This window comes from Salvelinus fontinalis, chromosome 24 (genome assembly GCF_029448725.1).
Source record: "Salvelinus fontinalis isolate EN_2023a chromosome 24, ASM2944872v1, whole genome shotgun sequence".
In the NCBI taxonomy this organism is placed as follows: Eukaryota; Metazoa; Chordata; class Actinopteri; order Salmoniformes; family Salmonidae; genus Salvelinus; species Salvelinus fontinalis.
This window is the reverse complement of record NC_074688.1, coordinates 34,998,923-35,050,922: the sequence shown is the minus strand read 5'-3', so window position 1 is coordinate 35,050,922 and position 52,000 is coordinate 34,998,923. Positions and strand designations below refer to the sequence as shown.

At 43.3% G+C, this 52,000-nt stretch overlaps 3 protein-coding genes and 1 long non-coding RNA gene across 7 annotated transcripts; 3 read left to right on the top strand and 1 right to left on the bottom strand.

Annotated features, from left to right (window-relative positions):
* Positions 1-1,358: 1,358 nt before the first annotated feature.
* On the top strand, positions 1,359-7,670 carry LOC129822359 (uncharacterized). Of its 3 annotated transcripts, none has more exons than XR_008754477.1 (3): positions 1,359-1,462; positions 4,063-4,229; positions 4,402-7,670. It is a non-coding gene; the product is annotated as an uncharacterized LOC129822359 (long non-coding RNA). The 3 variants fall into 3 exon arrangements; XR_008754479.1 differs by having other exon boundaries at positions 1,363-1,462; positions 4,018-4,229; XR_008754478.1 differs by having other exon boundaries at positions 1,359-4,229.
* A 6,724-nt stretch (positions 7,671-14,394) lies between these two features.
* LOC129822358 (lysophosphatidic acid receptor 6-like) lies at positions 14,395-21,917 on the top strand. 2 transcript variants are annotated; one of them, XM_055880578.1, is made up of 4 exons: positions 14,395-14,599; positions 17,541-17,657; positions 17,818-18,058; positions 19,785-21,917. In XM_055880578.1, exon 4 carries the CDS (start codon positions 19,789-19,791, stop codon positions 20,803-20,805), a length of 1,017 nt encoding a protein of 338 aa, XP_055736553.1. In that variant the 5' UTR covers positions 14,395-14,599; positions 17,541-17,657; positions 17,818-18,058; positions 19,785-19,788; the 3' UTR covers positions 20,806-21,917. The 2 variants fall into 2 exon arrangements, with proteins under 2 accessions (XP_055736553.1, XP_055736554.1); XM_055880579.1 differs by lacking the exon at positions 14,395-14,599 and having other exon boundaries at positions 15,125-17,657.
* Positions 21,918-28,076: 6,159 nt separating this feature from the next.
* Positions 28,077-30,124, top strand: lpar5b (lysophosphatidic acid receptor 5b). Its single transcript, XM_055880576.1, has one exon. It carries the CDS (start codon positions 28,229-28,231, stop codon positions 29,102-29,104), a length of 876 nt encoding a protein of 291 aa, XP_055736551.1. The 5' UTR covers positions 28,077-28,228; the 3' UTR covers positions 29,105-30,124.
* A 243-nt stretch (positions 30,125-30,367) lies between these two features.
* Positions 30,368-42,093, bottom strand: LOC129822357 (integral membrane protein 2C-like). The gene is made up of 6 exons (XM_055880577.1): positions 41,679-42,093; positions 39,707-39,853; positions 39,204-39,392; positions 38,982-39,092; positions 33,356-33,503; positions 30,368-31,639 (listed from the first exon to the last, which is right to left on the bottom strand). The coding sequence occupies exons 1-6, from the start codon at positions 41,772-41,774 to the stop codon at positions 31,548-31,550; spliced, it is 783 nt and encodes a 260-aa protein (XP_055736552.1). The 5' UTR covers positions 41,775-42,093; the 3' UTR covers positions 30,368-31,547.
* Positions 42,094-52,000: the final 9,907 nt, after the last annotated feature.

Here is a 52,000-nt window from a genome sequence, read left to right as displayed (position 1 = left end):
TTTTAGAAATTGTATTAAAAATAAAAAACTGAAATATCAAATTTAAGTGTTCAGACCCTTTACTCAGTACTTTGTTGAAGCATCTTTGGCAGCGATTACAGCCTCAAGTCTTCTTGGGTATGACGCTACAAGCTTGGCACACCTGTAAGCTTGGCACACCATTCTTCTCTGCAGATCTTCTCAAGCTCTGTCGGGTTGGATGGGGAGCGTTGCTGCACAACTATTTTCAGGTCTCTCCAGAGATGTTTGATCGGTTTCAAGTCTGAGCTCTGGCTGGACCACTCAAGGACATTCAGAGACTCCTGCATTGTCTTGGCTGTGTGCTTAGGGTCGCTGTTCTGTTGGAAGGTGAACCTTCGCCCCAGTCTGAGGTCCTGAACACTCCGGAGGAGGTTTTCATCAATGATCTCTTTGTTCTTTGGTCCGTTCATCTTTCCTTCGATCCTGGCTAGTCTCCCAGTCCTTGCCACTGAAAAACATCCCCACAGCATGATGCTACCACCACCATGCTTCCCCGTAGGGATGGTGCCCGGTTTCCTCCAGAAGTGACGTTTGGTACCCAGGCCAAAGAATTCAATCTTGTTATCATCAGACCAGAGAATCTTGTTTCTCATGGTCTGAAAGTCATTTACGTACCTTTTGGCAAACTCCAAGTGGGTTGGAAGGTTCTCCCATCTCCACAGAGGAACTCTGAAGCTCTGTCAGAGTGACCATCAGGTTCTTGGTCACCTTCTTGACAAAGGCTCGTCTTCCCCGATTGCTCAGTTTGGCCGGGCGGCCAGCACTAGGAAGAGTCTTGATGGTTCCCAACTTCTTCCATTTAGGAATGATGGAAGCCACTCTGTTCTTGTTGACCTTCAATGCTGCAGACTTTTTTTGGTAACCTTCCCCAGATCTGTGCCTCGACACAATCCTATGGAGGACCAAGACTGCCAAAATTAAAAAAATAAATGAATACATAAATAAAGAATATAATATATATATATCTATATATATATATATCTATATATATATATATAAATATATATGCACGTAAATGTAAAAATAAATGAATGTACACGGAAATCAATCACTAAATAACACAATTGGATATAAATTAGTACTTTTGCATGTACTTATTTTGCCAAAATATGTATTTTTTTCCTAATTATTAATTTCCCTATTTATTTATTTCCCTGTTCATTTATTTTCTTGTCCATTTATTTCTGTTTTGATTTATTTCCCTATTTATTTATTTTTGTCAACTATTATTTCTTCATTTATTTACTTCTGTATTTCTTTGTCTCTATGCAAATGATGAGGCGGGACTTTAACATTCGGGCATAGCATTCAAGCACAGAGTGCGGATAGGCTGTAGATCCTCCCTAGATAGGGGGAAAGAGGCTGACGGTGTGTATGTCTACGACTGTCAGTGTCTGAGCTCTTCGAGAGGCGGCGGATCTGCTTGGAGGAATAGAGTACTGTAAGTATAATGAGACATACTCTGAAAGTATAAATTCGATTTTTGCTGGGCGTCAGTTGAACATTATTTCACGTGTGCGTTTCGCGCACATAGAAACCACATTAATTTAGCAAACAGACTGACCAAAGGAACACATGTTCAGACCGCTAACGTTAACTTAGCAAGCAGACTGACCGAAGGAACACATGTTCAGACCGCTAACGTTAACTTAGCAAGCAGACTGACCAAATGAACACATGTTCACCAAAGGGAAGAGTGCAGACTGGCCAAAGCTAGCTCTAATCATTTGCTTTTCACTCCACTGTTGTAACATAAGTTAGCAAGCAAGCATGGTTAATTGTCTAGCTGTCCACAGAGAAAATATTTGAATATTTCCCTAGGTAGATTGCCAGATATCTCTGAAATGGTGCGGTCAAGTTTAGAGGTAAACATGGGTAACTTAGCAATATACTCCTCTGCAGTTTGAATGAAATTGTATAGCTACATATTTTATTCCGTTGATATGTAGGCCTAATGGTGCATGCTGATAATTTGTATTGTACAATTTCATTGTCAACAGTAAGTTCATCTGGGACCTCATTTGGCACTTCAAGGGGTTGAGTAGGCCTACACCATGTTGATGGTGAGCTAGCTAATATACAAAGAATAATGCATTATAATTAATATTATAATATCATTTATAACCAAGTGTAAAGTAAGAGTGTGCCTCCGATGACTGACATATCACTTTTCTGTTATAGCCTAACTTACTTGTGCATAAGCCTAGTATACTTAAAATATTAGACCACATGACACAAGCTAAGCTGATCTATTGGTTTAGAATGTATTTTTTCTATAGCTGAAGTTCCAAGGCTATTTGGTGCCTATAATAACCAAACCAGGTCAAGGCGTCAACCAAGTATCATCCAAACAAACCCACTTACACCCTCACATTTTGCTGTCTTGGGCGGAAATGCACAACTACTGTCCCAAGCAGGATTGGTAAAGAGCACCTCCAGCGAGTGGGGTTGGGTGAGGGGCGCCTGAACTTTCGAGGTATGCCATCTGACAAAAGAATCGTGGTCACATCACTTGATAGACAAAAGGGAGCCCTTAACCAGACGTTTAAAGTCAATCAACAGAGTGAACCAAATTGTTTTGTGCAATATTTTGACAATTTGATTTATGGTGTGCATAGGCATGCACAAATCTAAGTTTTAGAACATATAACTGTAATGTATAGAGAGTTTCTTGTTGAATTATGAAGAGATTCTTGCATATTTGAATCACATTTGCATAGTGTATAATACTGACCTTAGATCGACACCTGTACCTGTAAATCCTACTCATGTGATTAAAGCTAGTCTGGGCATGTAGTTATCAAGCTTCTCAGAGTATGGGTGCAGATCTAGGGTCAGTTTTTCTATCTAGCAAAGAATAAGGATAGAATATAGACAGGGGAAATTTGATCATAGATCTTCACCATAGTGCAAGAAGTTGGACAGCTGGCCCAAATATCACACCATTTTGAAGGTCCTGTCAGTTAGAGATGTACACTCACCGGCCACTTTATTAGGTACATCTGCGTGTTAACGCAAATAGCCTGCTCCTTCGAACAGCGATTATAATGTGGCTGCCTGCAACTCAATCTATAGAGTAGAGAGCTTTAGTTGTTGTTTGACCAAACAGAACGGGCAAGATGTGTAATCCAAGAAACCTTGACCGTGGTATGATTGTTGGTGCCACACACGGTGGTTCCAGCATCTCAGAAACAGCTGCCCTCCTGGGATTGTTACGCACTACAGTCTCTAGAGTTTACAGAGAATGGTGCGATAAGTGAGTGGCTGTTCTGTGGGCAAAAACGCCTTGTTAATGAGAGAGGTCAGAGGAGAATGTCCATACTCATTTTATTGTTCAGAAATGTGGTGGGTACTTTCTTCGTTCGCTGGACTTTATCCTGCTAACTGTTCCAAATGTCCGAACTGAATTTGGTAAAAGGGCTTTTATGTACTCTGCGCCATCGTCTTGGAACGCCTTACAAAATACTTTTAAACTGGAAGAACTTGTCCCGATTGGTATTTTTTAAATCACTGATGAATGATCTTGAGACTGATTCCCTGACCTGTCAATGTTTTTAATTTGCTGTTTTTGATTTTGTTATACTCTTGTGAATTCAATGGTTTTTACTAGATTACTTGTAGTTTTTCGTGTCTGTCTGTAATTTTTGTAATGACTTGGTGCTGCCTATCTTGGCCAGGACGCTCTTGAAAAAGAGATTTTAAATCTCAATGAGCCCTTCCTGGTTAAATAAAGGTAAAAAAATATATATATTTTTTAAATTAAGCTAACAGAAAGGCCACAAATGCTCAAATAACAGCTGTTTAAAACAGTGGTGTGCGGAAGGGCATCTCTTAATGTACAACACCGTGAATAATTCAGGCTGTTGTGGAGGCAGAAGGGGGTTCTACCCAGTACTAGATAGGTGTACCTAATAAAATGTGTAATAAAAAGTGTATATAATGATAAAAATCAGGTTTGCAAGTTATGTATATATTTTTTTTGTCATTATCTCACAGGTAATCAAGAAAGTTCACAAGTTAATTTTAACTTTGTTTCCAAAGTTGAGAGACAGGTTCGAGCTGTTGAAAATGTCTGGATCTACACAGAGCCATCATCTTATACCTGTCCCATGCCCCAATCAGGGCTACAGTGTGAGATATCTGAAAGACCCTTGTCTCGTGCTACTCTGTACATTCGCCCGCTGTAAAGGAATTTGCGTATGGAGCATGTAAGTCTAATTTCTCAGTTTATGCACTTTTAATGAACTTTAGAGCACTTACTAATCCAAAGTAAATATGTTGAGTGTTAAGCAATATTTACAACAGATGATAACAAAAATCTATAGATAAAGTGTCTTCTCTGTTTTTTGTATTTATTTATGTAATTTTCTCATCAATTAGGAACTAAATGATTGAGTTGTTGCTCAATGTGGACCCCTGACACAATGTGGACCCCTGACACAATGCCTAAACTGTGAAGAACAACTTTACTTTACACAAATAAGAAGGCACAGTGAAGCCTGCTCAAGGTAATGCTCTGAATGGGAAATTAATCATGGTGATGTTGGGAAAATATGATATTCTCCATTTATGGAAGGTGCACTCATTACAAATGATGGTATGGCCATGTTGCACATCAATAACAACTCTTAAGTAGTTTCATAATTTGTTAGTTCAGACGTGGAATAGGCACAATTTAATTGAGCAGTTATGGGTGTTAATTTTTTGGGTCATTGTTGCTGTACATTTCTTTCTGATAAAGATGATAATTACAACACTTCACTATCAGGCTGGGAGCTGTTGTAGAGTGGTGTTATGAAAATATTCTGTTTAGATAACTGTTAGTATCTGATACAACTAACTCCTCGGCTCAACTCGTCAAGTCAATCACAGGTTGAAAGGGCGGGAGAGAATGGAAGGGAGGATGAAGGTGCAGCTATCCCTAGAGCCGGCGGGACAAGTTCCTCCACCGGTCAGCATCCAGTTGTAGATTTGGTAATGGAGGAGTGTCTGGAGACAGGTTCAGATGAGGGTTTATATTCTGAAGGTTTACAGATCACTTTTAAGGGATAAGTTATTTAGCACATCTTAGGGCTAGTTATTAATGTTAATGTACAATTTTCAGGTGTAGTACTTTTTATATGATACATTTAGTTGAATTCAATCGTCTTTACAAACACTTACATTCAATACACTAACACTCACCTCGTGAAGATGGTGTGGACATAATGATGCATACTGATGATTTAATATTTTTAATAACAACAGCTAGTTCATCTGACACTTCAGCAGCAAGTGGTCCAGTATACACCGTTGATGGTAAGTACAATGTTCAAGTGGTCCAGTATACACCGTTGATGGTAAGTACAGTGTTCAAGTGGTCCAGTATACACCGTTGATGGTAAGTACAGTGTTCAAGTGGTCCAGTATACACCGTTGATGGTAAGTACAGTGTTCAAGTGGTCCAGTATACACCGTTGATGGTAAGTACAATGTTCAAGTGGTCCAGTATACACCGTTGATGGTAAGTACAGTGTTCAAGTGGTCCAGTATACACCGTTGATGGTAAGTACAGTGTTCAAGTGGTCCAGTATACACCGTTGATGGTAAGTACAGTGTTCAAGTGGTCCAGTATACACCGTTGATGGTAAGTACAATGTTCAAGTGGTCCAGTATACACCGTTGATGGTAAGTACAATGTTCAAGTGGTCCAGTATACACCGTTGATGGTAAGTACAATGTTCAAGTGGTCCAGTATACACCGTTGATGGTAAGTACAGTGTTCAGAAGAACGTATTATTTAGTATACTGTATCAACTGTCTCTGATGGTTAAAGTTTACACAAACATTTATTTACTTGTCACACCTCATTGGACTGCTAATTCTTGCACGTTTTGGACATTGCAGGTGATTTAGTGAATCATTTAATTTGCAGTATAGACACTGTTTTGGGTATGCGTCTATTACTGCATTTCTCTGAGATAACATTATATTGCTGTTATGCTTGGGTTACAGAACCAGATCCGGTCAAGGCAGCTCAGCTGTTCACATACTGGACACTTCAGTCCAACAAGGACAAAGACCACCTGACCTTGAGGGATTCCTTAGTGGAAAGGAACAGGGCCATAATCCTTTTCTCAACTATGGCATCCAATGGCTAGGTTTGCTGAGCTTGTCTAACTCTACATTGACTGATTTCAAATATGTTTACAAGGTGACTCTGCCATTGGAGAGGGGGTCACCAGGTATGTCCTGTCCACTGTCATGGAAAATCTTCAAAATGGATTCCTACTTGATGAAGAGAAAGGTATTTTTAGTATATTGATTTATAGACTTGTAGATGATGTGAAACCGTTTTTCCCCAGGTCATTCAAAAGGACATCTGTTTATTTATGAAGAACTTGCTCTTTGAGGGTGAGCAGGACCATCTTGTTCCTTCCACATCTCAGGCACTTTTGGAAAGTCTTTTTTTTGTAGTAGTAGTAGCTGGGTGCATGATTGGGCACTTTTAACATTTTATTATTATTTATTTCTTTAAGTGGTGGCCCACACCTTGCAGGACTAAGCCCTACTATCAAACATGTACTGTTTGGCAGAGAACCAGAGACGGCACCGATAACCTTATCTGACTGCGTGGACCATGTCCGGGATGTCATCCAGTTGGTTCGGAGAAACATTTTTATCTTTTGTATATATATTTTTGTAGGTTCATCAGAGGTCCTGAAGAGTGCTTTTTTTCTTCTTCTGAAGCTGTCAAAATACTATGACTTATGAGGATTTTGAAAAAGATCTGATGGCAAGCATCTCCTCATCCTACTCTGGGTTTTGTCTGTTTTGATTCAAAGCCCTGCAGGAAGACACAATGTTCACATCAGCTCAAAAGTTTTATAGAGCTTTTTATTGTTATTTGATATACTTGACACTAGGTATAGAGTTTAGTAAACAGTGATACAGACACTTTGATAAAGTGGCTTACATTTTACATCCTACATTCTAACAGTAATGGTTAACCCCAACAAATTTAAGCTGTACAATTTGAAAGATTAGAGAGAGCTAGGTTAAAGGTAGTGCTCAGTACCTCGTCAATTCTAGATCCTATTGGAGGAGGAACCTGAAGCCGAGGGGCCAGTTCAAAGGCCTACCCTCCATATATACTCCCATTATCCCTATTTAAAAGTCCTGTCTTAAAAGGTTTCCTCAAGGAAGTGCCTAGGCAGTCAAGTAGCAGAAGAGAAATGTGCCTTTTAGAAGCTCAGAGTAGTTGGCTAATCCAAATTGATGGCCACAGAGGAAAATAATTGCTGGTTGTAAATAAAAAAAATTAAAGGAATTTCTAGGAAATGGTGATATTAATGCACTGCCTCATTTCTATACTGGATAAAGGAATTAAGGACATAAGGACAAATATTGAGTTGGTATGTGTTGTGGGTCCCTCTCAAAGAAACCCATGTTAATTGTGACTAACTCCTCTTTATAGATGGCAAACAATTTACTTTTGAAGCCAGGTGGGGTTTTCCAACTGTGGGAAACATACTGTATTAGGGAATATTGTGTGGTATATCAGAATTCCCATGCACTTGTTCTATGCCTGGCTGCACTACAAGGTGAACTGTAAGGCAAGTTACCCTCAAACTGTACAAGAGACTGAATTAAACTGATGCTTCATCTGATGTTTGAATATTTTTGATATCTACAACATATCCACTCGATATAACTGCATTTACCCTGAAATATGTTTTCCACCACGCTGAGGGAGAAGGTGTCTCAACTGGCCAATCAACGTTAGGGGTGCCCTTGACAAACGAGGCCCATCGCTCCTCCAGTTTAACTTGACCTTCACCTGCCTGCGGCTCTGCTGGATCCACTTTGGATCCAGCAGCGCCTGATGTATATTAACCAACATTAGTGTTCATAAGGTCCAGAATCTCACAGGCCTGAAAGACATACCTCCACTTTTTCACCAGATGAGGGGTTTCTTTATTGCCGTGAACTAGGTCTGAGAGGAGCAGGACACCAGAGGCCGCAATGAAGTGAAAAATTGATTCTGAAAGCAGAAATTCGGGGGGGGAAATCTAACATGTGCAGGGGCATCCCAACTGCCTGTGTGCACTCTGGGTCAAATACTGTTTTGAGGAATTAACGCAGAGGGCAGGGGAAATCTGGGTGGCCTAAATGCTAAAAACCAGCCAGAGACTTAAATGTAGCATGCCCATGGGTAAGGGGCCAGATCCAAGCCAAAGCAATGTTCTAAATTCAAACAGGCATCATTCTGCCTTGTTATGTATCACTTCCCTAGAAAAACATTGGAATTTGTAATGTTTCTGCGTAATTACCGAGTTACCTCACAGCCTGTCTGTTGAATTTAACAAGAAGTTTTAGGAAGGACAAGCCCTTCTGAATAAACAACAAATTATGACTCCAGAGCCCTACCAAGGTGACTGGCTTCAGTTGGTCTTGACAGGGTTTGGAGCACCTGATCCTGTTTGAGGCCCCTGCTCACGTTCCATCCCTGTCTCCCCATGCTGTGATGTCCTCGTTCCTTGGCCCAAATTGAAATCACAAGTTGCTCCAGAGGCCGTTGCCTCTGTGTTCTGGGGGTCTGTGGAAAGCTGGCTGTGTTGGCAAGCCTTTCCTCACTGTTGCAGTGTTCGCCCCAGGTTATTACAGCATAGATAGCACTGAGGAATAGAAGGACTACAATGGTCATTACGGTGTGTGATATGGTCATGGTGAGGGTGGTATTTTGAGTTTGCTTGTCTCAGGAGGGGCATGATTGATAGTTAGACGTACATCACTAGTAATAAACATTTTAATGTATTTTTTAAACAGTCATGAAGAAGTCATTCAGTTGAAGTGACACTTTTTGTTCTACTCTAGTTGAACTGCTCAGACGGTCTGTCTGCTCACTAGTGTAAGGACAGCAGCATGTCTTATTATTGACCGTTTCTCGCCGCAGTTTTACTGAGGCAGTCAATGGGGACAGGGCAAACTGTACAAATTCAAATTAAAGAATAGAATTGAGCGGTTATTGAACACCCTTTCTAAAGGCTCCACAAGTAAGAATCAGTAATGTTTGTTTACCATGCTTCCTGATGTACTTTGGGCTTAATCTGATTTTTAAAGGCATACTCAAAATTGGTGATGACAGTTTTCACAGAACAGCACTAAAGTAGAGCACTTCGGCAAATGAATACACCCTAGACAAGTTGTCAGACAATCAATGATTGATTTTTACGTCACATTCGCTCATTCTTTTGGGAGGTAAAATGCTTTGGAACTAAATCAGCCATGTACAGCACATTTTACAGAGGACCACGTGACGCACCGATTAGCTTGTAGTTTCTTATTACAGTGTTTCGCTTGTTGCATGATGAGTTTGAATGAGTGGCACTCATAACGCAACTAATTTTCTGTCAGAAATCACAGCTTGTTTGTATCATAATAGATGGCACTTGTCTTATCAGTCAATTGCATGTTATTTGCAGACAATTGCACCTCGCGTGGGGGACTCCCAGACTCCGACCTGCACTCAGTGTGAATGATTCAGTGAGAACAGCCAAAACAGCTCAAACAGCATTTGCTGTGACATAGAAACTATCAGCACTTGAAATTCTCTTGGAGATAGTTTGACCAATCCAAATACTAAAATCCATTAAATTCTCAGACCCGGGCTTTAAAACATCTCCAATTATATCTGATAATAGGGCAACTGTCTCACTATAGACATTTAAGACGTTGGAAAAAGAACCTTGCGCAACTGGCAATGTGTGCACTTCCATGTCAGTCAATGGCCGTGGAAGCTGAACCTCAGGGACTGTGACTCCATGATAGTGACCATAAGGACCTCCACAGTCAAGGGCATATTCCATGTCAACCTAATGTGAGATCAACAGTAAAATATGAGCATGTCTATTCTATGCAAATAATAAAGGAATGCCATTCACAATAGAACAAGGTCATTTGGCAATAGTGTTTGCTTGCAGTGTAAAAAAAATTACCACATGTAGTTGCAATTTCTCGAATCATGTTAAATAAAATGTGGTAAAATAATGTTTACCAATTGAATTATACACTGCTCAAAAAAATAAAAGGGAACACTTAAACAACACAATGTAACTCCAAGTCAATCACACTTCTGTGAAATCAAACTATCCACTTAGGAAGCAACACTGATTGACAATACATTTCACATGCTGTTGTGCAAATGGAATAGACAAAAGGTGGAAATTATAGGCAATTAGCAAGACACCCCCAATAAAGGAGTGATTCTGCAGGTGGTGACCACAGACCACTTCTCAATTCCTATGCTTCCTGGCTGATGTTTTGGTCACTTTTGAATGCTGGCGGTGCTCTCACTCTAGTGGTAGCATGAGACGGAGTCTACAACCCACACAAGTGGCTCAGGTAGTGCAGCTCATCCAGGATGGCACATCAATGCGAGCTGTGGCAAGAAGGTTTGCTGTGTCTGTCAGCGTAGTGTCCAGAGCATGGAGGCGCTACCAGGAGACAGGCCAGGCCAACATAGATGTGGATCTCTTCATCTAGGTTGAGTAGACCCTCCCTCTCCAGGTTGCAGAAAGAAGTATAGAAGAGGCCCAACACTCCCCCAAAGACATCCATCCACAGCCGCTCTATCCTGGATAAAGAGACAAAGCAGCAAAGCAGAAGAGTGTGAGAGAAAGAGTTGGGGGAGAGAGATATGTTATTATTCCTAAAATCACCACAGTTGTCTACAGTCACAACTCTTTCTATGCAAAAAAAGTTGTAAGAATGTTTACTAATGTAACGGCTTTCTTCCTGGGATGAAGGAGAGGACCAAAATGCAGCGCAGTTAGTGTTCAACATGTTTAATTTAACGAACTGCGAACACTTACAACAATACAAAAACCGTGAAAACCGAGACAGTACTATCTGGTGCAGAACACAAACACGGAGACAGGAAACAACCACCCACAATCCCCAATACAAAACAAGCCACCTATATATGATTCTCAATCAGGGACAACGATTGACAGCTGCCTCTGATTGAGAACCATATTAGGCTGAACACAGAAACAGACAAACTAGACACACAACATAGAATGCCCACCCCAACTCACGCCCTGACCATACTAAACAAATACAAAAACAAGGAAAAACAGGTCAGGAACGTGACAACTAATCAGAGCAATTTAGCATGTGACCTAACACAAACCTAACAGAACCACAATATCAATCTGATAACTCAGTTGCTTCTTAAACATGTTTATCTGCAAATTTAACAAAACATAATTGGCCATTTAAGCTAATAAGGTTGATTTGAAGAAGTATGAAAATATACACAATTATTACATTTACATTTACATTTAAGTCATTTAGCAGACGCTCTTATCCAGAGCGACTTACAAATTGGTGCATTCACCTAATGACATCCAGTGGAACAGCCACTTTACAATAGTGCATCTAAATCTTTTAAGGGGGGGGGGGGGGGCAGAAGGATTGCTTTATCCTATCCTAGGTATTCCTTGAAGAGGTGGGGTTTCAGGTGTCTCCGGAAGGTGGTGATTGACTCCGCTGTCCTGGCGTCGTGAGGGAGTTTGTTCCACCATTGGGGTGCCAGAGCAGCGAACAGTTTTGACTGGGCTGAGCGGGAACTGTACTTCCTCAGTGGTAGGGAGGCGAGCAGGCCAGAGGTGGATGAACGCAGTGCCCTTGTTTGGGTGTAGGGCCTGATCAGAGCCTGAAGGTACTGAGGTGCCGTTCCCCTCACAGCTCCGTAGGCAAGCACCATGGTCTTGTAGCGGATGCGAGCTTCAACTGGAAGCCAGTGGAGAGAGCGGAGGAGCGGGGTGACGTGAGAGAACTTGGGAAGGTTGAACACCAGACGGGCTGCGGCGTTCTGGATGAGTTGTAGGGGTTTGATGGCACAGGCAGGGAGCCCAGCCAACAGCGAGTTGCAGTAATCCAGACGGGAGATGACAAGTGCCTGGATTAGGACCTGCGCCGCTTCCTGTGTGAGGCAGGGTCGTACTCTGCGGATGTTGTAGAGCATGAACCTACAGGAACGGGCCACCGCCTTGATGTTAGTTGAGAACGACAGGGTGTTGTCCAGGATCACGCCAAGGTTCTTAGCGCTCTGGGAGGAGGACACAATGGAGTTGTCAACCGTGATGGCGAGATCATGGAACGGGCAGTCCTTCCCCGGGAGGAAGAGCAGCTCCGTCTTGCCGAGGTTCAGCTTGAGGTGGTGATCCGTCATCCACACTGATATGTCTGCCAGACATGCAGAGATGCGATTCGCCACCTGGTCATCAGAAGGGGGAAAGGAGAAGATTAATTGTGTGTCGTCTGCATAGCAATGATAGGAGAGACCATGTGAGGTTATGACAGAGCCAAGTGACTTGGTGTATAGCGAGAATAGGAGAGGGCCTAGAACAGAGCCCTGGGGGACACCAGTGGTGAGAGCGCGTGGTGAGGAGACAGATTCTCGCCACGCCACCTGGTAGGAGCGACCTGTCAGGTAGGACGCAATCCAAGCGTGGGCCGCGCCGGAGATGCCCAACTCGGAGAGGGTGGAGAGGAGGAGGAGGATCTGATGGTTACAAAATGATTATACCTCTGGTTGTGTGTACTTCTACCAGTGAGATGGGAATTCCCTGTTTAGGCCTCTGGTGGACACCATGAAGTGTGCCACTTGAACATTTCCTCCTCCTCTGTCAGACCTAACGCCTGATGGCACTCCATTGGTGTTGACTGCTTCAAGGAAGCTGTTCATCACTGTTGAGGCCAGGTTGTTGGTGAGGTACACGATTAGATGGCTAAAACCGTCAATACCACCATGAACTACAAATCGCCATCTGTAATAAAGAAATTGCTTGTTTCGTTTACTGGAATATTAAAGGTCCGATCTAACATAGTCAAAATAATCTTCACTCTTCAATCACTGGATGGATGTGTTATTTTTTCTTCGACTGACATTTTACATTGGCTTTACACATTGCACAAGTGCAAAGTCTTCAAGACAGTAAAGCAAATGTACATGAGTGAATTAGTAATAAATATATAACAAATACCTCCTGATCATTGTCCCAGCTTGTTGAATAGGCCTCTGGCATAAACGTTGCTCTGTGACGGTTAGTAGAGCACTTCATTAAGCGCAGGCACCACCCCAGGGGCATGAGTTCAACTGAGAATGGAGGGGAGGGGTGACGTCCCCCAAGATTATGAGAGATTTCTCGTAGAACGAGGACTGGATACGGAGGGGCACACCAGTGACTTTGGAGCAGGTTTTAACAATGGGTTAGAGACCTGTTTGGTTACCAAATTGCTGAACACTACAGGGTCAACCTCTGTGTCAGTAGATGCAGCTAACTGGAACAAATTGTCAGCCAGAGACTCACACGAAAAAGTAAATCATCAGATTCAGCACAAGCATTTTCAGCTAGGTTAGCCAACACTCTCAAATCTCTGGCTATCTCTTGCATTCGTGTAGCCATATTGCATAGTGTCTGTGTCATAGAAACCATGCATGTGAAGTCAATCTTCTTACTCTGATACCAATCAACCAATGGGAGTAAGGTCATTCATTTATTTTTACATTTACCTGCATATATATTTAGGGATTTATTTATGTATTCATTTCTTTTTTGATTTTGTCCATCTTGGTCCTCCATAGACTGAAAGATCACTCATTCAAAGTAGGAAAAGTGGAGACGGAAATGAAATGAGGATGTGGTTGTGGTGGTGATGTAGGCTATGTCGTAAGGACATTGTTCTCTGCACGACAGTATCAGACAGACCTCTCAGGAAAAAGTCTACTTCTACTTCCAGGCAAGAACCATAGTTTCCAGAGTGCTAGATTACATATTTAGTAGTCATATTTCAAACACACACACACACAGACAAACATAAATTATAGTTGGCTCCTGACAGTGTACTCAAGATGTCCCCTGACTGTTCCTGTGGCTCCCTCTAGTGCCTCTTTGTACGAAATAACATTATAACATCATATTTCACTGTTTCAGACTTTTCCAGACAGTCACCCACTCATACTGAATGTGAATGTGTGCATTAGCAATGACAGTTGTTGGAATCATGATATGATAAAAAAAAATAAGATTTACAATTGAAAAACTTTTCGTTAACAGCTTGGTTTCTTCTAGAAAATACTAAAAGAAAAACTCCAACCTGCGTAGGAAACGTATATAATTATATCAATGGGAAACCCCTTCTGTTAACATACACATCTTACAAAGGCAGTGAAAAGTTTCACATCAAAAAACAACAGAGCATGCTAAACCACGTGAGCGTGGCCTAGGCAGAAACTGTTTTCCATGGTATGTGCTCAAACCACACAATACTTGATGACTGTCTTCCTTTAACTATGCAATCTAGTCAACAAAAGCGGCACTAGCCTAGAGCAGTTTGCAGGTGCAGTGCAGTTCTGTTTTACTTTTTTTGGGGGTAGGGGGTGTTCAACGGTTTCACTATCAATCAGAGGAAGTAGTATTGGCATGACAGGCTGTCTATTGTAGGTTAAAGTGTGTCTTACCAAACAAGTATTCAAAGACAAAAGGTTTGGTTCTAGTTGAGACGAGATAATTATCCCAACAAGATTTCGGTGAGTGTTTTTTTCCGTAGCCTACTATAATACTTTTGGACAGGAGTTTTGCTCCCAGTTCGTCACTGCATGCTTTATAGAATTAAAAGCACATCATACATTTATTTACATTCACCGCGGTTTCTGCTATGCTGTTGTGAGATGTCGTATAATCTTAAATCCTCTAGAGACATTTAAATGTCACTATCCCTAAAACAATGGAAATACATTTTAAACACAGGCACTTTCTACAATGGGGAAAAAATCACACTGTTCAGACCTATACAGTAGTGATGGGCATTCCGTCTCTTTTCAGTGAGCCGGCTCGTTCAACTCAGCTCACCAAAGTCAAGTCAAACATATTGTGATAGTTTGACTATGATTGGTGTTAAAACAATTCTAATTAAATTATTAAATGACATCGTACTCTACCTTAACCACAATGTATTTAAAATGCATTGGTTTGTTATGAAAAAGATTGTTATGAAACATATGCATTTAAAGTATAACTTTTTAATGTATATAAACAAAGTGCATATAAATCTAACCATTCAAAACGAATACAATCTGAACAGCATAATAGAATATTTCACCATATCAAAGAAAAAGAAATAACAATTTGCAAAACTGCAGCATCCCACAAATTGAAATAAATGTAACAAAGAAGGATGCTATTAAACATGTGTTGGTGTTAAAACAATTCTAATTAAATTATTAAATGACATCGTACTCTACCTTAACCACAATGTATTTAAAATGCATTGGTTTGTTATGAAAAAGATTGTTATTAAACATATGCATTTAAAGTATAACTTTTCAATGTATATAAACAAAGTGCATATAAATATAACAATTCAAAACGAATACAATCTGAACGACATAATAATAGAATATTGCACCATATCACAGAAAAATAAATAACAATGTGCAAAACTGCAGCATCCCACTTAAAACATTAAACTGGTCCCTCTTTCCTCTCTCTTCTTTATTGCCATGTTATAACCAGCAGCACACAGCAATGCTCACCATATTTTGCTTTTATGAGATTTGCATTCAGAAATGCTAGCTGCCTTACTTTCGAGGGGCTGATGCGGTTTCTTCTCTCAGTAATTATTTGTCCCGTTTTCGAGAAGACCCTCTCAGAGGGAACGGATGTGGCCACTATGCAGAGTCTCCCTGTCATGACTTTAGTAAGCTGTGGGTAGACCGAGGCCTTGTTCTTCCACCAGCTCAGAGGATCTGGAGATCTTTGGAGGTGGGGCTCCTCCAAATAGGATCGGACCTTCATTATGTCATCTGCTGAGGGATTCCTTCGTTCTGCATCCCCAGTTGCTCTCTCGTCAAACAGCATCCAAACAGAAGAGTTTTGTGGCACTCCTGCTGGTGCTTCTGCTCCATCTGATCCCTCTTCTTTCTGTTGCCCTGGTACCTGAGCCAGCTGACTGTTGGGGCTGTCCCTTCCCTGCTGCTGAGGTTATTCTTTGAATAGCCTCATCAATCGCTCTGGCATCACTGAAGGCTAACTTCTTAAACCTGGGGTCAAGTGCAGCGGTTTCACATGGCGTATGGTTACATTTGCTTCTCTCTGGCGGCTGGCTGTGTTTCGCTGCAGACCCTTACACATGAGTATCATTTTTGAGGCTGTCACATAGCTGAAAAGAGAGAACAGTAACTTATTAGTTCAGGTTCATGTTTTGTCTACTGATACTACATTCTCATTTACTGCTCATATACATATATAACACTGGATTAAATAATGATGTAGTAATAACTGCTTACTGTACCTCTCTCCACTGATCTCCACAGTGACCTGCTCAAATGGTTCCAGAACTCTGCACACCTCCTCCACCACCTCCCATTCCTCTTGGGTCAGAGCATCAACAGGTGCATTGACAATAGCCAGGGTAGAGATGATGGCATCCTTTGACTCAAGAAACCGCTTCAACATATAATGTTGAATTCCACCTTGTAGTTCAGTCTTGTTTAGGCCTCAGCTCAGGCATCCCTATCTGGCGTTGTGTAGACTTTAGTTGTTCAGCACTTGCTGTGCTCCTGTGGAAGTATTTCACTTTGTCCACAGTGAGCTTCATCACCTTCAGAGTATTTCTTACAATCAGGTTGATTGTGTGGGCAAGACATGGATGATGGGTCCATCTAAACATTTTCATGGCTTTGGTTATGTTAGCTGCATTGTTGCTAACACAACAGACCACTTTCCATCTACTGCCATTCTCTGGCCACTCTCAACAGTTCCTCTGCCAAGTTCTCTGAGGTGTGTCTGTCGCTGAACTCAAAGCAGTCCAGAAGACAGCTAGACATAGAAAAATCTTCAATGAAGTGTCATGTAACTGACATGTAAGAAGTGGTTACCCTTGATGTCTTGCAGTCAGTAGTAAGGCAAACTGCAGTAGCTTTTTGGACTCTTTCCCGCACTGAAGCCTGTGTGCCTTCGTACAGTTGTGGAATAAGTGATTTTGAAAGGGTTTTCTTGCTTGGAATTGTGTATATTGGATTTAGACTATTGCTATAGTTTTTAAAACCTCTGTCCTCCACGATCGAAAATGGCTGGAAATTGGTGGCAATAATTTTAGCAAATGCAATATCAATTTGGCCTTGTTTTGCTACAGACATAGACTTTGGCATAAACTGGTCAATAGAAGACTGCGTTGCTGTGGGTCGCGGAGTAGGCCTACTTGACTAAGTGGATACATCTCCACGTGTGGAGGTGCTGGCTCCACCACTATCACTAGCAGGCCCGCTAGATTCTCGAAGCTCCGCTACAGCTAGCTTCACAGTTGGGTGCACATTTCACATATGCCGGTGTAAGTTGTGCGTAGAACCGGCTTTGTATGAGATTTTGTTTTGGCAAATTCTACACTGTGCTCTAACATTGTCTACATTATTAAAATGCATCCAAATGCTACTGTGCTTCCGACTCATTTTCCAGCTGTTGTTTTCACAGCTGTGCTTCTTCTCTCTCCTCGGCTGCTAAGTGTGTGACTGTGTGTTGGCTCGGCCCTCCCTCACGCATCTTTGGTTTATTGGTTGACACTGCGTGTTGGATTGACAGGAACAACAGGTGAGGCTGTTAGTCTGAGCAGACAGAACAAATTTGTGTGCGCTTGAGCATTTAGGCCTATATTATTATTTAATTTTTTTCATTCTTTGAATTAGTTAATTCAATTCATTTCAATCTTTTGATTATTCATATCTTTATTTTTTTATTTTTTTATAAATAGATTCGGCTCTTCTGATATGCGAGCCAGCTCCCAACGTTCACCTACAAGAGCCGGTTCTTAGAGCCGATGGCAGGGTTTACAGACAATCATGGACTACAAAGAGAAAACCAGCCACGTCATGGACAACGATGTCTTGCTTCAGGACAAGCTAAACACCTTCTTCGCCCGCTTTGAGGATAACACAGTGCCACCGACACGGCCCGCTACCAAGAACTGTGGACTCTCCTTCTCCATGGCCGAAGTGAGTAAGACATTTAAACGTGTTAACCCTCACAAGGCTGCCAGCCTAGATGGCATCCCTAGCCGCGTTCTCAGATCATGCGCAGACCAGCTGGCTGGAGTGTTTACGGACATATTCAATCTCTCCCTATCCCAATCTGCTGTCCCCACTTGCTTCAAGATGTCCACCATTGTTCCGTACCCAAGAAAGCAAAGGTAACTGAACTAAACGATATAAATGATTATTATTAGTGCTTTGAGAGGCTAGTTAAGGATTATATCACCTCTACCTTACCTGCCACCCTAAACCCACTTCAATTTGCAATTTGCGTCTGTGGACCCCAATAGGTCCACAGACAATGCAATCTCCATCACACTGCACACCGCCCTATCCCATCTGGATAAAATGAATACCTATGTAAGAATGTTGTTCATTGACTATAGCTCAGCATTCAACACCATAATACCCTCCAAGCTCATCATTAAGCTCGGGGCCCTGGGTCTGAACCCCGCCCTGTGCAACTGGGTCCTGAACATCCGAACAGTCCGCCCCCAGGTAGTGAAGGTAGGAAACAACACCTCCACTTCACTGATCTTCAACACTGGGGCCCAACAAGGGAAGCATGCTCAGCCCCGTCCTGTACACACTGTTCACCCATGACTGCGTGGCCACGCACACCTCTAACTCAATCATCAAGTTTGCAGACGACACAACAGTAGTAGGCCTGATTACCAACAATGACGAGACGGCCTACAGGGAGGAGGTGAGGGCTCTGGGAGTGTGGTGCCTGGAAAACAACCTCTCACTCAACGTCAACAAAACAAAGGAGCTGATCGTGGACTTCAGGAAACAGCAGAGGGAGCAAGCCCCTATCCACATAAACTGGACCGCAGTGGAGAAGGTGGAAAGCTTCAAGTTCCTCTGCGTACACATCACTGATGATCTGAAATGGTCCACCCACACAGACAGTGGCTGAAGAAATTTGTCTTGGCCCCTAAAACTTTTACAGATGCACAATTGAGAGCATCCTATCGGGCTGTATCACTCCTGGTACGGCAACTGCACCGCCCACAACTGCAGAGCTCTCAATAGGGCGGTGCAGTCTGCCCAATGCATTACCGGGGGCAAACTACCTGCCCTCCAGGACACCTACAGCACCCAATGTCACAGGAAGGACCACCCGAAACACTGCCTGTTCACCTCGCTATCATCCAGATTGCGAGGTCAGTACAGGTGCATCAAAGCTGAGACCGAGAGACTGAAAAACAGCTTCTATCTCAAGACATCAGACTGTTAAATAGCCATCACTAGCCCACCCGGTTACGTAACCCTGTACCTTAGAGGCTGCTGCCCTATATACATAGACTTGTAATCACTGGCCACTTTAAGAATGGAACACTAGTTACTTTAATAATGTTTAAATAATGTTTACATACTGCTTTACTCATCTCATATGTATATACTGTATTCTATTCTGCTGTATTTTAGTCAATGCCACTCCGACATAGCTCAATCTAATATTTATATATTTCTAAATTCAATTATTTTACTTTTAGATTAGTGTGTATTTTTGCGAACTATTAGATACTACTGCCCTGTTGGAGCTAGGAACACAAGCATTTTGCTATACCTGCAATAACATCTGCTAAATATGTTTATGTGATCAACACAATTTGATTGGATTTGTGTCATAAGTGAAAGTGCAATGACATTTATATGCGTATTCTATTTCCCTCTCTGTTTGCAGTAAAATGCCACTGTGTGAAAGGAACGTGTGCTATATACAATGGATTGTCTACATCCCCACGTTCGTGGTGGGTTTACCCCTCAACCTGGCCACCCTGTGGCTCCTCCTCTTCAGGATCCGTCGATGGACTGAGTCCACAGTATACCTCAGCAGTCTGATCATCAACGACAGCCTTCTCATCTTTTCTCTGCCCTTCAAGATATACGCCTTCGGCCGCACCTGGGGCCTGAGCATGGGCTTCTGCACCTTCCTGGAGAGCCTGGTGTTCGTCAACATCTATGGGAGCATCGTACTGATCGTGTGCATCTCAGGCGACCGATATGTTTCTCTGCGGTTTCCATTCAACGGCAAGCGTCTACGGTCGCCACGGAAGGCTGCCCTGGTATGCCTGGCTGTGTGGGTGACGGTATTTGCTTTCACCACACCCGTCTATGAGCTCCACAACAAAAACACTACTAGCCTGCACAACAACGAAACCAGGTGTTTCGAAGGATTCTCCAGGGAAACCTGGGGGAAGAAATGGATCATTGTTGCCATGGAGACGGTGTTCACAATCAGCACTGTCACTATGTTGTTCTTCTCGGTGCGCGTGATGCAGATCCTGAGAGATATGCGGCGTCGGAACCCGCTGGACAAGAAGGTGAGGGACAACAAGTCTGTGAAGATCGTCCTGAGCAACCTGGTGGCCTTCATGCTGTGCTTCATCCCGTACCACGTGGCCGCAGTCGTCTACTTCCTGGCCAAGAACCGCACAGAGAACCCAGACGTCATCGACCCCCTCAGAGACTTCGTCCACATCAGCACCTGTCTGGGCAGTGTCAACTGTCTGACGGACGGGGTCTGCTACTACTTCATCCTGAAGGAGAACCTGTTGACTGCCAGCCAGGAGAGGAGGAGGATGTCCACTAGAGGGAACTACGTGGCAAAGCCCGGGGAAATCAACCAGCATCCGATGGACAACATCATGGTCAAGGGACCCGGAGAGACAGGATCAGACAACCAGGTCACTGGAGATCGATAGGACTTGCTAGATAGATGTGGTTTATCGGAGTGGAGTGGAGAGCAGGGTGGAGGCGATTTTCCTGTAGATGGATATTTATCACCTCTATCTGGGAAACGGAAACTCAGATCACCACAACAGAGAGGAGACAAGTCTCATGAAAGACTCTCGAAGAATGAATGACTGATGTGAGGTTCTAATTCTCAGAGTATAAAACTCAAAGGACATTTATGAAAGCTTAACAAAGTTTATTCTGCCCAGAGGGTCAATACAGCTGCATTCAGATAAAAACATTTTCACACAAGCACTGATATTTAACTGTTCCTCATAGGCTGAGTCTCCTCCTATCCATCTGTACAAACATCATTCTTTACTGCTAGGCAGGACACTAGTGATACGGACCATAAACTTTTATTTCTCCCTTAAGGTGACCTGACCTGACCTCAACCTCCCTCCATCACTAATCCACAGCTCTCTCCCCTTATCAATGCCTGCCACATGTAATCGCTTCTGATGGGTGTCACCTTGGGGTCATGATAGTGGCTGCACCAAATGATTGATGCATTATAATAATTGATTATGCATATGTTGTATGAATAGAAGGGGAAGGGCTATAAGATCCTCCCCCACTACATTTATACGGTACTGGACCACAGATTAGCAATATATTCATTATAAGGTTTAATACTCTTCCACAGTTATTTTCTAGTCTCTGCCTCTTATAAGAAACGGTCTGAGCAGATATGTGAGCCATTGCAGTGAAAACAGGGTGTCTGTGAGAAAGCGCCTCAAGGCTAAAAGAGATACATAGACACAGACCCCTGCAGGGGAGTAAATAGATAGGAGACAAGTTAAACATACCACTGTAAGCCACACAGGAATGGAAAATTACTGCTGGGCTATTGTTTTCTCCTGCAAGTTTATATAACTGTATATGCATGGGCTTGGTCTCATGAGTAGAAGGTGTTGAAGTAGGCAGTTACATTACTAGGGGTTGACTGCAAGCATATTAAAGCAACTTTGACCTTTTTTATTTTGCAGAACTTACTCTGAAACATGCGTGCTGTGTTTCCGTTGTCAACTTCTGTCTGCAATTGCATTAATAAAGGTTTGATTGATTTACTTAAAGAAGATATTGTCTGATTGCGTGTTTTCACCAATAAGCCAATGATTGACAAGGAACAAGGAACCTTCCCCAACACTTCCCTGCACTCAACACATTCCAAGCTTAGTTGCACACACTATATACCTTCCTCCTATAACCATTAACTTCTGGTGTAAACCCTCTAAGCCTCAGCACTCCATCAGTGACATGAATAAGTATATTTCATATTCTCAGAACCCAACAGTCCCTCCTCTTGAACAATAGCTTCCTACTGTTCAACTTACTTAAACTTGGAAATTACTTATAAATGAACAAACAATGATAACAAAACACGAACAAAAAATAATAAAACATGATTATAAATGAACAAACAATGATAACAAAACATTCACCGTGAGGTTTACAAACTCAGAGACTTATGGCCTCTGATCTATGATCACAACAAACACAATCTTAATTTCCATCTCTCATCACACAACAAAATGACATTCCAGCTGAAGCTGTTGGCTTCCTCCCCTCCAGCTGGAGATGCTTTTAGTTTCTCCACTTTCTCCTTCTTGTTCATAAGAGAGTGATAGCATAAGACTTGGAAAGCAACAAACAGACACACAAAACATAACAGTATTAACAATGTGGTAAGCTATGCATAATTATATATGCATGAAAACCCAAAGTCTTAGACCATGACAATTCCCACTCTCTCTTCACCTGACTCTTTGCCTCCAGGATACTTTTCTGCTGGATTCCACAAAAATGAAAACCCTTAAAAGCCTCCTCATGCTCTTCGCTCAGTCTTCCCCTTTCCGGCCCCAGGTTCCGAGAGGTGTTCCCAAGCCATGTCATTTTCACTTTGTTCCCCATCTCCTCCATTGCCACCTGATAGGCAAGTGCGCATCCATAATCAACGCTACATCCTCTTGAGGTAACTCAGGACTGTATATGCTTTCACATCAATGCCGTCAAAATGTTGTTCAGAGTACAATTACCCCAACATCTATCCTCTTTCATATGATGCATTAACCAATAAAGCAGCTAACCCCAACCCAACTATGATGTTTAAAGTAGCTCCCAGACCCGACCCTTCTGCATGTCTACAGTGGAATCTAGTCTCTATCTCTCTCTCGCTCTGCTTCCTCTGTCATGGTGTCTTCAAGCTCACCCATTATGCATCTGGACCTCACTTCACGTGAGAACTATGCACCCACCGAGGTGAGATGTGACGATCATTAACGCTGCAGGTGCTGTAAGGAGTACTGTATGTGGACCAGACCAACACTGTCCCAACACCCCCGCCTGGTGTATCTTGATATACACTCAATCTCCGGGATTCAGGCCGTGCTCTTGGTTATCTCCAGCTCCTCATGTGCTACTTTCACCTGAGGATATACACACTGCAACACATGGGTCATTTCCTGACAACATAGACTCTCCTCCTATGGTAAGATCACTAATTTGTGACATTTGAATAACAGCCTCCCCTGTACTCCCATCGGTCTCCCAGTTACCAGTGATCCGGATCACAGCCCCAATGTAAGTGTTGCTTTTGTCCCTCTCCTCGCCCCTACCTAGGTTCGAATCAGAGACCCTCTGCACACATCAACAATAGTCTCCCACAAAGCATTTTTACCTATCGAATCCACAAAAGCCGCAGCCCTTGCAAAGCATGGGAAACAACTACTTCAAGGTCTCAGAGCGAGTGACGTCACCGATTGAAACGATATTTGCGCGCACCCCGCTAACTAGCTAGCCATTTCACACCGGTTACACTCACCCTCCTTTGACCTCCTCCGATCTCCTCCTTTTCCACAGCAACCAGTGATCCGGGTCAACAGCATCAATGTAACAGTATAGCTTCCGTCCTTCTCCTCGCCCCTACCTGGGAACGAACCCCTATAAAAGAGCTTGTTCAAACCTTCATACACACCCACACACACTCACACCCTGCGCTCTCATGGCCACTGCGACTGGGCCTTTCACCCTCTCGTTACAGGTTTAGCAGGGAACCAATCGCACCCGTTTCTTATTCCCTAGAACTTAACCTTCACAGGTCCCAGCCTGCTGGAGTTTACCTTCAGGAACTTACCCTATACTTTATAGTACTAGCAGGAACCAACCTACTATATACCACAAAGCTATGACCGGTCGTAACACAATGGGCCTACTGAATAAACTCAGGCTTTCTAGGTCCGTCTCCTATAATTGTTCAGCCTACGATTCTCATCTCCCCAAGATGTCAACATGAGTGGAAACAGGTGTAGGAACTGTGCCTACCTTGTTTGTTGCCAGCTCCTTCTCCACTGGACTCTTTTGTTTTACTACAAACGTGGTGAACCCTGCTTGCAGCGCCAGCTGTTAGGTTCTAATTCTTATGAATACTTAACCAAGTTTATTCTTCCCAGAGGGTCAATACAGCTGCATTCAGACAAAAACATTTTCACACAAGCACTGACATTTAACCGTTCCTCATAGACTGAGTCTCCTCCTACCCATCTGTACAAACATTGTTCTTTACTGCTAGGCAGGACACTAGTGATACGGACCATAAACTTTTATTTCTCCCTTAACTTCTCTAGGGTAGGGGGCAGCATTTTCACATTTGAATGAAAAGCATACCCAAATTCAACTGCCAGTTACTCATCCGCTGGAGATAAGATATGCATATTATTAGTAGATTTGGATATAAAACACTTTGAAGTTTCTAAAACTGTTTGAATCATGTCTGTGAGTATAACAGAACTTATTTAGCAGGCAAAACCCAGAGGACAAACCATTCAGATGTTTTTCTTTTTTGAGGTCACTGTCTTTTCAATGAGGTTTCATTGGGAAACCAGATTTCTAAGCAAATTGCTTGCAGTTCCTACGGCTTCCAAAAGATGTCAACAGTCCTGAAAAATAGGTTAAGGTTATTCCATTGTGTAATGAAGAAATACGGCCATCTTGAAGTCGAGGCACTCCAGGTGTCCTGGACATGCGCGTCAATCAAACAGAAGGCATGCGACATTTCATTTTAATCCTGTATTGAACACATATCATCCCGTTTTCAATTTTATCGATTATTAACGTTAAAAAATACCTAAAGTTGTATTACAAAAGTAGTTTGACATTTTTTGGCAAAGTTTACAGGTAACCTTTGAGATATTTTGTCCTCACGTTTAAGCAAGTTGGAACAAAGCAAGTTTTTCTGGATCAAACGCGCCAAATAAATGGACATTTGGATATATATCGACGGAATTAATCGAACAAAAGGACCATTTGTGATGTTTATGGGACATATTGGAGTGCCAACAACAGAAGCTCGTCAAAGGTAAGGCATGGATTATATTTTTATTTCTGCGTTTTGTGTCTCGGTTGCAGGGTTGAAATGTTTTCTCTCTTTTGTTTACTATGGTGCTATGCTCAGATAATAGCATTGTATGCTTTCGCTGAAAAGCCTATTTGAATTCTGACAAGTTTGATTTTATATTAATTTTCATAGTAATTGATTTTAATTTGGCACTCTGCAATTTCTCAGGCTTTTTGCCAAGTGATACAGTAGCGTCTTGCCTAAACTCAGATTTTTGGATATAAATATGAACTTTACCGAACAAAAAATACATGTATTGTGTAACATGAAGTCCTATGAGTGTCATCTGATGAAGATTATCAAAGGTTAGTGATTAATTTTATCTCTATTTCTGCTTTTTGTTACTGCTATCTTTAGCTGGAAAAATGGCTGTCTTTTTCTGTGACTTGGCTCATACCTAACATAATCGTTTGGTGTGGGTTCGTCGTAAAACCTTTTTGAAATCGGACACTTTGGCTGGATTTACAACAAGTAGCTTTAAAATGGTGTAAAATACTTGTATGTTTGAGGAATTTAAATTTACATTTCTGTTGTTTTGAATTTGGCGCCCTGCAGTTTCACTAGCTGTTGACGAGGTGGGACGCTACTATCCCACATACCCTAGAGAGGTTAAGGTGACCTGACCTCAACCCCCCTCCATCACTAATCCATGGCTCTCTCCCCTTATCAATGCCTGCCACATCTAATCACTTCCCTGCACTCAACACATTCCAAGCTTAGTTGCACACACTACAGTCGTGGCCAAAAGTTTTGAGAATGACACAAGCGCCAGGACCGTCTCCTAAAGTTGATTCAGCTGCGGGATCGGGGCACCACCAGTACAGAGCTTGCTCAGGAATGGCAGCAGGCAGGTGTGAGTGCATCTGCATGCACAGTGAGGCAAAGACTTTTGGAGGATGGCCTGGTGTCAAGAAGGGCAGCAAAGAAGTCACTTCTCTCCAGGAAAACATCAGGGACAGACTGATATTCTGCAAAAGGTACAGGGATTGGACTGCTGAGGACTGGGGTAAAGTCATTTTCTCTGATGAATCCCCTTTCCGATTGTTTGGGGCATCTGGAAAAAAAAGCTTGTCCGGAGAAGACAAGATGAGCGCTACCATCAGTCCTGTGTCATGCCAACAGTAAAGCATCCTGAGACCATTCATGTGTGTGGTTGCTTCTCAGCCAAGGGAGTGGGCTCACTCACAATTTTGCATAAGAATACAGCCATGAATAAAGAATGGTACCAACACATCCTCCGAGAGCAACTTCTCCCAACCATCCAGGAACAGTTTGGTGACAAACAATGCCTTTTCCAGCATGATGTGATCAAAAGTGATAACTAAGTGGCTCGGGGAACAAATCATCGATATTTTGAGTCCATGGCCAGGAAACTCCCCAGACCTTAATCCCATTGAGAATTTGTGGTCAATCCTCAAGAGGCGGGTGGACAAACAAAAACCCACAAATTCTGACAAACTCCAAGCATTGATTATGCAAGAATGGGCTGCCATCAGTCAGGATGTGGCCCAGAAGTTAATTGACAGCATGCCAGGGTGGATTACAGAGGTCTTGAAAAAGAAGGGTCAACACTGCAAATATTGACTCTTTGCATCAACTTAATGTAATTGTCAATAAAAGCCTTTGACACTTATGAAATGCTTGTAATTATACTTCAGTATTCCATAGTAACATCTGACAAAAATATCTAAAGACACTGAAGCAGCAAACTTTGTGGAAATTAATATTTGTGTCATTCTCAAAACTTTTGGCCACGACTGTATATACCTTCCTCCTATAACCATTAACTTCTGGTGTAGACCCTCTAAACCTCAGCACTCCATCAGTGACATGAATAAGTATATTTCATATTCTCAGAACACAACACTGGCCAACACATTTTCAAATCAATCATCCAACCTTCAAGTTTATGTTCCGTTGTATTCTCACTCATCACACCTGTGACCTCATTCAAGTATTGCCCTTAAGGAGGCTGAGATCCATAGAGGTCCCACAGAAGATCTCAGAGGGCATATCTAACTCTTAACTAATCTGATCAACAAAAGGCATGGGATTTACAACCCTGAGTCTTGTAATTTATTCATACTGAATTGAAGCATACACATAATTATACATTGTTTAGATATGGACCGCTCAGATGTAATCCACCCTCTCTCAATTTAGCAGTGGCGTAAAGTACTTAATTAAAATTACTTTAAAGTACTACTTAAGTAGTTTTTTTGGGTATCTGTACTTTACTATACTGTTTATATTTTTGACTACTTTTACTTCACTACATTCCTAAAGAAAATAATGTACTTCTTACTCCATACATTTTCCCTGACACCCAAAAGTACTCGTTACATTTTCAATGCTTAGCAGGACAGGAAAACGGTCCAATTCACTCACTTATCAAAAGAACATCCTTGTTAAGTCCTACTGCCTATGATCTGGCGGACTCACAAACACAAATGTTTCATTTGTAAATTATGTCTGAGTGTTGTGTGCCTCTGGCGATCTGTAAATTGAAAACACAAGAAAATGCTGCCGTCTGGTTTGCTTAATATAAGGAATTTTAAATGATTTACACTTACTTGTACTTTTGATACTTAAGTATATTTGAGCAATTGCATGCACTTTTGATACTTATATATTTAAAACCAAATACTTTTAGACTTTTACTCAAGTAGTATTTTACTGGGTGACTCATTTGAACTTGTTACTCAAAAAGGATTCATGTTATCAAGTATCTTCAAACAGATTTGCAGATAGAATGGGAGGTCCTTGCTGAGAAGAAAAAAAGTATCCTCACTTCCTGTTTCAACACCTATTTCAACACTGTTATTTCAAAAACAGAGTTAAGAACAGCTCAACCTTCATACAGACCGCTCTGCTAGGAAGTGGAAACCAGAGCACTGAGTTGCTGGTTTGTCGTGGGTTCTGTCTCTTTTCAGTTCACACACACAGACACGCACAGCTGTGTCTGTCTTAAAGGAGCAGAGATACAGTACAGCACCATGAACAACACCAACGATACCTTAGAGGACAGCGCTCCGGAGCTGAGTTGTGTGAATGCAGTGTATACAGTCTCTGCCACGGTGTACGGCTGTGTGATGGTGCTGGGCCTGCCGCTCAACGCCGTGTCACTCTGGGTTCTGCTCCGCCGTCACGGCCTCAAATCCTCCAGCGCTGTCTTCATGAGCCACCTGGCTCTGTCCGACCTGCTGCTGGTGCTCTCCCTGCCCACCCGGGTCTACTTCTACACCACAGGCACCTGGCCCCTGGGCATCCAGGCCTGCACGGCCACCACCATGCTGTTCCGCAACAACATCCGCTCCAGCGCTGTCTTCATCACCTTCATTGGCCTGGACAGGCTGCTGGCTGTGGTCTACCCTCTAAGAACCCGCCACATCCGCACCACCACCAATGCCTGGAAAGCCTGTGTCTTCATCTGGATCCTGATCGTGGCGGTCAACATCCCAGAGGCCCTGTACTTCATCAGTCAGATGAAGAGCTGTAACGCCACTGACAAATGCTTTGAGTTTACTCAAGAATGTGCCTTGAATGTGCAGATAGCTGGTTACGTGCAGTTTGGGCTGGTGTTCACCATGCTGGGGGTCAACGTGGTCTCCACCGCCATGGTGTCCTGGACTCTACACAGGCACCTCAGCGATGCTGCCATGGTCAACAATAAGATGAACGTCATGCTGATCTTCACCATCAACCTTCTGATGTTTATTGTCTTCTTCCTGCCCTCCTCCATCGTGCTGATGCTCGGTATCAGGCAGGCTATCATGCCCATGTTCTGTCTGACCAGCATCAACTGTTGTCTAGATCCACTGTTGTACTTCTTCTCTTTAGATGCTTTCTGGAAGAAGAGCGTTCTGACGTAGAGGTTTCACTTGCCAGATCACATGAAAGTAGATTAGGGAGGACAGTGAGAAACGACTACCGGTGGAGATAGTTTGAGGAAACTGCGTCAACATGTGTTCCTAAATATTCCACAATTTATAGTTAAATGTTCAATTCTATTTTGCCAAATGTCACTCATTTTCTTTTTTTGTAACAGTTCATCTCTTCTTCTGTAAGTTGAATTGCACTCATCTGTACTTTTAAGATGTGCTCATATAATAGGTTTTATTTAATAAACACTTTACAACCGTATCTTCATATGATTTTGATCATTAATAAGACTGATGTTATTGACATTTACTGAATGTAGGTTTTGTACATCGACCACAGTCCCTTTTCCAAATGTACTGACAATAACTAAGGCTTTCAATTCAGCTTTCATCCACATGCAGGGCCGGGTGCCCAACACTTCCCACTGTTGAGTGGTTCAAACATCAGTCAAGTGAATTTGTTGATAATTCATGAGGATCCTGGCTGAGGAAACAGACAGGCAGCAGCAACCATCCAACAGCTCAGAGCCCTGCCACATGGAGGGGCATCTGTGTACACACTATATGGCAGACAGACTGTAAAGAAGGAGTCACTATGGATTTAGTACAGGAAAGCCAGTGTAAAGGTGGCATGCAAATAAATTCCTCCTTTGAGCCATTGTCTTCCAACAGGTGGGGTCAATCCTTTGCAGCGCTTATCCCTCAACCAGCAGAAAAGGGGAATCAACGCGGTATCTGCGAAAAGCCGCTATCTTACAAAAGACAATGCCTTTGGGCCTAAGAAAACTCTAATCAAGCAATGTATGTTGACTGGATATAGGCTATGTAAAATATGTGTAGTCTAAAAGGCTCTACATCTTGTGCTGCCCTAAGGGGAGAAGAAGTTAGCTGGGACCTACTAAGATCTCCATTTTCACGTATAAAAACTAGGTCATACAGCTCAATTAACTGTCTGAAAATAACTTTTCCACTATGCCCAAACAGGTCAGTGCATGAGATTTGTTTGTACTTTCCCTTCCTAAAAGACACCTCATACCACAGCTGTCCACTTAAACCTACATACTGTAGGACAGTCTGGTTTCACACTTTCACCCACTGACACTTAAGGATATGATCCGCTACCTCCAGACAATGAAACAAGGCTGGTGGCACATACACAGAGCCAAAGAGAACCGGGACAGCAAAATGTCCCAATGATACCCACAATACAGTAACTATCATTTATTTAGACAGAACAAAAGACAGAAGCCCCCGGGTGTTAAACTACTTTATTCACAGATAAGACTTCACCCGCAGACAAAATATCCAGACCAGTCTAAGGTATAGATTAACAGATATAAGCTCCTTACAGCAATACTTTAGTCCAGTCTCTGACTCTGGACCAAGGCTTTAAACATGCTCTTAGAAAAGATTCTAACAGTGCAGTTTTTCCATACAGAGAAACACACATGCAGGGGGGAAATCAAGACAGAATTCTACTAGAACGACTCACAGAAGCATTGATAAAGAGTGCAAATGAAGGGTGAGAGGCTCAACCTCCCCAGAAAGAAAGAACAAATAATGAAGAGGTGATAAGAGGGGCATTAAAATGGAGGAAACAACTTTCTTTGATGCGTTCACAGGGGGAAGGGCAGCTTGGCTGGAAATAATCTGGTATAATATTACATATAACTGCACACAGTAAGTGAAGAGCAAGTATTTCATGTCATGTACATGATTCTAGACTCTACTTACAATACAGGTGCAAACATGCAAAAACTAATAATGGCTAATTTGTCTACCTCACTTTGTAGGGACACTGATTCTTAAACTGACGTTCACATTTTTTTTTTACTTTAGTCTGATAGGGTGACTGAGCTAAAGAAGAAGACAGACCAGGTGAAAGAGAGAAGCAAGAGGGGTGCAGTGAGAAAGAAACACTGAGACAAAGAGCAAGAGAAAGCGATGCTGCACAACATTAGGTCGGGTGTTTGCTGAGGAACAGGATTTCTTGCCTTAGTTTTGTAATAGGACCCTGTGCTAACATGGACGTGCAGTAATTTCAAGAGCAGGGAAATCAATTACACTCACATTGAAAACACATGGAAATGGTTGTCTCCCCTGACAACCGAAGCAGTCACACAGTTATCTTAAGTCAACCCCCCCCATCATAATTGGCTTAGGGGTTCTGCTACATGAAACTATTTAATCCAAGGTAAATCATAGAGAAAAACATGTATTATTGCAGCCAGGAAACATCACTACTGACAATTACAAAAAGTAAGTTTTAAACATTTTTTGTTGTAAAGATTCACAGATAAACGTATCAACAAAGGAACAAAACCATAGTTAAAGTGCAGCTGAAACGTAATTCAAAGTATCTACACAGGGATGCGCTACAGTGGCTAGAGAGGTGGCTGTGCCTTAGGGTGTCGTGCACGACGTTCATGACAGTTTACGCTCCATCACAGATGACCGTCTCAACCACAAACGTGTTCTCAAAGTGGCGGATGCGATGGCAGTTCGCCGCTTCCCGTTTGTTGATGCCTACAAGTCAGACAGTGAAAGACTTTTATTAGACAAGAGAATACAGTGGCTTGCAAAACTATTCACCCCCATTGGCATTTTTCCTATTTTGTTGACTTAACCTGGAATTAAAATGTATTTTGGGGGGGGGGGGGGGGGGGGTTGTATCACTTGATTTACACAACATGCCTACCACTTTGAAGACGCAACATTTTTTTATTGTGAAACAAACAAGAAATAACACAAAAAACATGAGCATGCATAACTATTCACCACCCCAGTCAATACTTTGTAGAGCCACCTTTTGCAGCAATTACAGCTGCAAGTCTCTTGGGGTATGTCTCTATAAGCTTGGCACATCTAGCCACTGGAATTTGTGCCCATTCTTCAAGGCTAAACTGCTCCAGCTCCTTCAAGTTGGATGGGTTCTCAATTGGATTACAGTCTGGGCTTTGACTAGGCCATTCCAAGACATTTAAATGTTTCCCCTTAAACCACTCGAGTGTTGTTTTAGCAGTATGCTTCGGGTCATTGTCCTGCTGGAAGGTGAACCGCTGACAAAGTCTCAAATCTCTGAAAGAGTGAAACAGGTTTCCCTCAAGAATTTCCCTGAATTTAGAGACCATCCATCATTCCTTCAATTCTGACCAGTTTCCCAGTCCCTGCCGATGGAAAACATCCCCACAGCATGATGCTGTTCTGGTGTTCTCAGGGTGATGAGAGGTGTTGGATTTGCACCAGACATAGCATTTTCCTTGATGATCAAAAAGCTCAATTTTAGTCTCATCTGACCAGAGTACCTTCTTCCATATGTTTGGGGAGTCTCCCACATGCCTCTTGGCGAACACCAAACGTGTTTCCTTATTTTCTTCTTTAAGCAATTACTTTTTTTATGGCCACTCTTCCTTAAAGCCCAATTCTGTGGAGTGTGTGGCTTAAAGTGGTCCTATGGACAGATACTCCAAACTCTGCTGTGTAGCTTTGCAGCTCCTTCAGGGTTATCTTTGGTCTCTTTGTTGCCTCTGATTAATGCCCTCCTTGCCTGGTCTGAGATTTGATGGGCAGCCCTATCTTTGCAGGTTTGTTGTGTTGCCATATTCTTTACATTTTTAATAATGGATTTAAAAAAGGTGCTATGTGGGATGTTCAAAGTTTCTGATATTTTTTTATAACTCAACCCTGATCTGTACTTCTCCACAACTTTGTCCCTGACCTGTTTGGAGAGCTCCTTGGTCTTCATGGTGCCGTTTGCTTGGTGGTGCCCCTTGCTTAGTGGTGTTGCAGACTCTGGGGCCTTTCAGAACAGGTGTATATATACTGAGATTATGTGACAGATCATGTGACACTTAGATTGCACACAGGTGGACTTTAACTAATTATGTGACTTTTGAAGGTAATTGGTTGCACCAGGTCTTATTTAGGGGCTTCATAGCAAAGGGGGTGAATACATATGCACGCACCACTTCTCTTTTTTTCTTCTTTAGAATGTTTTGAAATAAGTATTTTTATTTTATTTCACTTCACCAATTTGGCCTATTTTGTGTATGTCCATTACATGAAATCCAAATAAAAATCTATTTAAATTACAGTTTGTAATGCAACAAAATAGGAAAAATGCCAAGGGGGATGAATACTTTTGCAAGGCACTGTAGGTGGACCATTCAGACCCCGAGTGACTCGCACAACACTATACAAGGCTCTGAACCTCCCCCTCTCCATCACCTCTCCCCAACTTACGTCTGCGGGCGTGGCGCTTCAGGCGGTATGTGTCCTTGCCGTTACACAGGCGGTAGATGAAGGGCCCCAGCTGGCGCATGTTATGAACCTTGCCCGTCACAACCATCTCCTCCTGGATAATGTAGGTCTGGGGAAGGTACGTCCCCTTCTAAAAGACAGAGGTAGACAGGGTTAGAGTTCAGAAAGAGAAAGAGAAGGGACAGGAGAGAGGAAGAACCCAGACTTCATCAAAGAAATTGGAAATACAGACATCGTCATCCTACAACAAACATGGTGTAGAGGAAATGGACCCACTGGTTGCCCCCTAGGTTACAGAGAGTTGGTAGTCCCATCCACCAAACTACCAGGTGTGAAACAGGGAAGAGACTCAGTAAAATTAGTAAAAACAGGAACATTTTACATCTGTCTAGAAATGAATCTCAGAGAAACATTTCCTCGTGTCTGCTACCTATATCCCCCCAATATAAACCACATACCATTTCCAGGCCCAGGGACATGTACTAGTCTGTGGTAACCTAAATGACAGAACTGGACAAGAACCTGACACCCTCAGCACACAGGGGGCAAACACCTACCTGGAGGTGACAGCATTCCCTCCCAAATATGCCCCCCTACACAACTATGACAAAACAACCAACAAAACGGGTCACAACTCCTGTCAGCTCTGTCACACGCTGGGTCTGTACATAGTCAATGGTAGGCTTCAAGGAGACTCCTATGGTAGGTACACCGATAGTTCACCCCTTAGGAGTAGTGCTGTAAATTACTTTATCACTGACCTCAACCCAATCTCTCAGAGCATTCACAGTCAGCCCACTGACACCTCTACCAGATCACAGGAAAATCACAGTCTACTGAACAGAGAAATACTCAATCATGAGGCATCAAAGCCAAAGGAACTGCACAATATTAAGAAATGCTATAGATGGAAGTAGTACCTACCAAAAACAACTAATTCAATTCCTTTCAGACAACTTCCTGGACAAAACATTTCACTGTTATAGTGAAGGTGTAAACTTACCAGTAGAAAACCTAAACAGTATATTTAACCTCTCAACTTCCTTTATCAAATCTAACAATTTCAAGTGGACAACCTAAGAACATTAACAACAATGACAAATGTTTGATGAACAATGTAAAAACCTAAGAATGAAATTCAGAAACCTATCCAACCAAAAACATAGAGACCCAGAAAATCTGAGCCTACTCCTTCACTATGGTGAATCACTAAAACAATACAGAAATACACAACGGGAAAAAAAGGAACAGCACGTCAGAAATCAGCTAAATGTAACTGAAGAATCTATAGACTGTTCCAATTTCCCCAGAAGTGGTTACACTTAACTTTTCGTGTTTGTTATCTATCCAAAACGGAGATGTATGGATAAACCACTACTCCAATCTTTTTCTAATCAAATTTTATGTCACATGCGCTGAATACAACAGGCGTTACGTGGGAGGTGGTGGAGGGAGATGCAGAGAGGGAAGCTCTGAAAAAGATAATTGAAGACTTCCCAGAGCCGTTTGCTTTTCTAGTTAAAGCTAGCTAATATTGTACCTGGTTGGTTAGCTCCCAGCACTGTGGCATTGTTGGCACTTTGTTCATTGTTGTTTAACTAGCTAACGTTAGCTGTCTGGGTCGTTAGCTAATGTTAAGTGTGTGATCTTAAATGTTGTTTACCTAGCTAGGTTCATTGTTTACCTAGCTAGCTATATGTCTTAAGCTAATGTTAGCTGGCTGGTTAACTAGCAGACATTATTAGTTTCCCAGAGCTGTTTGCTTTCCTAGTTAGAGCATAATGTTAGCTAGCTAACATTGCACCTGGTTGTTTAGCTCCCATCAATGTGGCATTGTTGGCACTTTGTTCATTGTCGTTTAACTAGCCATCATTAGCTAGCTGGCTGGCTCGTTAGCTAACGTTACGTGACGCGTGTACAACACCCGTTGAATATGGCCAGTGTCAGTAAACGTCTGCAAAAAAAGCAAAATTAAATTGTTGCCAGCAGAGCTGGTTAGGCTGTTTTCATGTTATCCAGAGGTAAACAAATCGTCAGCCAGAGCATCAAGTGTGCGCTCCGAGATGGGTGGGGCTAAAGCTTAAGGAGGGTGTGAACGATGCTGAATGGGTTTAGACAAAGAACAGCTCTTCACTAGATACCAAAACATTCAAAGGCCATTTTCTCAAAAGTGAGTTGACAAGTTGATCAACTTTCAAAGGAGAATTACTTTCCCATTGTTCCTCAAATGCAGTCTATGTATACCATTTTGTAGATCTGAGTCTCTACTTTTATCCAATGTAGGAAACACCATTTCACATTTTGCTACATAAGACCAAATCCAGGTGGTGAGTCACATATATACAGTGCCTTCGGAAAGTATTCAGAACCCTTGTAACGGCTGTCTAATGCCTCCTCCTCGGATGAGGAGTAAGGGTTGGACGAAAACACAGCGTTGAATGAAGAAATAATGAATTTATTTACAGACAGACGAAGACGGTAAAACTCTTAAACAAACTACAAAACAACAAACGACGTAGACAGACCCGAACTTGAGAACTACATATACACGAAGAACGCACGAACAGGTACAGACTACACAAACGAACGAAAACACGAAACAGTCCCGTGTGGTAGACACAGACACAGGAACACAAACCCACAAACAAACAGTGAGAACAGCCTACCTTAATATGGTTCTCAATCAGAGGAAACGTCAAACACCTGCCTCTAATTGAGAACCATATCAGGCAACACATTTAACCCAACATAGAAACACATAACATAGAATGCCCACCCCAACTCACGCCCTGACCAACTAAACACATACAAAAACAATGGAAAACAGGTCAGGAACGTGACAACCCTTGACTTTTTCCCCATTTTGCTACAGCCTTATTCAAAAGTTGCTTTTTAAAAAAATGCCATCATTCTACACACAATACACCATAATGACAAAGCAAACAGAGGTTTTTAGAAATGTTTGCTAATTTATAAAAAATAAAACTGAAATATCACATTTACATAAGCATCGAGTATTCTTGGGTATGACGCTACAAGCTTGGCAGAATGTATTTTGGGAGTTTCTCCCATTCTTCTCTGCAGATCCTCTCAAGCACTGTCAGGTTGGATGGGGAGCGTTGCTGTACAGCTATTTTCAGGTCTCTCCAGAGATGTTCGAACAGGTTCAAGTCCGGCCTCTGGCTGGGCCACTCAAGGACATTCAGAGACTTGTCCCGAAGCCACTTCTGCTTTGTCTTGGCAGTGTGCTTAGGGTTGTTGTCCTGTTGGAAGGTGAACCTGTTACCACCATCATGCTGTAGGGATGGTGCCAGGTTTCCTCTAGACATGACGCTCGGCATTCAGGTCAAAGAGTTCAATCTTGGTTTCATCAGACCAGAGAATCTTGCTTCTCATGGCCAGAGAGTCATTCAGGTGCCTTTTGGCAAACTCCAAGCGGGTTGTTATGTGCCTTTTACTGAAGAGTGGCTTCCATCTGGCCACTCTACCATAAAGGCCTGATTTGTGGAGTGCTGCAGAGATGGTTGTCCATCTGGAAGGTTCTCCCATCTCCACAAAGGAACTCCAGAGCTCTGTCAGAGTGACCATCGGGTTCTTGGTCACCTCCCTGACCAAGGCCCTTCTCCCCGGATTGTTCAGTTTGGCCAGACAGCCAGCTCTAGGAAGAGTCTTGGTGGTTCCAAATTTCTAATTAATAATGATGGAGGCCACTGTGTTCTTGGAGACCTTCAATGCTGCAGAAATGTTTTGGTACCCTTCCCCAGATCTGTGCCTCGACACAATCCTGTCTCGGAGCACTACAGACAATTGCTTCAACCTCATGGCTTGGTTTTTACTCTGACATGCACTATCAACTGTTGGACCTTACAAAAAAATAAACTTTTCACATTGTCATTATGGGGTATTTTAGAATAAGGCTGTAACGTAACAAAATGTTGAAAGAGTCAAAGGGTCTGAATACTTTCCGAAGGGACTGTATATCAACGAATTGACGAGGCCACTAGAACAGTCTGCAGCCCCCGGCCTCACCCTCCTAGAATCTGAAGTCAAACGTCTACTGTTTGCTGATGATCTGGTGGTTCTGTCACCAACCAAGGAGGGCCTACAGCAGCAACTAGATCTTCTGCACAGATTCTGTCAGACCTGGGCCCTGACAGTATATCTCAGTAAGACACAAAATAAGTTTTCCAAAAAAGGTCCAGTTCATAGGACCACAAATACTAATTCCATCTAGACACTGTTGCCATAGAGTACACAAAAAACTATACACACCTCTACTTACCTCACCACAGGTAACTTCCACAAAGCTGTGAACGATCTGAGAGACAAGGCAAGAAGGGCCTTTAAAAGGAGCATAAAATTCAACATACCAAGTAGGATCTGACTAAAAATACTTGATTCGGTTATAGAACCCATTTATGGTTGTGAGGTCTGGGATCCGCTCTCCAACCAAGAATTCACAAAATGAGACAAACACCAAATTGACACTCCACATGCAGAATTCTGAAAAAAAATATCCTCTGTTTACAACGTAAAACACCAAATAATGCATGCAGAGCAGAATTAGGCCAATACCCTCTAATGATCAAAATCCAGAAAAGAGACGTTAAATTCTACAACCACCTAAAAGGAAGTGATTCCCAAACCTTCCATAACAAAGCCATCACTTACAGAGAGATGAACCTGGAGAAGAGTCCCCTAAGCAAGCTGGTCCTAGGGTTCTGTTCACAAACACAAACAGACCCCACAGAGCCCCAGGACAGCAACACAATTAGACCCAACCAAATCATGAGAAAACAAAAAGATAATTACTTGACACATTGGAAAGATTTAGCAAAAAAACAGAGCAAACTAGAATGCTATTTGGCCCTAAACAGAGAGTACACAGTGGCAGAATACCTGACCACTGTGACTGACCCAAAATTAAGGAAAGCTTTGGCTATGTACAGACTCAGTGAGCATAGCCTTGCTATTGAAAAAGGCCACCGTAGGAAGACCTAGCTCTCAAGAGAAGGCAGGCCATGTGCACACTGCCAAAATAAATGAGGTGGAAACTGAGCTGCACTTCCTAACCTCCTGCCAAATGTATGACCATATTAGAGATACACATTTCCCTCAGATTACAAAGACCCACAAAGAATTTGAAAACAAATCCAATTTTGATCGATTCCACAGTGTGCCATTACAACAGCAATATGTGTGACCTGTTGCCACAAGAAAAGTGCAACCAGTGAAGAACAAACACAATTGTAAATACAACCAAAATGTATGTTTATTTATTTTCCCTTTTCTACTTTAACTATTTGCACATCATTACAACACTGTATATAGACAATGACAATTGAAATGTATCTATGCCTTTCGATCTTTTGTGAGTGTAATGTTTACTGTTCATTTTATTTCACTTGTTTATCATCTATTTCACTTACTTTGGCAATGTGATCATATGTTTCCCATGCCAATAAAGCCCTATGAATTGAATTGAGAGGGACAGAGGGGAAGCGAGAGAAGGACAGAGATGGGAGAGAGAACATAATAGGTTGTGGAATATGAGAGATGGTATCTCAGACAGAGAGAGGGAGAGAGAGAGAGACAGGACTTATGTTACCTTAACATTGACCAGCAGTTCCCAGAGGTTCCGTGGTGGCATGACGATGGTGGTGTTGAGCTCGATGACATAGCATTTGTCCAAAGCAATGTCATGGTAGGCAGTTAGTCCCTGGTGACATAGACAGAGAAAACTAATTAAAACTGTCAAAAACCTGGCTGATTGACTCGCCATCCTACAAGAGGTGTGTGTACGCGTGTGCATGTGCCCGGTCCTCCTCACCCTGTGAAAGTCATGGATGATGTCAGCAGGATCACTTCCTCCAAAATGGGGCACAGGCACACTGATCTGCTCATAGTTGTCTTCCAGGTAGATGCCCACGTTCTCCTCCAGCTCCTGTCTGCCTCTCAGAGGGGCGTACACAGAGTCCTCATAACGAACCCTGCAGTGGAACAGACTCTCCTCTGGGATCTAGGTCAAGGCACAGGGGAACCGTTAGCAAGGCTATCCCTAACTATCATCTTCATTATCACAGTCTCTACTAATATTAAATGTTTCATGATCCCCGACTGGGATAGAAAGACCAACGTGCTGATAACCAAATGGAACACTGATCTCCAATGTACATCATAACAACAACACCACCAGAGACAGTTACACCAGGAAGCACATTTACAAATCCCACATCAAAAGATAGGACAATAGAGGATAGGCCTAAGTGGTATCATCAGAGTGTTGTCTCATACGGTCACTGTACTGAGGCACTGTATGTAGATGCTAGGTACCTGGGGTATGAAGTAGTAGCGGTAGACATAGATGGAAGCCAACACCAGGCCAGACATGAAGACCACCAGGCCAGAGGTCAGGCAACATAGGCCGTTCAGAGGAGACCTCTGGGAGCGCAGAGGCAGAACCAGCTCCTCATCATCCTCCTGACAGGGTGACACACAGGGTCACATACATGAATACACACACACACCAGGCTAGTGTCCTGTCCAGGTGGTGTACTTCTACATCAAGCTGCCTCACGCTATGAACAAACTCAGACAAAGCTTCCTTGCCCAAGGCTTACTTACTTAATTATCACCCCCCCTCCTAGGTAAAAAGGATACTCACAGCTAGTGTTTCACAGATATTCTATGGTCACATCAAGACGGGCAGACTAAGTCAGGTTGGGTTAGGAGTATTATGTTTCTGCTCTTAGATAGAAAGATGACTACAAAAGTGAATCCTGAAACCTGCAGCTATAGTTACGGTAGGTGGAATAAATCTGCATGTTTTAGCAGGGAAACAGCAACGTGGGTGGCAGAGAGAGGGATGACAGAGTGGTTAGTAACGTGGCACTTATAAGACGGAGAGTAATGCCACCCCCAGTCTCTCACCCCATCTGCCACTGCCACACGCTCAACCGGTGTGTTGGCAGCGTGTCACGGGTTGGCTTTCTACCATCCTTTCTACCGTATATGTGCAACTACGTGGGTGGATAGGTACATTTATCCTGGAAGATGAGCTCTGTGCGTAGGAGACAAGAAAGGAAGTTATTCTTAGCTGGTACTTGGAGTGAAATTCTCCTGACATTGCTATTGCCTGCGTATGAAAACAGCTCACAGACTATCAAACCAAAAACCGTGATGTTATGACAACCTGTGTTGAAGGATAAACTAGGAGATAAAATGAACAAGGACGAAGGGATAGACTACACATCATTTTCGCTGTCTGTGTGTGGGTGTCTGTGCATATATGTGTGTGTGTGTGTGTGCTCCCCACAGAGGCAGATAGCTACCAGTGTTCTCCTTCCCTGCTGATTGAGATAAGAGGGCCTTACACGGACTGAGAACATGACAATGGTCTATCTACATTTCCAACAAACGCTATAGAAGATAATGGCCAATAGGCAACTGCCAACTTCCCCTTGAGATAAAAACAGGCACACATACAGCCCAATTGGTTTAGATGCATCCTTCTAACCTTTGGCTGACTGAAAGCAAAGCATATTTGATGGGTTTTGAAACTGCAGGATGCTGGGGAGCGAAGCTTTCCTAGAACCACCGCATCACAAGTTGAGAACTGTAGCCTACTGATGGCACAGTGATGCTGCTTATGAAATATGAACTTGCCTGGCAAGCAGTAGTAACCTCCATCTGCCATTTTGTGTGCTGCCTGTGTTTGGTAAAATGTTTTTCTTGTAATCCATTCACATTTGCCAAGAGATAATTCTTCATAATCCACAGAAAACATTATAGGTTTATGCTTAATTAAAGCAAAAACAATAACTTGATCCTCCTTGGTTTAGGTTTTTACCGCTAATAGTTTAACTCCAATGTTGACCACATTGGAGTTCAATTCTCATAGCCTAACGTTTGCCTAAATAATTGATGTTGATAAAGCTAATTTGTCTAAGAACATCCACTTAACTATGTTCAATAGTAATATTAACAGTTCCCCTTTGTTCACTCAATCGGCTATTTGACAAAGTGCCGACATTTCCACAAATAGCTTGTTAGCCGCACAGCATCGTTTTATTTCTTACCAAATGACAATGGCTGCTCTGACCTCAAATAATGTTCAAATGCACCTACTGCGTTCTTCAGTGTGCCGGTACATTTCAAGTAAAATGCCCCGCAGACGCTTAACAGCCCACCGAGCGCGAGTAAATAATTATTGGAGGTAGCGCCAGCTAGCTCTGTTTTATCGAAGGGCAATGCACACAAAGCGATATCATGTTGCAACCACAACGAAAATGCATCACTAACTTACCATCGGATGGGTTATGAGAATTTCGGTCTTTTCGACATTATTCTCCTCCTTCTCGACTTTCTGACCCGCGATGGACAGGAAAGTGATCTTGACCATTGCTGTTCCTGTCAAAGACTAATCGGGTGGGTTTCGTTTCCTCTAGCTACGGTAGCTAGATCCCCTACTCGTATGTGAGCCTTTACTGTTGTTACTGACACAATGTATCTGGTTGTCTTGTTCTTCTTCGATGGGGTTTAACGGCGGTTGGAGTTAAATGTGCATTACCGCCACTATCTGGATGGTTTATTGAATAAGAAACAAAACAATTAACATTTCGGGAAAGGGGTGAAACGAAATCATAGAAAATAAAACACGTCACACTTCTTCAATCACAGTCCACTCCAAAATACATCCCTACACAGACTCAGGGGCCTGTGCTGTAGATACATTCACTGACAGGATTTCTTGCACCGCCTTGGCTGTGAAATCACAAAGACCCCAAAAAGCTCTTACAGGGTATCTCTCGAATCCTAACTTCATGAGAATTTTTATTAATAACCTTATTAAACAAATTCTTATTTGCAATGACGGCTAACCCATCCTAACCCGGACGTTGCTGGGCCAATTGTGCGCTGCCGCTGTGCCACTCTGGAGCTCAAAAAGGAGAGACTCTTCATCAAAGAACAGTAGCACTGATGAAGTGAACTTATTTTCTCCGTCCACCATACAGGTCAGTCGATGTCGACGTGCACCAACCACTCCATCAATGTCTTAAGTTATATCCTCTACCTTTATTTCTCGCGCCACCCCAGAAATAACCCCTTTTTGGCAAATCTGACCATAATTCTATCCCCCTGATTCCTGCTAACAAACAAAAACTAAAGCAGGAAGTACCCGTAAGGGAATTCCGAGTGGCGCAGTGGCCACTAGAGATTCTGGGTTCAAATCCAGGCTCTGTTGCGACCAGGACAACCATGGGGTGGCGCACAATTGGTCCAGGTTAGAAGAAGGTCTGGTCGGCAGGGATGTCCTTGTCCCATCACGCACTAGCAACTCCTGTGGTGGGCCGGGCGCAGTGCTCGCTGACACGGTCGCCAGGTGTTTGGTGTTTCCAATGACACATCAGTGCGGCTGGCTTCCGCGTAAAGCAGGTCTTGTGTCAAGAAGCAGTGCAGGTTGTGTTTTGAAGGACGCACGGCTCTCGACCTTCGCCTCTCCCGAGTCCGTACAGGAGTTGCAGTGATGAGACAAGACTGTAACTACCAATTGGAAACCACGAAATTGGGTAAAAAAAATCATAATAATAAAGGAGGTATAGGTAAATCGGTCAATATGGAAGTGGTCAGATGACGCTACATGACTGTTTTGCTAGCAGACACTGGAATATGTTCCGTGATTCATCCAACGGCATTGCGGAGTATACCACCTCAGTCACCAGTTTCATCAATAAGTGCATTGACGACGTCGTCCCCACAGTGACCGTACGTACATATCCCAACCAGAAGCCATTGATTACAGGAACATCCGCACCGAGCTTGTTAGTGTGCCGCTTTCAATGAGTGGGACACTAATCCGGATGCTTATAAGAAATCCAGCCATGCCCTCAGACGAACCGTCAAACTATTTTTTTTGAAATAGCTGTTGCACAGCAACTCACTGCCTTCCTGAAGACAAACAATGTATACGAAATGCTTCAGTCTGGTTTTAGACCCCATCATAGCACTGAGACTGCACTTGTGAAGGTGGTAAATGACCTTTTAACCTCTTGACGCTAGGGGTCAGATTTTTATTTTATTTTAAATAACGTTCCCAAGGTAAACAGACTATTTCTCAGGTCCAGATCGTAGAATATGCATATAATTTACAGATTAGGATAGAAAACACTCCAAAGTTTCCAAAATGGTCAAAATATTGTGTCTGAGTATAACAAAACTGATTCTGCAGGCGAAAACCTGAGGAAATCTAACCCGGAAGTTTCCTTGCCCGTCTTTCTTCCATTTAAAGGGGTATCAACCAGATTCCTTTTCCAATGGCTTCCTCAGGCTGTGACCAGGCTTTAGACATAGTTTCAGGCTTTTATTTTGAAAAATGAGCGAGATTTTTCAATAGTAGTTAGGTGTCCTTTGATTAATTCCTGCGCGCAAGAGGTGTAGCTCTCCATTATCTTTCTCTCTTTTATTGAATAGGTTACGGTCCGGTTAAAACATTATCGATTATGTTTGTTAAAAACAACCCGAGGATTGATTATAAAAAACATTTGATATGTTTCTACGAACATTACGGATACTTTTTGGAATTTTCGTCGATCGGAACGAAGCTGTAGTTTTCTGAACATAACGCAACCCAAATGGCGTTTTTTTGTCATAAAAGTAATATTTATCGAACAAAAATAACATTTATTGTGTAACTGGGAGTCTCGTGAGTGCAAACATCCGAAGATTATCAAAGGTAAGCGATTCATTTTATTGCTTTTCTGACTTTCGTGACCATGCTAATTTGGGGCTAACTGTTCTAGCATTGATTGATACACTCACAAAAGCTTGGATTTCTTTCGCTGTAAAGCATATTTTCAAATTCTGACACGATAGGTGGATTAACAACAAGCTAAGCTGTGTTTTGGTATATTTCACTTGTGATTGCATGATTATAAATGTTTTTAGTAATATTTTACTATATTTTACTTTTAATGTTTTTTTTAATAAATGATCCCGCTAAAGGGATCTGTAGCGCAGAGAAGTTAATGGCGTCAGACCGAGGCTCTGCATCTGTCCTCGTGCTCCTAGACCTTAGTGCTGCTTTTGATACCATCGATCACCACATTCTTTTGGAGAGATTGGAAACCCAAATTGGTCTACACGGACAAGTTCTGGCCTGGTTTAGATCTTATCTCTCGGAAAGATATCAGTTTGTCTCTGTGAATGGTTTGTCCTCTGACAAATCAACTGTACATTTCGGTGTTCCTCAAGGTTCCGTTTTAGGACCACTATTGTTTTCACTATATGTTTAACCTCTTGGGGATGTCATTCGAAAACATAATGTTAGCTTTCACTGCTATGCGGATGACACACAGCTGTACATTTCAATGAAACATGGTGAAGCCCCAAAATTGCCCTCGCTAGAAGCCTGTGTTTCAGACATAAGGAAGTGGATGGCTGCAAACGTTCTACTTTTAAACTCGGACAAAACAGTTCTAGGTCCCAAGAAACAAAGAGATCTTCTGTTGAATCTGACAATTAATCTTGATGGTTGTACAGTCGTCTCAAATAAAACTGTGAAGGACCTTGGCGTTACTCTGGACCCTGATCTCTCTTTTGACGAACATATCAAGACTGTTTCAAGGACAGCTTTTTTCCATATACGTAAAATTGCAAAAATCTGAAACGTTCTGTCCAAAAATGATGCAGAAAAATTAATCCATGCTTTTGTTACTTTAGGTTAGACTACCGCAATGCTCTACTTTCCGGCTACCCGGATAAAGCACTAAATAAACTTCAGTTAGTGCTAAATACGGCTGCTAGAATCCTGACTAGAACCAAAAAATTTGATCATATTACTCCAGTGCTAGCCTCCCTACACTGGCTTCCTGTTAAGGCTAGGGCTGATTTCAAGGTTTTACTGCTAATCTACAAAGCATTACATGGGCTTGCTCCTACCTATCTTTCCGATTTGGTCCTGCCGTACATACCTACACGTACGCTACGGTCACAAGACGCAGGCCTCCTAATTGTCCCTAGAATTTCTAAGCAAACAGCTGGAGGCAGGGATTTCTCCTATAGAGCTCCATTTTTATGGAATGGTCTGCCTACCCATGTGAGAGACGCAGACTCGGTCTCAGCCTTTAAGTCTTTACTGAAGACTCATCTCTTCAGTAGGTCGTATGATTGAGTGTAGTCTGGCCCAGGGGTGTGAAGGTGAACGGAAAGGCTCGGGAGCAACGAACCGCCCTTGCTGTCTCTGCCTGGCCGGTTCCCCTCTCTCCACTGGGATTCTCTGCCTCTAACCCTGTTACAGAGGCTGAGTCACTGGATTACTGGTGCTCTTCCATGCCGTCCCTAGGAGGGGTGCGTCACTTGAGTGGGTTGAGTCAATGACGTGGTCTTCCTGTCTGGGTTGGCGCCCCACCTTGGGTTGTGCCGTTGCGGAGATCTTTGTGGGCTATACTCGGGCCTTGTCTCAGGATGGTAAGTTGGTGGTTGAAGTTATCCCTCTAGTGGTGTGGGGGCTGTGCTTTGGCAAAGTGGGTGGGGTTATATCCTGCCTGTTTAGCCCTGTCCGGGGGTATCAAGGGATGGGGCTACAGTGTCTCCTGATCCCTACTGTCTCAGTCTCCAGTATTTATGCTGCAGTAGTTTATGTGTTGGGGGGCTAGGGTCAGTCTGTTATATCTGGAATATTTCTCCTGTCTTATCCGGTGTCCTGTGTGAATTTTAGTATGCTCTCTCTAATTCTCTCTTTCTTTCTTTCTCTCTCTCGGAGGACCTGTTCTGTTATAATCTCCACCCGGCACAGCCAGAAGAGGACTGGCCACCCCTCATAGCCTGGTTCCTGTCTAGGTTTCTTCCTAGGTTTTGGCCTTTCTAGGGAGATTTTCCTAGCCATCGTGCTTCTATTTTTTATTTTTATTTCACCTTTATTTAACCAGGTAGGCTAGTTGAGAACAAGTTCTCATTTGCAACTGCGACCTGGCCAAGATAAAGCATAGCAGTGTGAACAGACAACAACACAGAGTTACACATGGAGTAAACAATAAACAAGTCAATAACATGGTAGAAAAAAAAGAGAATCTATATACAATGTGTGCAAAAGGCATGAGGTAGGCAATAAATCGAGTAATTACAATTTAGCAGATTAACACTGGAGTGATAAATCATCAGATGATCATGTGCAAGAAGAGATACTGGTGTGCAAAAGAGCAGAAAAGTAAATAAATAAAAGCAGTATGGGGGGTGAGGTAGGTAAATTGGGTGGGTAGTTTACAGATGGACTATGTACAGCTGCAGCGATCGGTTAGCTGCTCGGATAGCAGATTTTTAAAGTTGTTGAGGGAGATAAAAGTCTCCAACTTCAGAGCATTTTGCAATTCGTTCCAGTCGCAGGCAGCAGAGAACTGGAAGGAAAGGCGTCCAAATGAGGTTTTGGCTTTAGGGATGATCAGTGAAATACACCTGCTGGAGCGCGTGCTACGGGTGGGTGTAGCCATCGTGACCAGTGAACTGAGATAAGGCGGAACTTTACCTAGCATAGCCTTGTAGATGACCTGGAGCCAGTGGGTCTGACGACGAACATGTAGCGAGGGCCAGCCGACTAGGGCATACAGGTCGCAGTGGTGGGTCGTATAAGGTGCTTTAGTAACAAAACGGATGGCACTGTGATAAACTGCATCCAGTTTGCTGAGTAGAGTATTGGAAGCTATTTTGTAGATGACATCGCCGAAGTCGAGGATCGGTAGGATAGTCAGTTTTACTAGGGTAAGTTTGGCGGCGTGAGTGAAGGAGGCTTTGTTGCGGAATAGAAAGCCGACTCTAGATTTGATTTTGGATTGGAGATGTTTGATATGAGTCTGGAAGGAGAGTTTGCAGTCTAGACACCTAGGTACTTATAGATGTCCACATATTCTAGGTCGGAACCGTCCAGGGTGGTGATGCTAGTCGGGCGTGCGGGTGCAGGCAGCGAACGGTTGAAAAGCATGCATTTGGTTTTACTAGCGTTTAAGAGCAGTTGGAGGCCACGGAAGGAGTGTTGTATGGCATTGAAGCTCGTTTGGAGGTTAGATAGCACAGTGTCCAAGGAAGGGCCGGAAGTACACAGAATGGTGTCGTCTGCGTAGAGGTGGATCAGGGAATCGCCCGCAGCAAGAGCAACATCATTGATGTATACAGAGAAAAGAGTCGGCCCGAGAATTGAACCCTGTGGTACCCCCATAGAGACTGCCAGAGGACCGGACAACATGCCCTCCGATTTGACACACTGAACTCTGTCTGCAAAGTAGTTGGTGAACCAGGCAAGGCAGTCATTAGAAAAACCGAGGCTACTGAGTCTGCCGATAAGAATATGGTGATTGACAGAGTCGAAAGCCTTGGCCAGGTCGATGAAGACGGCTGCACAGTAATGTCTTTTATCAATGGCGGTTATGACATCGTTTAGTACCTTGAGCGTGGCTGAGGTGCGCCCGTGACCGGCTCGGAAACCGGATTGCACAGCGGAGAAGGTACGGTGGGATTCGAGATGGTCAGTGATCTGTTTGTTGACTTGGCTTTCGAAGACCTTAGATAGGCAGGGCAGGATGGATATAGGTCTGTAACAGTTTGGGTCCAGGGTGTCTCCCCCTTTGAAGAGGGGGATGACAGCGGCAGCTTTCCAATCCTTGGGGATCTCAGATGATACGAAGGAGAGGTTGAACAGGCTGGTAATAGGGGGTGCGACAATGGCGGCGGACAGTTTCAGAAATAGGGGGTCCAGATTGGCCCAGCTGATCAAGCCCAGCTGATTTGTATGGGTCCAGGTTTTCCAGCTCTTTCAGAACATCTGCTATCTGGATATGGGTAAAGGAGAAGCTGGGGAGGCTTGGGCGAGTAGCAGCGGGGGGGGGCGGGGCTGTTGGCCAAGGTTGGAGTCGCCAGGAGGAAGGCATGGCCAGCCATTGAGAAATGTTTGTTGAAGTTTTTGATTATCACGGACTTATCAGTGGTGACCGTGTTACCTAGCCTCAGTGCAGTGGGCAGCTGGGAGGAGGTGCTCTTGTTTTCCATGGACTTTACAGTATCCCAGAACTTTTTGGAGTTAGAGCTACAAGATGCAAATTTCTGCTTGAAAAAGCTGGCCTTTGCTTTCCTGACTGACTGCGTGTATTGGTTCCTGACTTCCCTGAACAGTTGCATATCGCGGGGGCTCTTCGATGCTATTGCAGTTCGCCACAGGATGTTTTTGTGCTGGTCGAGGGCAGTCAGGTCTGGAGTGAACCAAGGGCTATATCTGTTCTTGGTTCTGCATTTTTTGAACGGAGCATGCTTGTCTAATATGGTGAGGAAGTAACTTTTAAAGAATGACCAGGCATCCTCAACTGACGGGATGAGGTCAATATCCTTCCAGGGTACCCGGGCCAGGTCGATTAGAAAGGCCTGCTCGCAGAAGTGTTTTAGGGAGCGTTTGACAGTGATGAGGGGTGGTCGTTTGACCGCGGACCCGTGGCGGATACAGGCAATGAGGCAGTGATCGCTGAGATCTTGATTGAAGACAGCAGAGGTGTATTTGGAGGGCAAGTTGGTCAGGATAATGTCTATTAGGGTGCCCATGTTTACGGATTTAGGGTTGTACCTGGTGGGTTCCTTGATGATTTGTGTGAGATTGAGGGCATCAAGCTTAGATTGTAGGACTGCCGGGGTGTTAAGCATATCCCAGTTTAGGTCACCTAACAGAACAAACTCTGAAGCTAGATGGGGAGCGATCAATTCACAGATGGTGTCCAGGGCACAGCTGGGAGCTGAGGGGGGTCGGTAGCAGGCGGCAACAGTGAGAGACTTATTTCTGGAGAGATTAATTTTTAAAATTAGAAGTTCGAACTGTTTGGGCATAGACCTGGAAAGTATGACAGAACTTTGCAGGCTATCTCTGCAGTAGATTGCAACTCCTCCCCCTTTGGCAGTTCTATCTTGACGGAAAGTGTTATAGTTGGGTATGGAAATCTCAGAATTTTTGGTGGCCTTCCTAAGCCAGGATTCGGACACGGCAAGGACATCAGGGTTGGCAGAGTGTGCTAAAGCGGTGAGTAAGGCAAACTTAGGGAGGAGGCTTCTGATGTTGACATGCATGAGGCCAAGGCTTTTTCGATCACAGAAGTCAACAAATGAGGGTGACTGGGGACATGCAGGGCCTGGGTTTACCTCCACATCACCCGAGGAACAGAGGAGTAGTAGGATGAGGGTGCGGCTAAAGGCTATCAAAACTGGTCGCCTAGAGCGTTGGGGACAAGGAATAAAAGGAGCAGATTTATGGGCGTGGTAGAATAGATTCTGGGCATAATGTGCAGACCAGGGTATGGTGGGGCACAGGTACAGCGGAGGCAAGCCCAGGCACTGGGTGATGATAAGAGAGGTTGTATCTCTGGACATGCTGGTCTCAATGGGTGAGGTCACCGCATGTGTGGGGGGTGGGACAAAGGAGGTATCAGAGGTACGGAGAGTGGAACTACGGGGTCCATTGCAAACCAAAACAATGATAACTAGCCTGAACAACAGTATGCAAGGCATATTGATATTTGAGAGAGACATACAATAAGGCATAAAGTGATTGCAGGTCTTGATTGGGAGAGCTAGCTAAAACAACAGGTGAGATAACAGCAGCTAGTCAGCTAACACAGCAACAGCAGGTAAAAATGGTGACGACTAGGCAGAGAGGGTCGGATTAACTACACACAGATCCTGAGTTAAAGCACAGAGCCGACAGATAAAACACAAATAAACGGAATGGAGTACCGTGAATTAATGGACAGTCAAGCAGGCATCAGCTATGTAGCCAAGTGATCATAGTGTCCAGGGGGCAGCCGTAGATGGAGCAGGAAGGCCTCCACTAAGCTAGCCCGCGGCGTTTAAAGTTAGTAGCCCGGGGGGTGGTCTGCTCAGACGGAGGGGGTCTGCTCAGACGGAGGCCGGTTGAGGGCACAGGGGATGGGGTATTCGTCTGCAGACCAGACGTGGTCGTGTCGACAGAGAATCCAAGCCGGATGGCGATGGCGAAAGAGAGGTTGTGAATTGTAGAATTGTGTTTGCTAACTGGTGCTAGCTTCGTGAGTGAAATAACTCCCTCGGGCAGATAACGTCGGTATCCCAGTCGTGAAGGCCCGGTGGGGCTCCGCATCGGCAGTAAAACGGGTCCGGATAGGTGATTGTAGCCCAGGAGTGGCTGATGGAACTCTTCAGCTGGCTAGCTCCGGGATAATTGGTGTTTGCTCCGGAATTGATGTTAGCCAATAGTCACTCGGATAGCAGCTAGTTAGGTGCAAGATCCAGGTGTAAATGTCCAGAGCTTGCGGTAAGAATCCGGGGATATGGAGAGAAAATAGGTCTGGTATGCTCTGGTCTGAGTCGCGTTGTACAAAACTGGCAATAGTTTTCAGAGCTAAAGGATAGCTGATGAGCGCTAGCTGTGGTTAGCTGAACTACTAACGTTAGCTAGTGAGCTGGCTAACTTCTGGCTAGCTTCTGTTGTAGATTTCGGATACGAGGTGAATAATACTTTTGAGGAAAAAAAACAGATCCGCACCACATTTGGTGAGGTGGGTTGCAGGAGAGTGTTTTGAAGTTGAGTTTTTAAGAAGAAAAAATATATATAAAAAGATATGCGAAGAAGAATTTATAAAATATATATACACGGGACAAGACGAGGACAAAGGACGTCTGACTGCTACGCCATCTTGGATCATTGTGTACCTGCAATGCTTGCTGTTTGGGGTTTTAGGCTGGGTTTCTGTACAGCACTTTGATATATCAGCTGATGTAAGAAGGGCTTTATAAATAAATACATTTAAAACAGGCAAAGCATCAAAAGGACTAAGATTGAATCCTACTACACCGGCCCTGACGCTTGTCGGATGTGGCAGGGCTTGCAAACTATTACGGACTACAAACGGAAACCCGGCCGCGAGCTGCCCAGTGACGCGAGCGTACCAGATGAGCTAAATGCTTTCTATAATCGTTTCGAGGCAACACTGAAGCATGCATGAGAGCACCAGCTCTTCCGGACGACTGTGTGATCATGCTCTCCAAAGCCGATGTCAGCAAGACCTTTAAACAGGTCAACATTCACAAGGCCACGAGGCCAGATGGATTACCAGAGCGTGTACTCAGAGCATGCACGGACCAACTGGCAGTTGTCCTCACTCACATTTTCAACCTCTCCCTGACCGAGTCTGTAATACCCACGTTTCAAGCAGACCACCATAGTCCCTGTGCCCAAGAATGTTGAGGTAACCTGCCTAACTGACTACCACCCAGTAGCGCTCACGTCTGTAGCCATGAAGTGCTTTGAAAGGCTGGTCATGGCTCACATCAACACCATCATCCCGGAAACCCCAGAACCACTCCAAACAACCGCCCCAACAGATCCACAGACGATCCAATCTCTATTGCACTCCACACTGACCTTTCCCACCCGGACAAAAGGAGCACCTACATATGTGAGAATGCTATTCATTGACTACAGCTCAGCGTTCAACACCATAATGCCCCCAAAGCTTATCACTAAGCTAAGGATCCTGGGACTAAACACCTCCCCCTGCAACTGGATCCTGGACTTCCTGACAGGCCACCCCAAGGTGGTAAGGGTAGGGAACAAGACATCCGCCATGC

Excerpts from the sequence above, each read along its gene's own strand:
- LOC129822358 (XM_055880578.1), top strand. The coding sequence starts at position 19,789 with ATGCCACTGTGTGAAAGGAACGTGTGCTATATACAATGGATTGTCTAC.
- lpar5b (XM_055880576.1), top strand. The coding sequence starts at position 28,229 with ATGAACAACACCAACGATACCTTAGAGGACAGCGCTCCGGAGCTGAGT.
- LOC129822357 (XM_055880577.1), bottom strand. The coding sequence starts at position 41,774 with ATGGTCAAGATCACTTTCCTGTCCATCGCGGGTCAGAAAGTCGAGAAG. Across the intron at positions 33,504-38,981 it reads AACTGCTGGTCAATGTTAAG|AAGGGGACGTACCTTCCCCA; the intron begins GTAACATAAGTC and ends TCTGTCTTTTAG. Across the intron at positions 31,640-33,355 it reads GAAGCGCCACGCCCGCAGAC|GCATCAACAAACGGGAAGCG; the intron begins GTAAGTTGGGGA and ends TCTGACTTGTAG.